Genomic DNA, 63,854 nt, shown 5'->3' with positions numbered 1-63,854 from the left:
GAAATCAAAAGCTGGTGATGCACAAACAGCCACCTTCTGAAGAATCACATGAGCCACCATTTGTCCCAATCCACCTGTGCTAAGGACGGCTGGAGGATGCGGGGAAGGGTCCCTGGCTGTGACTCAGCGCGGGGCCAGCCTGGAGCACTGAGTCACTGTGTGCCAGGGCACAGCACAGGCCAGCAGGCACGTCACCAGCAGCAGTCACCTGTTCCGTGCTGGCCTGGCCCTGCCAGGATCCATCTCCACAGCTCACAGCTGCCCCCGGGCATCAGGGACCCACTGGGGCTGGGTACAGAGCCCATGGCTGCTCTGGAAATAGCTGCAATGTGTCATGGCAATCAGAACAAGGTAATAAGGTGTATATAATTAACAAGAGCACCAAGTGATCCTTATATAAAAAATTTCCTAGCAAACTGAAAAGCATGTTTACCAGTTGGAGGGAAGGAGGCTTTCTTTTTTTTTTTTGTTCTTTTATTTTGCTTGCTTTTGTGGGAGGGATTGTTTCAGGTGGACTTTTGATTTTTTTCAGGATTTTTTTCAAGCGCTGCTATATTCCTTTTCTTTTGTATTCTCTGCATTGATGATCCCAGAAGGGCAGAGTGGTTGAAGTTGGAAGGGGTTTCAAGACTGCCTTGTTGTGTTCCCTGCTTAGGCAGAGCAGCTGCCTGGGACTGGGCTCAGCTGGGCCCAGCAGTGCCCCTGGGGCCTTTGTGCAAAGCTGCTTTCCAGCCAGTTGGCTCCCAGGACGTGCTGGTGCCTGGGACTGTTCCCCTGCAGGGGCAGGACTGTGCACTGTCACTTGCTGGGGCTGACCAATTCTTCAGCCTGCAAAGGTCCTTTGGAAGGGCACCATAGCCATCTGGCCATCCGGTGTGTCACATGTCACCTGGGATAGCCTCACTTCAATTCTAGTTTTTAAGCCCTTCCCAAGAATGAGGAGTCCTCCAAGTCCTGTTTGGGTCTGTAGAGGTGACCCAAAAGAGACCAGTGGGAGCTACCCACAATGTGTTTTCCCTCTTGGAGCAAGGATTTCTCTGACAGAGAAGTTCTAAACACCTTGTCACCTGACAAGCCCCAAACATGCTCTGAGAGCTGCTTGCACAGAAGGCCTTTCAGATAGACCTGGACCAGATGGAGAGGTTAATTTGTGGAAACAAGAAGCTAGGAAGGATAATCTAAGGATAACTGGTACTCAGGCCCCATTATCTCTCTGTGCCTAAGCTCCACTTCTTTGGCTGTGGTTTGGTGGCTGCCTGCTGCTCTCTAGGTGGAGAGGAGGAAAGGAGGTCTTGTGCACAGCCAGCGCACAGCTGCATCACACTGCTGGGTCCCCAGGCTGTGCTGGAAGAGAAGAGCACTCCTTCCCTGGAATTTTATTCTCAAGGAGTTAACCAGGGAGCAGCATTTTATTTCAGCCATGACCTCCTTTGCCTGGCAGCTGCCATTTGCCATGGAGACCCCCATGAGTGGAAACAAGTGCTTAAGCTGGGGGGACCATGAGAAGAGACCATGTGTTCTGCCCATCCGAGGTGTGGCATGGCCCATACTGCCCCTGCCCTGGATGATGTCCCTGAGTCCATGAGAGGAAGATGTGGTGCTTGGGAGGGGGTGACAAAGGTGGGATGGTGACCCAAAGCAGACAGGAGAGCCACACCAGCTCTGCACCATGTGCTCCTTTCAGATGCCCCAAGCTGTCATCCTCCTGCAGCAGGGAGGCATTCCAAACAGTGCTGGTCCTGATCAAACATGGGCTTAACAGAGGCCTTCTCCAGGCCTGAAAAGCAGCCCTATGTCACAGAACATGGGGAAGACAGGCCGTTGTCCCTGCTCCTGGCCCGCGCTGCTTATCGGCGGCGCGGTGGGAGCAGCTCCATTAGGGATGTTTGCTCTGCCCGACTGCAGCAGTGTGATAGGGAATGCGTGAGGCATCTGACACTCCCCACAGACACTGCCAGGGCTAGGGACAGCCTGTGCAAAGGCAGATCCTGGCTCCCATCCTCAGCCTCACTGCATCCAGCCCATGGCCCACCATGTGCCCACCTCTCCCATGCTTTCAAGTACATCTGCTCTGCTTAAATTTCCCCAGTGCACCCCACCCTAGCCTCCACAATGGAGTTTGGGAAAGCCCCCTGCCCACCTTGTAAACCCTTAATCTCTTTGAAAAGCAAAAAGGACAGCTTGTCTTTTGCTCAGTTATTTGCAATCCCCAGTAAAAGGGAAGGAAGCTGGTCCTGCATGTGGTGCTGGGATTGCATCCCAGTCTAGACCCACTCTGAGCCCCCCTTGGCTCCTCCTTACCTCATCCTCACCAGTTTCTCAGCCAATTTCAGGAATAAACCTCTGGCTAATGGCAGGGGACTCTGACTCAGTGCATGCCTTAATAACAGGTTATCAGCCATATTGATCCTGCTCCCACTTCTGAGTGCTGGAGAGGAGGCTGCAGCTCTCCTGAAACTCCAAGAGAATGATCCCCATGACAGCCTTCTGGAGCCTGTGTACCCCAGAGCATCCTTTAGGACGCAGAGAGTTTTTTTGGGATGACGGGAACTCTTGGAAGAGCTGGGGCTGGGTGTCTCTTTTGTGCTGTCATGAACCACATTTCTGCATTTTGGACACCATATTTAAGCATGGAAATGGGGGGCTGGATGGGATATTACTTACTTGCTGTGCTGGCCCTTTCCTGCCAGGTAATCCTGAACTGATGGTGAGTTCTTATTAGTGCACGTTCCCTCCCAGTGATGCTGCACTTGTGTCTCTTGGGGGTCAAAAAGTGCCCTGAACTTTCTTCAAGGTTTTTTCATGGAGAGGCTTCTCAGCATCCCTGTGAAATGGAATCTATTCTAGTGAACAGAAAACTGCCGTAAGATTGAATGCCTGGGGACCTGCAGGGATGGTAGGTGCAGTTGTGCTGAAGCCAATGGGATAAGTCCTTTTACACACAAAGCTGTAAATTTTCAGGTATGCTAAAGCTCACTCTGGAGAAAAATTTGAAAAAGATGACAATCTGAGGAAAAAATCGCTGTTTTTTATGACAGGAGCCTTTGATCTTCCTAGTTATGCCACATGAGTGACTTGGGAAGCAGAGGTTTGGTTACAGTCCTGAAGAGTATGGGATCAGTAACAGCCAAACCAACCATAGGAAAGTGTTAAACTAACCTTCTGCCATCCCATTATCAAAAAAGAAAAGAATAAAAAAGGAGATAATCCTTGTTTAAATATCACAAGCAGCAGCTGAGTCAGTGGGAGCTTTAGACTGGAAATGTCAGGGAGGAATTTAGATTTTCTGAGCAGTCTCTGCTCTGCAATTATCATAAGGCACTTACAAGGACCCCTTGTCTCTTGTTGCCCTCAACACGCATCTGCAGGGAGGGGGAGCAGAGAAAAAACACATGGCCCTACTGGGGACAGATAAGGAAATCCAAACTCCATCCCACTAAAGGCACAAGGCAAATCCCTTCAGGCTATGGTCAGGCTTCTGCTGCTGCTCAGGTCAAACGTAGGTGGGGAGGAAGGGAACATAGGGGGAGGTGGGGGAAGGCAAACCCACAGGAGAGGCAGGGAAGCAATATATATGAGAAAGAGGAGAAAATCACATCCTGCCTCCTCCTATGAAGGTATTTATTTGCTTTTGGTGGTCTTTTGGAAGTAGGAACAAGAAAGGAGACAGAACAATGAAGATCTGGGGAGTTTTTAGCCTCTATGTAGTGCTTTTCCTCCTGGACCATCCCACCTCGTTGCCATCCAGCACGTCCCTGATGTAAATTAAATAAGGGAAAGTACTATTAAACCTCCTGATGCAGGCACTGCCAGCACTGAAGGGAAAGGGGAAAGGATGCGCACTCAAACCACGTAATTTCTACCACATTAAGTGATGCAGAGAGATGAATTTTCCTAGCTGGTACACAGGGAAAGGTGAAGGACTTCTTCTGTTGGGGTGACGTATTCTTACCTGTCTTTTCTCAGGAAAAATGCCAGGTTCCTGAAACCAGTCTTGGCCAGGTGCAAGGTGGAAGGAGCTCAGCCATGGGCAGGGCTCTGCCTTCCCTTGCTGGCCTCCCTGGCTGGGGGCAGCAGTGCCCTGTCCCAGCTTTGTGCCCAGTGGGTGACCAGAGCCAGGTCTCCTCCTGCACAGCACGCAGGCTGTCCATCCCTGTTAGTCTTACCCTGTCCTGTCCTGGGCAAACCCTTTGAGGGAGGCACCTGTTCTGGTGGGGACAGCTAAGGCAAAGGGGAACACAGTATTCCCAATGCCCATTTGGCTGGCTTGCCATCACTATTAGAAACATATGTCCTACTGCTGACTTGAACTTTTCTTCTTTGCCTAACTTTCAGCTATTGATCTTTTTGTTCTCTACTCTGCTAAGACCTGTACGGATCTAAAGATCCCTAGGGATCCATGTGTGTAACCGACAGTCCCACCATTTGGGAGGATAGGAAAAATAATCTCATAAATGCTTTTCCATGACATCATCCCAGCAGCTTAAAGGCAGAAGTACTGAAGTCAGGCATATTGTTCCAGTAGAGATCCCAGACTCTTTTCTTTCTTTACTTTCCATGACTGTGAATCAATAAAACATTGTTGATACACCTTGAAGATCCAGAAGAGAAGCACAGGGCTTTGGTGAGTCATCCCCTTAAGCCTGCTGGGTGGAATGAACCTTGCCATGGGTGATGCATTTGTATCCATCCTCTGAAAAGGAGAGGAAAATATTTTATTGGGCTCTTTTTTCATGTATTTATTTACTTGATGGCTACCTGTTAGGAATAACAGATGAGATCCCAAGCAGATGTGAATCAGTAGGAAAGCACTGGCTTCACTGTGAAAGGATGGTGATAATTTCCAGTAGAGATCTGGTTGTGTCTTTGTAATAAATCTCACTGTTCTATGCTGAATGCAAAACATCTTCCTGTGTACAAACAGAGCAAGAATAAACGTTTGTATGAAGTCAATATGGTGACATTTTCATAGGTCTGAGACCCTTTGTGTGACGCGTAATGCTAAAATCACATCAGACCTTTTGTTTGACAGGTGGATGGTTTTTATCTTCCAGTGCCTGAGGAGAGAGGGAACTGACTGAAGTAAGAAGTGGACGATTTGCTGTTCACATGGAAGTAGCACTGAGCTGCATTTTGCTGGGCCACCTTGGTGACCTGAGCTGTTGATACAGAAGATGAGAAAAGGGGTTAGAGGAGGGGGAGGAAGATGTATCTATGTCAGAGAAGTTACAAGTTCATGAAAATGGAGTGTGTTGGGCAAGCACTGACAAAGCTCTGATGGAAAACCCTTGTCCTCTTCTAGCATCATTTCTTCCACAGCTGGAACAGCAGGGACGGGTGGCCAGGAAACTGAGGGGAAAACACCACTCAGAAGAAGGGAGCAGGAGCTGATATGGGGCCGAGACCCATCCCAGCCACACTGTGCAGCCTTGCAGTCAGGTCCTAAATCACAGGTGACCGTGGGTTGAAGTCCATTCAGGTCCCATGTCATCAGCTTTGGCCATGCTCAGACAGTCCAACACACAGGGAAGGTTTCCTTCTGGAAGGCCAGTGGGAACTTGCTTTGGTACCTCACCAAGGCTTGTCTTTCTCCTTTCTGATGCTGCTTTGAGTTACATAAATTCTGCTGTAGTCTGTGGCATGGGTGAATGAGCAAGAAGGTTGAACATGCCAGACACCATGGTCACCAGCAATGAAGAGACTGAATTCCCCAAAACCATCTTTCAGGGATGAATATAGCAGGACTAGGACTTAATGAACTTGGCAATAATGTGGAGACGTGTCCTTAACTTTGTTTTTTCATCTACAGGAAGAATTGAAAAATTAAGGTCACTGCAAATCTCCTAGTGCTGAGATTTCCAAGGGTCTGGAGAAAAATAAGCAGTAGCAGGAGTCCCTTTTCCACATGCATTCAGCAACGCAAAGACCTGATGGATTACCAGGTATCAGGTGAGAGGAATGAAAGGAGGTGAGGGCCAAATATTTCTATTGATTTCTGCATCTCTTGCCCACCATTAGCAGGTTCTTCACAGCTGAAGGTCACAGCAATTACCAGCCTGGTGGCAGAAGGCAGGAAACGAAGCAGTGAGTCAAATGACTTGCCCACGGCCATGAACTGAGCTGTCAGAGAGGCAGTCCCTGTTTTCTGTGTTCATGGCTGGCAATAGAATTAGCTGTGGACATTTGATTCCTCTTGTCATAATGTTTTGGATCTTTTCTGGCTGCTCTTTAGCTGCACTTTTTTTTTTTTTTTCCAAATAAAGGAAATTCACTGTCAAAGTCATTGTTCAAAAATCCTGTGCCAGATCTCCATACGATAATTACTGTTTCTTGAAGGTTTTTCCACCTTTCTAGGTGCTCAGAGAATCCTCTTCAGTCTTTCCTCACCTCTCAAAAAATTTACATTCAATTTTTTTTTTGTTAAATAAAGTAAACTCCAGGAACTGGGAGTAAAATATTTGGTGTCACAGACTTACATAAAATCAGGAGCACTGGTGGTGCAGAAAATCTGTTGCAATACACATAAATTGCCTTTCTGCACAAAGATGACATTCTCTGATGATCTTATTAAAGAAATTGCCCACAAGTTGAAATACAGTGGGCCAGAGGTGTCATCAATTAATTTCACAACACCACTAAATGGCATGTTCCAAGAGGTGTGCATTACATTCCACCACCTGCTCCTGACTCTCTGCTTGCTGGCCACATTTCCGAAGAGAAAATTGCTCCTAAGTGCTTCCCCATTGATCTGAGACAAGATGGTTGTTTTGGATTCTGCAGTGGCAGGTGAATCATCAATACAATATTTCTGAATTTTCACTTGCCTGTTCCAGGTCCATTTGCTGAAATAGAGAGCTGGGTTTGCTTCTGAAAACTCAGGGCTAAATTCTCAGTTCCTGAGAAGAGTTTGTTTTCCCTCTCCATCCAGGTAGACTCCAGTCCCTTTGAAAATCCTTTCCCCAAACAATTCACTGTTTTCCTGGAAATCAGGTTATTTTCCTCAAAAAAGTTGATTGCTGCAAAAACTTCCCAGAATTCTATTTTCACTGTTTTCTGATGAGTGGAGATTCAAAGGGTTTTGAGGCAAGGTTCGAGCAGCATGGGCACAGAATTTTGTGTCTGAATGTGAAGATGAAAAGAGAATTATGAGACCAGCCCCATGCTTCAAAACAGGGGGCAGAGGGACGTTTTTTGTGGGTTACAGGAATATTCTCAGGTTTAGCTAAAGGCTAATCTGGCCCTCTGAAGTGTGAAATCTCTGACATGGATGTTTCATTCAGCTGCTGAGAGTATTGGCCTTGGTCCTTAAGCCATTGGTTGGCATCTGTGGAGCAGATCTGTCCTGTACACTGCTTTGTGAAAATGCACTGGCACACACTGAGGCAAAATGTCATTGGAGGAGGTTGCACAGCCCTACTCCATCATCTCTAGAAAAGTGGAAAAGTGCATGTTTTCCTTTTTTTTTTTTTTTTTGTAACATATTTGGCTGTTTTGATTTTGCCTTGGAAAAGCCACCCCTGCACAGAGACCCACCACATCCCAGAGGTTGCCTCTGCAGTGGAGGGGATGGCAGAGCTTTTCTCCCAGGTGGCACAAAGCATCTCTCTGCCATGCCCTGGATGTTAGCACATCTCTGCTGCTTGCAGCCCCCCTTCCCCAGGGCTCATCTGTGGTGAGACAGCCTGAGCACAAAATCCACGTTTTCTAGATAATAGGAGGCTGCGAAGTTAAGAGGGAGGTGAGCATTTTAATTATCTCTTTTATTTTTTTTCCCTCCTGATGCTGGCCCAGTCTTAGGGAGGATGCACTGATGTGAAGGCCTGACGTGTCATTATGGGTTATTAAACTCCTTTGTGGCACTTGGGGATGTTGAATGGAGCCGTGAAGGGAGAAGAGGGAAAAACATCTCTTGATGGAGCTGGCTCACCCCCCTGTAATTGCTTCAAAATTACAGCAGACTGTAATTATTCATGCTGTGGAGGGGAAGAGGGAGAGGGAGCAGGTGGGTGGAAGAAAGAGCAGCGAGGGTGCCTGGGCACCCCTCATGGCTACCAGGGTTGCCTTGGCTGTGATGGGAGAGGGCAGCTCGCCTTCACTCAGAGTACACTGTCCCTTTCTGGGCCTTGCTGGGGACTGGCACAGCACAAACCCTGTCCCTGCAGCTCCCTGGCCCACCAGAGAGACCCCCCACTCCTGCCCAGTGCCTTTGCCACTGGTTCACCCTGGGGCTTGCATCAAGATGACAGGTTGGGTCATGGAGATCTCCCCAGCTCCCCACAATTAGGGGTGGATGTTTGGCAGGTGGGGTTCCCCCTTCGTCCCCGTACCCGAGGTGCCCAGAAATGGTGATTATTGTAAAAAATGCTTGAGGATGAGACATGGTTGGATGATGTACTCGATAAATTGAGCCTTGCACCGTGGTGGAAAGAGATTTTAAAGATAGGCTTGTATATATTGATTGTCATCATAGTTATGCTTATAGCAGTGCCTTGCCTGCTCCAATGCAGCCACAAACATTAATATCTTGTCTCTATCTCTGCACTAGCAATCCCACATCCAGTGGCAGGGGAAACCAGTGTCCACAGGACCAGCAGTACTTTGCACCTTAATGCCTTTCCTGGATTGTTTCTGGGTCTGCTTCACCCTTGAGAGAAGCACAGCCAGAGCATCCCAGTTTATGGACTTCTCTGTCTGGGGGCTAGTGCAGGGAAACAGTGACTGGCCGTGTTTGCCGTGGCTGCTTTATGTCAGATTAATCCCTAAAAACACACAGCTGGATACACATGGCACCCACACACATTCAAGGATGGTCATGTGGCTGGAGTATGAGAAACAAAGCAGTGATGGAGACCCATCCATCTGTAGTATTTCCTTTGTAAAGCTTCCTAAAGGCTCCTCTTCCCTATTAGCAAATCTGGTAGTTAGTCAAACATGACAAAAGCTGAGACAAACCTGTCTTGTTTTAACCAAATAGGCTTACACCCCCCCAAAATTAATGTCTGTTATCAGCAGAACTTAAATATGGACCCAGGCAGGTGGTTTAGCGAGATGTATACACACTAGGAGACAAAAAATTTTAAGATGGGGCTGGTTTCCAAAAAGATGGGAATTTGCCTGCAAAAGACGTGGGTGGGAAATGTGTCGAACAGCTCTGCACTGGAATGTCTGGGAAAAGTAATGCCTGTCCTTTTGCAGCCATGCTGATAATTGCTCTGAAGGACATCCACCCACCTTGCTGTCCAAAAGGAGGACCTGCTGCCACGTGCTTTCTCCCAGCTTCCCTCTTCTGCCAGCTCCTCCAGGACAGAAAAACCACCCTGATTTTACACTCTTATCAGAGTATGAAATTCCTACCATGGCAATCCCCTCACAGCAATCTGGACGTTTTCCCCTTGGTTGCATGGAAAGCAGAACTTTGGCTCCATGCAGTGCAGGACTCATCACCAGACAGGGATGGGGCAAGCAGATTAGCAGGGCTTAGAGAAGAAAAGAACTGTATGCCTAATTTGCCAACAGTAGGAAGACAAGGGAATAAAAATCAAGGGCTTTGGGATGAGATAACTCAGTAGAAGGACTGATAGTCTTGAATAAAGTACTGGATTTCACAAGGGAAGTAACAACACGCAATGAGACAAAAGGAAAAGAGAAAATATATTCAGAGAAATTCCACCTAGTCATACAATAATCTTGAGAACTTGTTTGATGTTATCAGCACATTTTAAAGCCTCTGCTTGTCAGAAGAGCTTTCATATGTAATCTCTGAATAGGTTACAGCCTGCAGGAAGGCTGAGTGGCTTGTTCTATTCCCATATTTACTATTTTTCCAATTGTCTCAATTCTTTACATGAACTGGCATTTTAAGGCTATCCTCTTAGCAAATTTATTACAGATTTGGATAACTGGAGCTTGCTGTGATGGCTGATTTAAGTTTATCATCACTGGCAAATATTTCTCTAAAGAGACCTTTAAACTAAGTCAGTTTCCAAAAAGAATGTCTAGCAAAATGATTTCTTTTTCTGATTTTAAGGTAAGAAAACAGCATGAAGGAAAAGGGATTAATTTAATCAATTAATTAAAATTTTGTCTTTGTTCTTAAATTGAACTGAAAACCTCAAATGAAAAATGTTGTAATTCCATATTCTACATGCTGTTTTAAAGGTGCAAGCCAAAATAATTCATCCACAGTTAAAAAGTGATTTGGTAAATACATTCAAATGCAATTATTGTAACTCTCCTCCTACCCAAGTCCTTATTTCCTCTCCAAATGAAATCCCAGTGAAGCTGGCCCAGTCTTGGCAAGACCGTTCGTTGACAATGCTTATTTTTAACAGGTATTACACTAGCAAAGTATCTGAATAGTTTTAACTAAATATTTCTTGACTACCTAGTGTAACTATGGCTTTTCATCCTAAATACCTTTGCAGCTTCATCCTATATTGTGAGGAAGAGCCGTGCCCTTTGCCCTCTTTCTATGCCCCCTTTCCTGGCATTAATGGTGTTACAGCATCCCCACTGAGGTCTCTTCACTGGTGCCTCCATGAAAGATACCTGAGCGTTATTTTTGTGGCCTCTTTGGGAGTGGGTTCTTTTCTTCCTTACAATCTTCAGAGCTGTGTTCCCAGCATCCCAGCCTGTCCAACAGCCATGGTTCACCACAGCCAGGGACACAAAAATAAATCAACCATAGCATTCTGCTGATTTGTGTCCCCCCAACAGGAGGGTCCTCAAAGACCCCCAGCAGACAGGAGGTGTCTGAGCCTGCAGTGCTGCTCCTTGACTGCCTTCTGGGCAGTGGAGTGCCTTGGAACCTGCTCCCAAAATATTTTCTGAGAAAACCTTGCAACACCAGGCAGTATTACCCTCCACCGGTTTGGTGGGTTTTATCTTGTGTTTTGAGCATCCAGGGTTTAGCAGAGAGCAAATATACAGTTTAGGAGCCTCAGAGGGGATTAGGGATGAAATTAAAGCAAAAGCAAGGCTGTTCTCAGTGTGTGAGGTGATACCACACCTGAGAACACAGAGACTGGGGATAGATGAGCCACGATGGCTGCTTAACTCCTTCCTCTGGTTTTCACTCTACTGACCAGCCAAGTGCCCTCAGCACCTGCAGTAAGAGAAGATACTCCACATGACTTAAAATCAATTTTGTCTCACTACTGCACCAATCTTCAGCTGCTGCCAGCTGCTTACTCCAGCTTCAACTCCCACCAATGAGCTTCCCAATCTGCCTTGGTGGGGCAGGCAGTGTTGGTCTCACTGTCTGCTCCCTGGTGTTTGGTAAACACCAACAGCTTTGCATCCTCAAGGATGTCAATGGGTTGTTGTTCCTCCAGAGCTTCTGGCACTGCAGAAGTCATCAGCAGGCTGGCACAAACTCAGCTGTCCTGCTGAGTGCAGGATGAGCCACCAACCCTGCCAGATGTCAGTGCTGTGGTCAGCAAGGCTGCAGGTGAGCTCTCGGGCAGTCAGCTGGTGAAAGGCCACCAGCTTCCCCGCCACAGGGATTTGTGCCAGTCAGTGGCCTGTCACCAGGATGGAGGTGGCTCACACAAAGCACAGCCATGCGTTCCTGCAGCACTTGTTTGGGTGGGACAGCTGCTGCAAATCGAATCAGAGAAAAATGCCAGTTTTACTCACAACGAAGCAGAGGCTCTGGCATGGGTCTGACCTGTCACACTGTCAGCCCCAGCTGCACTCAGGCATTTGGTCCCTTAGGAATTACTGCAATAGGAGCAAAGCACTTAGGGAGGCAGGGCTGCCAGGGTTTTTCCAGGTTATTTCCTCTACAGCCTTTTTCATTTCTGAGGAGTCAGATCCTGCCCTCGTGCTGTCAGAGTGACACGGCCAAACGAAGCTCTGAGGTGGTGGGGGAGCCCTGGAAGGCACAGCTGTGTTCTCTGTTCTGACACACAGTTGTCAGTAGCCGGGTGCCGGGAGGTGCTCACATGAGAACAGCATCCAGTCCCGCAGCAGCCTTGCGGGAATCAGTGTTATTTTCCTACTACTTTACTGCCTCCATGACAAGGCAAACAAGGGGGAAAAAAGGCTGGAGAGGGCTAAATCTCTGCCTTTGTTTTATTTCATCCTTTCACAGATCAAAATCCTTTCATGCAACTCCCAAGCTGGGGAAGCAAATGTGCCGGACTGAAACATGTAATGAGAATGAGCTCCATCCAGAAGTGGGGGGGGGGGGAAGGGGAAAGGAGAGAAGGGGTAAATTAGAGAAGAAATCTTTTGGATGCAGGCAAACAGGTGGGGGATTGTCTGGTCTGTGAAGGCAGGGTGTCTGCAATCTTTGTAGCGATTAGATTTAATGGGACAGACACGTTTCTCTCCTTCACATCCCCTCCTCCTCGCAGCCCGAGGGGGAGAAAGGAGGGAGGTGGTGATGGGGAGGTGGCAGGGGAAGAGAAGATTTGAAAGAGTCTTTGACGTCAGCCCTGCCCTATAAAAAGCTGGCAAGGAGCTGGGAAGCAGACAGCAGAGCTCGTGGAAGAGCAAAGATGCCAACCCCGAACATCTCCACCTCTGCAGCCAAAGGCTTCCGCAGGGCGGTGTCGGAGCTGGACTCCAAGCAAGCCGAGGCCATCATGGTAAGACAACCCTACCCCACTTCTTTCCCTCCCCCTCCAAAATCCACAGCCTCTTCCATAGCTATAGGCAGAGGCAGGCAAGGATAGATGGACCAACACTTGGTTTGTGGGACTTCCCCAACATAGGCACGTCTGGGCTCCAGGCTGGCAAAGGGAAATTATTCCAACAGGTCTGTCTACATACTGATACATGTGAAATTAAAACATTTAAGGGGGTGAAAACTTGAAATAATGAAACCACCTCAACAAAAAGTAAGGTGAATAACGCACAGATCTATGGCAAGAATAGCAAGGAATCCCCATGTGAAAGGCAATTTGAAGATCTTAATGATTTCCAAGTTTCAAGGCATTAAACTGCAGAGATTTCACATGTTTTAGCATAATAAATAAAGTGGGGCTGTTATTTCAGACAGCACACAAGGCACAGGCAGTTTAACTTGTTTGTTCATGGCCGCTGTATCCAGTTTATCTCCCAGAACATCCTTCTCCCATTTCTGTTCCCGGTCCTCCTTGATGAGTTCTCAGCCCTGTGTTTAGCCCAGGGAAAGCTCCTGCACACACCAGGTCTGAAAGTGTCAGGGAGAGAAGTGTCAAGTATCTTTAGAAAGCCGAGCCTGGCCAACCCATCAGACTTGCTGTAGGGACAGGGACATTTCAGCTCTTACCTTCGAGGACTTGCCATGCAGGATGAGCTTGAAGACTCCCAATATTGGACATTCCTGTGGGGCAAAGGTGTGGATAGGCAGCAGGTGACAATGCAGGAGCCAGTGCAGCCAGTGGCAATGGGTGCACCAGGAGGGGACCTTAGGAATAGAGATGGGTGAGGTAGCAGATATGTTTGGCAGATGTCTGCAGTGTGACTCCAGCAGGTCACTCTTAGAGCTCCCCATTTCTCTCCCTTGTACCCGCTGCCTTTTTCACCCATGCTCCTCTTAGCCCTGTGCAATGCTCTTCCTCACTAAAAATCAACCACTACATTGGGAGAAAGGTGTTTTGGAGAGTGGAGTTTGCTGGAAAAGGGAAACATTTAGGAAACAAGGAGGTAAGCTTGCTTTCTCTAATAAATGGAAATCAGGGAAGGCTTCTCTCTCATGCATTCCTTTCCATTTCGCAAAATAATGAACACTCGAGTGGCCCTTGAAAACCTGGTATTTTCCAGGCAACTTGCAAAATCCATATTTGAGATGCTCAGTGTCTGGAGAAGTGAAGAGTGTTTGCTTATTGCACCCTCTGAGGTGCTGCTCTGTGTTTTATGAAAAAACAGACCAGAGAACATAGGGGCCAGGGGAGTTCATGTTCAACAAGAGGGCTGACAAGAGTGAGGCAACCTGCTTGGGGTGAGTGGCTCCTCCAGCCTGGATGGTACATAAAACCTTAGCCTGTGATTGGTTTTGAATGAAAATTTTCAGAAAAGGGAAAACAAATAAAATTAAAACTTTGCCCTGTGAGGATCGCTATGAGAGTTGGCTGCATGAAAAGCTTTTCTCTTCGCTCTCACCTAGCACAGGAGATCTCCACAACCCTGCCCTCTACCAGGCAAGAGGCATGACTCTGCATTTGTACCTGACATGGCATGTCCCTGGCCCTTGTGTTGTCACTGTGACCGTGGGTGATCTGCCCCACAGCCATCACCCACCATCACATCACCTCCAGCAGCTCTCAGGTGTTGCCTTGCCAGGGGAGCTGCAAGCTGAGGGGGAAATCCAGACCTTTGCAACCCCAGAACTCCCCTACACCAGCAGGTATTTTACATGTCAGCTGGGGCAGCCAAGCATCAAGCTCCATGGAAAAATCTTTGGTTATGTGTGAAGTTTTTCTGCTGCTAACAGTTTTTGCAAGAGACCCTGGGACTGTAGCTGGGGCAGAGTTTGGTTACAGAGCCAGGCAGGAGACAGCCAGTGGAGCCAAAAAAGCTACAAAAAGCACCCAGGAAAGCAGGGTTGTGACATTAATGTCCCCAGCCTTTACAATCCTTCCTGACTGCTGCAAATAATGAACCGGGGGGAAAAAAAGCAACAAAATCGCTCAGAACACAGAATTCTTAATGACAATATGCAGGCTGGGCATTCTGACTTGCAGCAAATTCGAGGAAGAAAAAATGAACAAACCCTTCATAAGAGGTGCAAACTAACCTTCAGAAGAGGTGAATGAGTCAGGCGCTGGTTAGGCAAATAAATGCTTGGCAAAATCAAATTACAGTTCTCGCTGTAGCCAGATATGCACTCAGGGAGGGAGTCTGCAAGGCAATTCAAAAATATCATATAATGGTGACTTTGGAAGAAAGGAAGGCATTTATCAAGAGATCAGTTTGGTTATTATATATGCCACATTCCTAATTTCCAGCAAAAGGAGAAAATAGCCCAATGAGCATAAATGTGAGGGGCAGATTTGAGGACAGTGAGGTGGGGAACACACAGCCAGGCAGCCTCCAGCTGGCAGAGGAGGCAACAGGCAGGCAGACTCTTCCCAGTCCTCTTCTTCTAAGCAAAATTCAGCCTTTTTCTGTTTTGTTTTGATTTTTTTTTCCAAATTACCCACTTAAACTATGCTATCATGCAGCTATGAATAGGAACCAAAGCCCCCACCCTGCCTGCCAGGGGCCACCCAGCCCCAGCACATGTGTGGGACTGGCTGAGTCTGCTTCCCCTGGTGCAACTTTCCAGTCACCCAACTCTGGTATTTTAAACCCACCAGCTGGATTTTAATCTGGTTTACATCCTCAATATGGGGGTCTAATTTCCCTCCTCTACCCTCCTCCTACCCAGAAGTAAAATCCTGCTGTGCCAAAGCACCCTTGGGTAAAGCACTGCCTGGCTTGGGATGGCTGTGGAGCTCATTTCTGTGGCTACCACAGGGCACAGTTTGCTCTGCTTATTGCAGGACATTAAAGTAAACACCAGCTTAGCTTAAAACGCTGCACCGATGGAAAACACACACTTAAAGCTGAGCACATGCTCACAAGACTTTTAAAGTTATGACTGAGATCACCTGTTAGATGTCTGCCCTCTTTGGGCATGAATACCACAAGCAGCAGCATGCACTTATTTGTTATAAGGTGTTTTTCTATGCCCTGAGGAATAAAGGGGGGATCAGAAAATATAATTTTGGAGGGTTATCTTTACTGAAACAGGAGCAGATAGAGGTGTGTGTGGGCTGGTGCCTCGATGTGCTGCTGAGTTTTTGAGGCTGTATTTAAAGTGTCAGCTTTACACTGCTAAAGCATCCAAGAGGATTCTCACAGGAAACATGAGTTACTGATAGTGGGCTTTGAAAATCAGAGAGAAAATAAACTTAGTAGTCAGTCAGGCTGTCTTGTTAAAAGGAAAACACTCTTAATTTTCACAAGGTAGGGAAAGCACTGCTTAGTTAACATGTTCTAAATATTTTCAATGTAATCACAGGGAAAACTGCAGCCAGTCCCACTCCGTGTCCTTCTTCAGTGCTGTGCCAGGTTTCTTTTAGCAAGCTCTGGAGGTTTGTCATCTGGTTTGGGTCTTGAACACAGAAAACTGGAACCAGATGCATTGCCTCTGAATAGAAAACTGGTTGTAAAAAGACCAAGAACAAATAAGTTGGTATATGAGCTATTTGTATAACAAAAGAAACAGCAGTGATTGAAATAATTCGTAGTTCACTATAAGTATAAACAGGTGTCCTGACATGACCTCAGGCACAGAGTTACATTTTAGATTCAATTCCAAGTAACAGGAATCTGCAGGAGTTTGTTCAGACAAAACAAATCTACAGATAAGTGGGAGGAATTTATTTTCTGGGGTATATGGTTGTGGTTTCAATTACACTTCAATGGATAAGCATCCAACTAATGTCAAAAGTAAATGTCACATTGGATCCTGGGAGCAGTTTTGCTAAGCTGCCCTGCTAATACACCTGCAAACAGTTCCTGTTTCCTGGCCATGCCACAGCTGTGGGCTTCACCTGTCCCTCACAAAATATCTTTTCTCAGATGACCTCAGGTTTATCTGATGTCTCTTCACTTGAGTCCATCTCACCTGTAAACCACATAAGGTTGTTTCTGGGTTTTCATTTTTTCAGAAGATATTGAAAACTGTTGCTAGGGGAGGTGAGAGGAGAAGCCCACTCTCCAGCTATGCTAAGAAGATATTTTACACAGGGTTTTTTATTTTTCCCAAAGATTCACATTTCTGAAAGTTCAGTTCTAAAACCTCAATCCTCATGAGCAGATCTTCCTCTACAAAGCCAGGCAAGTCAGTCCAGGCTTTCCCTGCTTCCTCTGCTGACACATACCAGTCACATCTCATCCAGCTACTGGGAATGCCTCTGATCTCCTCAATCTCTGTGAGCAGTGTCATTGATTTCTGTTCTGCCTTCAGTCTCCACGTTTCGTTGGAAGACGCCAAAGCCTCATTGAGGATGCCAGGAAGGAGAGAGAGGCCGCGGCTGCAGCCACTGATGCTGCAGAGTCCACAGAGACCATTGTATTCGAGGAGAAGGATGGGAGAGCCATGCTGAACCTCTTCTTCATGCTCAAGGGAGCCAAGACTTCGCCACTGTCCCGTGTCCTTAAGGTATTTGAGGTGAGTACCTTGGTACTCAAGGAACACACTCCAGGTTTCATGACTGGGCTGTGAGAAGCGTCACTTGAGTGTAATAAAGAAGCCTCAGACTAGGTCTGCCTACTTCAAATTATCACATTAATTGTCTGGTATCTCTGAAGTCATGCTTTGTTCATGGCCCAGCGTGTCCTCACTTGCCATCATAAGAAGGAGGTGTACCTCTGAGATGCAGTGCTATTAAGCTCTGGCCTTAATTTCACTTAATTATTTTCAGTTTCACACTCAAGTCCACACCCTCATGGTTTGCAGTGTACTCTGACAGCCCTCCCTGCTCAGCACTTCAGCTTCAGGCACAGGGCTCTGATCCCACATTCAAAGCAAGGTGTGTGCCCTGCCTGTCCACAGACCAAACCCATCTCACTTTTGGGTCATTACCATACTGGTCCTCAGTCAAATAGTTACAGGAACAACTTTGCCCTGGGTGTAAAACAGGCATATTGATTTCAAAATTACCTTTTCTATTCTGATTCACATGTTAAAGGTTCTGTTGGTTCCCCTCAAGACATGCATCCTGTCTATGCCTTTAATACCAAGAAAAACTGGTAACTGAGCTTTTTCCCTCTAGCCAGCAATGTAATGTTGCATTATATAGGATCTCACTGCCATGAATGGAAAGACTGAGATAAGTGCTGCCTATTTAAACAGTAATCCAAGCATGACAGCTTGCATTCATGTAGTGTGTTTCCATCAAGAATTATTCAAAAGTGTTTTGCAAACTGAGGTTCTGAGATGTGTTTTATCTATGGTAGTTTAATTTCATTGACTTCAGCAGTGAGAGGAGAGGACAATTTGTTCCTATTAATCAGTCACATGGCTGTTAGGGGCCTTTGGAGGTCTCTGATCGTCTCTGATCCAACCTCCTGCTCAGAGCATGCCCAGTCCCAGCAGGTTGTTTGGGGCTTTGTACACTATACAGAAAACCTGCTACTTAAAAACTGTAAACATACAAAAAGTGTGTTTGGGGGATAAGTATTTCCCTGAAAATGTAGGGCATTCTAGCTGTTCATTACCCATTTAGTATTACCTCTGATAATCTTATGAAAAACATTTAGATCTTCAGCAATTACAATTCCTCTACGAGGACTGTTGAAAGAGAAGCTGTTTTCTGGGCAATGTATGGTTCTTGTCTCCAGACTGGAAGAACCTTTATGACAAATTTTCAGACAAAACCCGTGTGTTGAGATGACTGGGGTCTCCTTCTCAGAACACACAGATCCCAGATAAAGCATGACAAGTCCATCAGTATAACATTCAACAGGCTGCTCAGTGGGTATGAAACAGATGTGTAAGCTCTTGTACTTGGAAGAGTTTATGTTATACTGCATTCAAACTCTGTAATTTAAACAATTTTTAAAACATCAAGCGAGAAGCTGTGGCAGCTTATGTTCAAATATTGTTTGTTTCTTCCTGGAGCAAAAAAGCTCTTTGAGCTTGTCACAGAGACAGCTTTAAATATAATAAAAAGACAAGCATGTCAAGTCTCAGCAGAGGAAGATTCATTTCCCAGATCCCTCTGGCAATGCAGGTACAAGATATGAAAGCAGACGGGCATAATGACATTTACCTCATCATGAACCAGGCTGCAGGGAAGCTGGTTTCACTCTTCTGTATGTGTTACATGCAGCTAAAGCATAGGTAATGCAATCACAGCTGTCAGATTAGTGCAAAGGTATCGATTGTTCAGGGGACAATGTAATAGTGAAGTTGGTAGGTACATTAAAAACACACAGGTAAATTTAATTTACCTGTGGCATCGCATCTGTTCCTTCTCATCTTTTTGCCTCTGATTAACAAAAGAAATCATGTCCCTTCCTCTATCAAAGGTCCTGCAGGAACTTTGGGAAGGTTGGGTCATTGCCTAGTGCCTTGGGCTTGTACAGCCAGTTTTCACTGAGCTAAAAAAAATACCCACAAATCTACCAGGGCCCTTTGGGAGACTGCACACATCATTTTGCCTCCTTATTCCATGGGGGAGGCCAGTTCCTACAGCGAGCCCAAATGACATCAGGGCTGGTGTGATCCCAGACCAATGCTGGTGCGGGCGAGCCCCGGCGTTCAGCACCACGGCCAGCGCCGCGTCGCCCGCCCGCCCGGACCGCGCCCGCCCCCGGGACCCCACGGGACCCTGCCGGAGCCGTGGGGACCCTGCGGGACCTGTGGGATCCTGCCGGACCCGCAGGGCCCTGCCGGACCTGTGGGACCCCGCCAGGCCAGCACTCCACTCACCACAGCCCCCACCAGCACACACCCAGGGAGCGGCTGGGGTGGGAAAATGTAACGCGGCGCTCTGCCACATCAATTGGTCTTCTTTGCCATGTGGAAGTCTTCTGTTGGTAGTTATTGAACGGCCTCGGTGTTTGTGCAGAAGGAGAAAATGTGGAATTAACGGGTAAGGATGTTTATATGGGAGGGAGGTGAGGCTTGAAGAAAACAAGTAGGAATCTGTCCCAGACTGGGATTGTTCATCCTGGAAAAGAGAAGGCTTCTTGATGACCTAATTGCAGGCTTTTAATAACTGAAGGGGGTCTAGGGGAAAGATGGAGAGGGATTTTTTATAAGAGCACGTAGTGTCAGGACAGGGGGGATGGATTCAAACTGAAAGAGAGTAAGTTTAGGTCAGATAATAAGAAAAAAATTGTTTACTGTGAGGGTGATGAGGCACTGAAACAGGTTGCCCAGAATTGTGGATGCCTGGGAGTGTTAAAAGACTGGTTGGAGAGAGCTCTGAGCAACCTGGTCTGTGAAAGTTGTCCCTGTCCACAGCAGGGAGATTAGAATGAGACGACGTTTAAGGTCCCTTCCAACCCAAACCATTCTATAACTCTGTGTCCATATGGACATCTTTGGGTAGTAGAAGAAGGTGTTTCAAATGTTTCTTAATGTTTTGGTTTTTTCTTCCTTTCCATGTCTCAAAAGACATTTGAAGCTAAAATTCACCACCTGGAGACCAGGCTTAGCCGAAAGGCCCGTGAAGGGATCGCTGAGCTGGAATACTTTGTGCGCTGTGAAGTCCACAGCTCTGACCTCAATACTTTCATCAGCTCCATTAAGAGGGTAGCAGAAGATGTGAGGACCACTAAAGAAGACAAATGTAAGAAACTTACAAACACTTTCACTTGTGCTGAGAGACTGTTCTCTCCCTGTAGAAACAGTGTGGAGGCTTTGTTATTCCCAGTAAAGGGAAAGGGCTGCTGTGTGCTGAATTTGAGCAAACCAGAAGGGAGGGCCTCTGGGATACCTGAATCCTGAAAATAATTTCCCTCCTTGTCCTTTTCCCAACAGACTCCATTGTTCAGAGCCCATTCTTCTGGTAAAAGATTGAAAAAAACAGAAATAGGAGGTTGAATTTCATGCTTTGCTCACACCCCTTCTCATGAGAGCTCTCATTCCAGCCTTTTATATTATAAATGCAAAGAAGTTTCCTACCTGCGTGTTAGGACATCTGTACAGATTCAGCACTAATCTACAAGAAACTTAATGTGCCATCTTGTCCTATCTGAATATAGGATCATTATTGTAGAATAATATTGTAGGAGAACATCCCTAGAGAACTATGACCAGCAGGATCTCTGGGTGTTTTTTAATGTGAATCACTCAGTAAAATCTCATTTTCATCTTCTTTAATTTTGTCACAAAATACTCTGCTGAGAAATGGGCAAGGAAGCAATGAAATGTAGATCATGGCATTAGACGTGACTCTAGGAAAGGAGCACTGAGGTTGTGAAACTACAGCCTGGAAGTAGCTGTGTCATGTTGTATGTGTGCATTTGGTATGCCACATTATGTGTATCTTATTCAGCCTCAGAGCCCCTTCTCTTTAGGGGATCTTCCCTTCCACAGACAGACTGTCACTTTCTCTCTCCCCATAGTTCACTGGTTTCCCAGGAAAATCTGCGAACTGGACAAGTGCCACCATTTGGTCACCAAGTTTGACCCTGACTTGGATCTGGATCACCCGGTGAGTGTGTCTGCGTGCACCCTGTCACACTGCACTCCTGAGCTGTCCCAAGGAGGCAGGGAGATGAGAACACCCATGAGTGCCGCTGATCAGGGGACTGGAGTGTGACTGCCATCTTGAGAGAGGTCTCAACAGCCAGTGGTGAATTTTCCTGGGTGAAAAACTTTAGCAACTGATTAAAAGTCCTGTCTCTGTTCCTGTTTGTCACCACAGGGCTACTCTGACCCAGTATATCGGCAGAGAAGGAAATCAATAGCAGAGATTGCTTTTCAATATAAGCAGTAAGTCTCCTTCCTAACATTCATGTGGGGATAATGACATATCAGTGAACCTATTGGGAAGCCATTGTATGTCACCTGTATGACACTTCTCTTCCTTTATGTTTTGTCTCCCCATTCAGCCTTTGCAGTACCTTTTGTGTCTCTCTTCTCTCTTTCCATTCCAGTTTCTCTTTAATTAAAAATATCTGTTGTCATTAATTCATACATTGGTAAGGGTATAGTAAGAACAAACCACCTGCATAACAAAAGCCAGATATATATCCATCAGACCTCAAACTTCATTTGGAAATGTGGCATCTCTTTAGAATGGCATCTAGTTTTTCTTCAGTGTTTCAAGTACTGAAAAAGATACCCATGCCCAGAAAATTTGTTCCAAAGGTTCATTATCCTGGTCATGAAAAAATGTGGGATTTACTTCTAAGCTGGACTTTGATAGCTTTAGCTTTTACCCAATGGATCACACATGCTTTTCATCTACTAGATAAAATACTGCTGTCAGATTTTTTCTTTTTTGCTATGAGGGTATTTACAGGCTAAATGATTTGCCTCCTAAGTCTGCTAAATTAAATAGATTTCAGTAATGTTCTCATCATTGTCTTATATAGATTTAAGACTGTGCCTTGTACTCTTACTTAATACTTCGATTGTGATACATGCAGTGATAGCACTCAGTGTGTTCACTACAACATCAGACAGAGTCTGATATTCAGTTAGGTTTGTAAAACCTTCCCTAGATCCTATTCAGTGATGCTGCCTTTCACCTTAGCATTCTCTCTCTGAGCAGGGCTTTAACTGCTGAAAGCAGACTACAGAAATTATATGGGTCACCTGTTTGAGCTACCCCTGCAACTGGTGTGATCCCAGCAAGGGCTTCTGCTCTGGTTCTCATGTACTTTGCCAATTTGAAGCCCAGAATATGGACACTGATGGTTTCATCCTATTCAAATACTAAACACACAGAAAGTCATGGTGCCAGAGGAAGAGTCCCAAGTGACACAGGGTTAAATACTGTCCTAAGATGAGGCACCAGTTCAAGAGGTCTTCTCTAATATCTCATCTACAGGTTAACATTTATGAGCCACTGTGTAACATCCCTTCAGGCATCCCTTCAGGATCTGTGCTTTACAATGTATGAATATCTCATTTGTCCAAACACAGAAAATAAAGATTTAGGAAATACAATTGTTAACTATGATGACAAAAACCAAATTGTCATTTCATCAATGCCCATTTACATCAATGTTGAAATTTTCTTTTCCTGCCATCCTTAATCTTATTGACAATATATTTTTCTGCAGGTCAAAATGCATTTAGTTTTCCTTATTAGCTGCTTTTATTTCCCAGCCACTGGTTCATTCTTGGAGCCATCAGCTCCCTGAAGTTCAGATATATGGAATGAATTTATTTTCACACATGAAGTCTTTCAATTTTTTCCAGAGAAATCCATTTTCTTCCCCCTGGTAAATATTACACCTGCTAAACTCTTGCTCATCCCTTGTTCTTTCACAATCTCTGACTAGAATCATGCTTTTCTTTGCACCTGTGTATTTGTTGCACCTGTACAAATGACCCAGTACTAAGGCTTTGTTTTTCCTGTCACCCCCTCATTTGGTTTTTAAAGATTTAAGAACATCATGCAGAGTTTCTCCAGAGTGCTTCCTTCTCCTGGGGAAGAGGGGCCTGGCTGGGGCTCTGCTCAGTAATGGTGCCTTTGCCTTGCAGCGGGGACCCCATCCCTCACGTGGAGTACACGGCGGAGGAGACAGCTACCTGGTGAGTGCTGATTTCATGATTAGGGCTGATTTCACCACTACTGCTTCACCACTAGAAGGTGGGAATCACAACCCAAACATTCAGGGCATGACCTCTTGAAAAATGTGTCAGGAGTGCGAACATCCTACTTAATGGCTTGTTATGAAAAACAATTCCATGGTGCAGACTCCAGGAGTTTCCTCCAAAGGAGCCTCCCCACACCCCACAAAGCAAGGTGGATAATTTGGAGCCCCACTTCTCTAAGGGTCCTGACTCAGTAGCAGCCTCCAAACAAAGAGCAGTTGTCACAGCTGCAGGAAGAAGTGTGAAGCCCATGGTGAATGTCTGTGTGGTGCCTCACAGGCCTCACTTAGGAAAGCACTCCCTTTGAACATGATTTTTTCCAAGAGTGTTGTGCAGGAGTGTTTCTGAAAAGAAGGCCAGCTCCTATGAGCTGAGTACACAGGCTTCTCAACAAGGTCATCTGGTTCTATTGACTGTCTTCACAGTGCAGCTTCAGGAGTTAACCTACTGGGAATATTTTAATTCCAGCTAATACCTTTCATACAGTCTTCTGACCTCCCAGTCAGAAATAGGTCTGACACAGAGGAGACATAGGTGGAGACACAGACCTGTGCTGCCTTTGCAGGTTCATTTGAATGTGTGTCTGTGTGTTTACATACTTCTATCAATGTACAGGGACATAGACTTAGGTGGAGAAAGGCAAAAGAGCACGGAGCCTAAAGACAGGAGTCCCTGATAGAGCATAGCCAGAGCGCAGGAGGGGACTGGACACATTAACCACTGAATGTCTGCCACCTCTCCTCCTGAAGGAAGGAGGTGTACAGCACCCTGAAGAGCTTGTACCCCACCCATGCCTGCAAGGAGTACCTTGAGGCTTTCAGTCTACTGGAAAAATTCTGTGGATACAATGAAAACAACATCCCTCAGCTGGAGGAGGTGTCCCGCTTCCTAAAAGGTGAGTACGAGCCGGGGGCACCCAGGTTCAGGGTCTGAACCCAAAGGAGTAGTGAGTGAGCTGAGATTTAGGAGGAGAGCTGGTGCCTTGGGCATTACTCAGAGGACAGAGGTAGAGCTCAAGTGATGGGGCCTGCAGCTAAACACAGAGGGCTGTGGCTGAAGGGCAAGCCTGTGGTCAGATGATCCCACTGAGCACCTGAAGAGCAGGTGCTGTTCCTAGGAGGAGCAGGATGTTATGAGTATGAACGAGGCCAAACTTTCTCTGGAGAAAGAGGTTCTTGTTTATTAAAACAACTGCAGAGAACGGAGTATCCAGGATAAGCCCAGACACCCACACAGCGAGCCAAAACCAGAACAGTGCACTGCGCTCTCCCCACAAAACAATGATCCAAAAAGCAGAACCCTGACCCAACGGCACTCCCCCCATTTATAGCCCCCTTCAAGTCCCGGATTGGTCCATTTTGGATCCACATGGTGATTGGTCCATTTCCAGGCTTCTCATTGGTCTTTAACACCGTTCATTCTGGACCAATCGTTTCTGCAGGGCTTTGAATGATTGGTCAGATCTTCCATCCAATCCCTCTTTGACCTCGCCTTGCCCCGCCAGACTGCCCTTCCACCAAATCCTGGACCCTTCTAGAACATTCTAATAACCTCCCTCCACTCTTAACGTAATACAATTAATATAACATAGTTAATACAATATAATTGAACTATACCCTAATTTAACATAACTTTTACCTATAACAAGATGGATTGGGCTGGGGCTACAGCGCTGGGAGCAGCGGTGCAGCCCATGGGCCGTGCTCCCCGCTCAGTCAGTGTGTGCTGTTTCAGAGAGGACTGGCTTCCAGCTGCGGCCAGTGGCTGGCCTGCTCTCAGCACGGGACTTCCTGGCCAGCCTGGCCTTCCGCGTCTTCCAGTGCACGCAGTACATCCGCCACGCCTCCTCGCCCATGCACTCCCCCGAGCCGTGAGTATCGCCCATGGCCTCCCTGCCGCAGAGCCCCAGCTGCCCAGCCATCACCCTTTTCCCCAGCAAACACTCTCTGTCTGCTGTTGACCATGTTTGCCTCCTTTCCTGCTCCCCTTGGCAGGGATTGCTGTCACGAGCTGCTGGGGCACGTCCCGATGCTGGCTGACAAGACATTTGCCCAGTTCTCTCAGGTAAGGTGCTATCTGCTTTCTCCCCCTGAGAGGTGGGAATCCAAACCCCGATGTTGCCACCTAAACCTTTCTAGTTCTTATTAACCATGAGTTCTATGGTGGACCAAGACCCTAAATACTGACTCTGCAACAAAGTGGTTTTAGTCTGATCACGATGAAGTCCCAGCAGATGCCTGGCACTGCAGGGCAGCAATATGTATGGTCTTGAGCCAATAAAACAGAGTAATCAATGTCTTAGGCCCTCAGTCCTGATGTTTGCCCCTTCTCTTCCTAGGACATTGGGCTGGCATCTCTGGGAGCAACTGATGAAGAAATTGAGAAACTAGCAACGGTAAGTTTTCCCCTTTGCTGGATGGGGGGCACAACACCTCCAGCAGTACTTCTGTAGTATCAAGAGGACTGGTCCAGCCTGGTATTCCAAGATTTGCAGGCTCAGAGCTCCCACCCAAGCTGCCCCATGCTCTTTTCATGATGACTGTGCAGAGCAGAGATCAGTTAAACAGCAGAGCTCACTTGCACATTAACCCAATTTTCTCGGGCACCAGTAGTATCACCAAGCATCGGATTTCCAGCAGCAGCACTGCTGGGACTCTTTGGGATGGAATTAAATGACATCTGCTTCCTTTGGCTCTCCCTCAGCAAGGTGACCTGTCCTGCTCCAAGGACACCAAACAGCAGCATCTCATAGCAGATGGAACAAGCCCAGGGACACAGACTCTGTCCTGGTGTAGCAGCAACTTACTTTAGCACTTTTCTCTGAAAGCAAAGTGTAGAGAGGGAACAAAGAAGCAGGTGCCTGTTCCTTTAACCAACCCCAGACCCTGGCCAATGGTGTAAGGGCTCAGAAGTGACAGGGAGATGAGGATGAGGAGCTGTGTCCCTCAGGAATTTTTCTTTTTCTTTTCACAGCTTTACTGGTTTACAGTGGAGTTTGGGCTCTGCAGACAGAATGGAATAGTCAAAGCTTACGGAGCTGGTCTCCTCTCTTCCTACGGGGAGCTTATAGTAAGTCCCACCATAACCTGCCTCTGCTCTACACCCTGTAGAGAAAAACACCTCCTGCTTCTGCACAATGACTTCCCTCAGTCTGTTCTCCACCTTTGCCTACCCCATATGTGCCCTCCACTCCCCTTAGTCTCATGCTGGATTCTTTCTGCTGTGTTCACAGCACTCCTTGTCGGATGAACCAGAGGTGAGGGACTTCGACCCTGATGCTGCAGCTGTTCAGCCCTACCAGGACCAGAACTACCAGCCTGTTTATTTTGTGTCTGAGAGCTTCAGTGATGCCAAAAATAAGTTGAGGTAGGACTGGGCAATGAGAGAGACCCAAACAATAGGAGATTAAGATGCTATCTATTGAAATAGGGTTTGACAGTTTGGCTGCTTTCAGTCTCAGAAGTGCTCTGAAAACTTTGATCGGGTCTTCCAAAGTAAAGCAGTTCTCCAGATCCTACAAGCAACATGCTTGACATGAATAGATCTATCTAGGGGAAAAAAAATGGCTTCTGCCACCTAGGCTTGTTAATATGTATTCCTGGGCCCCAGATACCATCCCACCATGGTAATTGGGTTTCCCAATCCCATGGGACTGCAAACAGAATGGTAAGGGTCAGCTCTACCCACAGACATCTGTTCAGAAGAGCATTTTCGTGGTCATACCCAGAATTGCCCACAGGAGGAAAGCTCAGTGCTTGGACTGCTTTGATTGACAGAGGAAAACTTAGCCTATACCACTTTTATCCTCACTTAGGAAAGAGACAGGATGAGGCAAACATGACGTACAAGACTTTACAGTTCCTGCAAGAGGGGTATTTAATATAAATAACGTGGTGAGGACTGCTATATTTCAACTTCTGCTTTTATTACCCTCACTTGCACTGTTCATACAACCTGGAGTCCAGCTGCTCAAAAGCAAGCACAGGGGAGTCCATAGTCACACACACATACACACTAGACTGCTTTAAAAAAACCCCAACTGCTGCCTAATGAGTCATTTCCTTGCATTTAAAAGGGAAAATACACCACATACACAGCCAAGATTAGGCTAGAGGGTCTTGACTGTGACAAGCACTGTAAATTATCCTCTTTAAGGAGCTCAGAGACCACACAGATGCTGCTCTGTGAGGTGAAAACATTAAAGCATCATCCCTTTTGCATTAGTGGCAGCTGCCACCATGGGCCTGACTATCAGTGTTACTCCTGGGGAAAAGCCTCTTTTCTCAGGAAGGACACGCTCCCCCAGTGCCCTTCCAAGCAGCCATGCTGTATCTAGTTGCTTCAAAAGGTGTCAAGTGAGCGCACCCATTTTGGAGGGCAGGTTTCTAGCTATTAGCTGCTGTGCTACGAGCTGTCACTGTGGTTGCTGACATTAACAAGAGAGTGAGCAGGACTTTGCCTGGCAGAACTGAGAGGAACCACATCTTTTAGGAGGAGGACACCATGAGTATGCAGGAACCTCCCTTGTTAATGCTTTTTCTCGTTGTTTTCCTGCCATGGAGTGGCAGCTCACTGCCAGCGCCAGCCTGAGCCTTGCACCGCGTTTCCCCGTTTCCCCTTGGCCCTCTGTGCTGTGTTTTCCTCCAGATCCCTCCCGTTCCGGGCTAGCCATGAAGTCCCAGCTGGAGGAACATCTGTCTCCATCTGGGGAAGGGCTGCGCTTGCCCGAGCTGTGCCGGAGCAGCCACAAGAGGGTAGCCTAAGCTAAGCAATCCAGGAGCGAAAGGGTGAAGCCTCGGCAGAGGACAGGAGCACGCCTGTTAGCGCTGTTTGTCCCCTCATGTTCTTTCACCGTGAGACTGCAGCCACAAGCACCTAACTACAGATTTTCAGCTCCATAGTCACATAACCCTCAAATGAGAAAACCCTGCCTTGTCAAGTCGACAAATCTCAGTGCTGGAAGTGAATGTAGGCAACTTTAGGGAACTGCTACCCTTGATTTGCTTTCACTTGGCCACATGCTTCTCCATTAGAAAAACAGCAACAAGGGCTTGCTCTTGAGAGATATCAGGTAGAGTCAAGCTCATCGCTGGGATTCAGACTGCATTTGGCTTTGGGTACAGCAGTGCAGCTTTGTTGAGAACACAAGGCTCTGGTGACACTATTCTCAACCTCCAGGTCTGAGCCACTGCCTGTCAAGTCTATCCGTAATAAGCACACAGCTATTTTCCCCCTCCCCAAACAGAGATTAGTCAATAAATGCATATCAGGAAGGATTTAGTAATATACTGCGATAATACCACAGGCTTTCCCTGCAATTAACTTCTAAATCTCCTTGGCCTTTTTTGAAAAGGGAATTGCAGCAGAGAATGCCTGGCAGTCGCCATGGAGGTGACCACTTTGATGTTCCCTCCTGTTTGGTGCAGCCCACAGAGAGCCACAGTCAAACTCATGGTGTTCCTTGACAAAGAGAAGGGATCTCAACTACTGCTGCAGTGGAGCTGGAAAGGGGGAAACTCTGCGTAAAGGAGTCATTAACCTGTGCTGATCTTCCTGGGAAAATGGTGATGAGTAGGAGGGAGACTGAGGACCCCTGCCCTGTACCTATCCTTGTGCCCCTTCCCTTGCAGGAGCTACGCGGCGCACATCAAGCGGCCCTTCTCGGTGAAGTACGAGCCCTACACCCACAGCATCGAGCTCCTGGACAGCCCCCAGATGATCTGCCACTCCCTGGAGAGCGTGAGGGATGAGCTCCACTCACTGATTAACGCGCTCAATGTTATCAGTTAATACAAGAACTGAGCCCTTTCCGTCCCCTCCCAGCCCCAGAGTCCTGCCCTGCCCTCTCCTCATTCCCAGCTGATCATTCCTACCTGTCTGCCCCAAACATTGGCACTGCTGCCTGTCACCACGCGACCCCAACAGCTTCCCACGTTTGTATGTAGGGCCAGCTCGGAGGAGGGCAGCAGGACACACCCCAGGCCTGCTGGCTTTTTGGGTAGCTTTTCTATTGACTGCTGGAAGAGGCTTAGCAGATACAAAAAGCATGGCCAGGCTAAAAAATTGGGAGTCAAGAGCTGTGTGCTAGGCTCCTGGGTGCAAGGAAGAGGAGAAAATCTACTGTATTCAAAAAGATAAAAAAGAGAAGCAATAATTTTTTTTAATTGCAATTTGAGAGAAAAATTTAATCTGCCTTTTTTTTTTATCCCCAAAGCAACTCTATGAGTCCTGTTCTTAGTTATTCTAATATTACTATCACCTGATGTAGCTCAGGTGTGTGACTAATGCTATTGCTGGCCATTTCCAAGGAAGGTAAACATCTGGTTTGGATGCTCAAACCCAGTTTCATGCAGTTTTCAGTGTAGATATTAATGGTTTGATCTGACCCAAAGCTCTTGGTTTTCCTCCCCCTGCTTTTGCCCTTCTTATCTTCTTGCAGGCTGTCTCATAACTTAGCGGTTTGCTCAGAAGTTTGGCCCAAGGTTATGCAGCTGTGCAGTATCAGAGCTGGGCTTGGGATGTGTGGAGGCTGCTAAACAGCTGTGGGGGACAGTGAAGGGGAGAATTACACAGAGTTGTTTGCATGATCATTAATAACGTTTCTGTGTCGACTTTTGCTGTCCTTATCCACGATATATGATTTTTATAATTTCCTCTTTAAAGAACTGCAGGACTTGGCAGTGAAGTTTTGGCTATTAAAACGGCTAACATTGTTCTCCAGTGTTACTTCTACTGTGGCTCAGTCATAATAGTTTACAATCCATTACTCTTTATCCCATTTCAGACCTCCACATATATGTGCTTTAACCCCAGTTCTCTCAAATTTTAACTCCTTAGCTACTGATGGCACTTAGACTCCTGCCCACTTCAATCTCTCCTTTCTGTTTCTTTTCTTATTTGACCCTTCCTCCTAAATTCCTCCTAAATTGCTTAAAAGGCCATTACTGAAATCAGCAGTTTGACACCAGGGCTAGCTGCTTTTCCTCAAGCTGTTTGTCCTCTTTGGATTTTTCTGTAAACCGATAAAACTACTGAGTTAATTCAGTTATTGTCATTTCAGAGCCCTTTTTCCAAAGCTGCAGCTATGATTTCCCAATCTGGGTGGATCCAGATCATGAGCTGTAACTCTCAAGGCTCCCTTAAGAGCTGTAACAATTTTTCATTTGGGTTCTTCAGATATTACTATTAGATTAAGTAGCTGGAGCAGGCTATGCAAGACTAAGGCAGGCTAGGCATAGTTTAGCCATGAAAATCTTACTGGTGACTTGAGTAAAACTGACTAAAAAGAAACAAACAAAAAAAAAAACCCAAGAAAAAAGGTGAGAAAACAATCAGGCAAGCTATTATAATTTTGTCTGTGTAGTTAATGCATGGGTTATGATCTTTTTAACAAGAGAAGTGCCACTTTGCTGGTGTTCAGGTTGCTGTTTCTCCTCTCCTTTGGTAGTGTCCAGCTCCTGGCTTGCTGCCCATGAAAGCAGCAAGGATGCTCCAAACCGTGCAGCAATGCCAGGCTCCTGATCAGGACTGGGCAGGGAATCTCTCTGTGGAGGCATTTGCTCTCCAGAACCATAAAGGTCTGAAGGTGATCATCTCTAGGTCTCCAGAGCACTTCACAGTCTTAAATATCTAAAATTAATGCAATTTGTAAAAAGACTAAACTCATTAATATGGAGTGATAAGCCAATTTAGAAATCCTTGCAACTGCAGGAGACCTCAACTCCTCTGCCTTGCCTTGGAGTTTGCATTGCTGCTCCTTGACTCTGTCAGCTGCTGCTTTTTTGAGGAGCTGTAGTAAAATCTGCTGTCCTGCAAAAATAGCAAATAAGCAAGACTTGCAGCGTGCTCCAGCCCCATGAGTATGCAAGCACACAAACAGATGTGCTGCAGCTGGGGGAAGGTGAGCACCAGGAGGGTTGCACTCCCTTGCTTTTGGGACACGAGGCTGAGCTGGAGCAGGCTCTGAGTGTAGGGGCCAGGGCTACACAGGTGCCAGAGGTGCCTCTTTGGGCCATTTTCAGTGTCTCTGTTCTTCACAAATCCATGACAAATTCCAGAATTTTTTGGCCCCTTATGGAGACATCTAAAAATATGAACCTGTTTGTATTTACTATTGCCCTCACCTACTTAATATCTTAGAGGATTTATCTTATTAGTAACTTAATAGGTCCCCTTTCACTTTGTCTCTAAGCCTTGTTGCTTTTTATCTATTTTCAAATACATTACTTGGCTCCTTATTTCATAAGACATATAGGAATTGGATCCTTCCTTTCTCATTTTACACATTTTTCTCATGTTGCTTCTTCTACCAGGGCATTGCTTTCTTCTTTGTCTTGCCAAATATTTTAGGCTCTTGGACACAGGGCCACTAAGAGACGGGCTATTCAAACAAAATATGGTAGAATTGTAAACCAATCCCTAAACTATCACTGCTTTTAAAGCTACTGATAGCAAAGTTAACTTTTTAACCCATAATTTTGGATATTGTTCTACGATTGTCTTTAGATTATTTTTAATAGTCTGACTAATTTCTTTCTGCCATTCTGGGTGATTACAGGTGGTAGGATTTTTGCTTAATCCCCAGGCTATTTATTTAGTTTTGAATTCTTCACTTAAAACCTCGCCCTTCCCAACCCTTCCCTCTGTCCACTTTATCCTGTCTCAGGTGCTGTCCACACATATGAACAATTTGCTGTAACAGCATTGTTGCAGTTCCAGTAGTTGTATTCGTTTTAGGAAGAAGAACCTCAGCCTGCCCAGGAAAGGTATTTATTGTGGCAAACAGGTACTGATTTGTGTCAGTTTATTGGGGTGATGCCTTGACAGTACTTGTCACAGTCTTTAGTTTAGCCAATGCAGCAGAGTTGGCAGCTTTCTTTTACTAACCCACTTTTGCACACGTTATGCAGTTTTTATTTTTTCCTATGTTTCTTACTTCATTTGAGGCCAAATCTAAACTCTTTATACTCTTTTCAGAGTACCCTACACTTTTTTATGTAGCTCATTATGACAATTACTTTAGACAATTAGCTCATAATGAGCTACATAAAGAAGTGTAGGATGCTCTTATTCAACTGCATCCCATCTTTTTTTAGCTGTCACCTGATTGGGACTGCAGTAAATAAAGTCTGAGTTAATTTATCTAGTTGCTTACTAAATTACTCGCTTGCTCACTTCTCAGTATTGCTTGTAGTCTTCACATTACTTCAACATCCTTTAAATATATTTTATTCCCACTCTTCCTCTAAGCTTGTAAAGTAGAACTCCTGTTTTCTTCATAGGTGTCCCACCATGTGCTTGCCATTGCTCATCTCCCCATTATGCAACCAGTATTTTGTTCTACTGCCAGAGAGTAGCTGTCTGTAGAGAGGTGTTGGTAGAAGGGTTTTTTGTCTACTCACAGCCTGTAAGTTCCTTGGCATGATCCTTTCTCTAGTTTGCCCACTGTTTGTTCCCTCATTCCACTGATAGGAGTGTCTTGGGTTATTTTTCCTCTTTGATCAAATGTAGCACTCTCATGAGTGTGCAATACCTTTGGTTCATTCCTGGTTTCCATTGAAAGGATATCCACATTAATATCCATTTCTTCCCTTTGTGTGTAAGAGCAGAGTAAGAGCAGATGGGATACAACTGCATTATCAAGGGGAAAGCCTCAAACTCCATCACAGCCCAGACTGCCTCTAACCAGGATTTCTCATGGCCAAGGAAATTTTGGTCCAGCCACCGGAGAGGACTCATATGCTACTGGTATCCATTTTCCTCCTCTATTTCTCTGTAACAGCACGGCTCCCACAGTATCAGCTCGTGTTGAAATTCTTGTTATGAATAACTTTCCCTTAACTGAGAATTTCAGTGCAGAAGCTTTTCAAGCAGCTTCTTTCATGCCAGATAAAGCACTGTCTTGGTCTTTGCTCCAGTTCCCTCCCTGACTCCTTTCCTGTCATTTCCACAATGCTCTGCTGCTATTAGCAAAGATGGATACACTGTCATAAGATACTAGCACAGCTAAGATATGCTGCCATAAGAAATTAAATTCTCCCAGCACTCTTCACAGTTGGGATTGATTAGTGGGAGTATTTATTTCACAGAAAGCTTAACCTTTCTATCATTTATCCATCTTCTTGTTTCACCAGTTTCAGAGTCCGGGCATTTAACTTGAGGTTGTTTTAATTGTGCCATATTCAAGTTGACATTAAACACTGGTCTATTAATTTTAAAACTCAGCTGCATCTCTCTTGTACCTGTTCTTCTGTAGCTGCAGTTCCCCAAATATCATCACATAAGGCAATCTCTTTTCTTTGTCCCCCACAAACATCATTCAAACCCTCTGCTCACACGAGCATGTGCAGCAGGGCAGGTGCTCGGCCCTGTGGGATGCAAGTAAAGGTATCTTGTTTGTCTCTTAATGTGAAAGCAACTCTGTTAATTGCTTCTTCCCCTGCATTTTGCCATATGGAAGCTTAGTGTGAATCGTGGGGGTGCATTTGTGCCACTACCTCTCCTAATTCATTTGCTGTCCAAGGAACCTGACTCAGTCAGGGACCCTGGAGCTACCTGTGCTCTGCTGGGAGGGGTTGGTTGGTACACGGTATCACGTCCTGCTGCTCAAGTCCAGGACATTCAAGCAGGCCCCTATCAGTTTACTGAAGACTATCTGTCTTCCTTGAGCTTATGGACTGGTAGTGATTGTGCCAATTGGATCCTTGGCTTACCATCCTGCTGGGCAACTTGATTAAATGCCCATGGTGGCAAGATTAAAAGTTTATCAAGGAGGTGTCTGATGTACAATGGATAAAAGCTGGTGGAGCACACACTCTAATCAATTTACCACCTAAGCCCCATTTAATTCTAAATATAAGCAGTTTCTCTACTGTTGTGCTTCCTTTCAGTGCCTTCAGATCTGCAGCTACCTGCCTTGGGGTAATTTTTTTTTTTTTAATTTTAACAGCTACAACAGTTTGATCTGCCATAGCCATCTACCCTGGGACAGCATTTGGAGTCTTGGGGGGATAGGCTGCTATTCTCAACTTCTCTTTCTTTTCCCATTTGCCCATATCATCCTTGAAATCATCTTCCTGTGATGGCTCCCGATTCAGTTCTCTACACTGCTTTCTGGAACTCCAGCAGTTATTTTTAATTTTTGCATCCCAATCTGCTTTTGCAAGTGTCTAATTTTAGCTTTGCATTTACTATGATCAGGTCCCTTTTGAGCTCTCCCTTGCTCCAGGGCGAACCACTGCACTATATATGTTAATCACCCTCCTTAATTCTGTAGTTTTTCCTTCTCTTTTTCTAAATTCATTTTATTCTCTAATTGCCATTGCACATCCTTATTGCCTTTTTGGGCCACTAGATGGTATTCCTTTTCTAAAGACAAGCTTATTTCAAGTCACTGGATAGACCCTTTCAAACCACAATTTTCCCATTGAAGCAGCTGATGTTGTGGTGTTGCCTTGGTATAGATTATTGCTGTTTCCCATAACAGTCCCATTAATAGAAGCAGTGAATCCTTGAGTCTCTTTTCAGCCACTCTCTCATATCAGGAAACATTTGGTCTCTATCACCCATCGGCTTCCTGTGGGCTAGAGAGGCACCCACAGCCCCTGCTGTAATCTCTGATATTGTTGGGATTTCCTGCAGCCCTTCAGTATTCCTGGTTTTAGGCTTTTTCCTGAGTTGTCTTGGATTTTTCCCATGCTTTCACTTTTGTCTTAAGGTATCCCTCAAGTATTGTGCACAAGGCTGGTTAGGTTTGTAGAGTTGCCTTGAATGAGGTCACAGAATCACAGAATGGTTTGGGTTCCAGCCCCCTGCCATGGCAGGGAGCCTTCCACTGGACCAGGTTACTCAGAGCTCCATACAGCTTGGCCTTGAGATCACTCAGAGAAAAAGACTCTGAGGATCTACCCAGTCAAACCCTTCACCAAAAGATGTTATGAATTCCCTTTTCCTGATCGTGGAGCAGATTTGTAGGGTTGTGTGGCTGCTTAGAGCTAAGTGCGAGCTCATGTCCTTTGGGTGGGTCATGGGATCCTTCACACCATTCCCCCAGACCTCACCAAACGTGACTGCAAGCTCTATAGAAAGTGACTGGGGAAAACCAAAGTGATGGGTCAGCCCAGGTTAAACTCTCCTCTAGAAGGAGCATGGGCTGGCAAGGGAGGAAGAAGGGGGAAAAGCCTTCCTCAGAGCCAGGCCCCAGCACCCCTGTGGTGTGTGCCTGTCTCAGTGCCTCGCTGAGAGGTCTCACTGTTGTTGCTGCTGCTGCTGCTGTGGGTGGATCTGTCTGTCTGTCTCTCTGTGTAAAGAAATATGAAACAGAATTATTTTTCATTTTGGAATTGTGCTGCTGCTCACATGATATTAAGAATAAAAAAATATATTTCTGGTCTAGCATCCTGAGTTTGACTCTTCTGAATCTTCTGCTGTCCAGATTCAGGTTGGCTGCCTTGCCTGCAGGCAGTATCCAAAATCCAGCCTGGGGCACGTTATGGTGGAAGACCTGTGACTTGCACTCGTGCAAAATGTTTATTTGGAGGTGGAAAATGCTTTGCAGACGAGATGATCTAAGCGTTTCTTTGGCAGGATATTACCAATTGCACAATTATGCATGAAACAGTAGTTGGGAGGTCTCTTTTAAACAGTGAAACACCAGGGGACTTGCCTTCACCAAATACATTTTGTCCCAGCATTTCTCACTGTTTCTGTGTCTGCTGCATCCAAGTGGATGGGGTACAGGATGCCCAGGATCGGGATGCAAGTCCAGAGACCAGAAGGTATGCCCAATCACATAAGTGTTTCCTACTCTGGAGTTATCCTCATGTTAGAGGAAACTAATTCCAGTCACCACTGCAAGCTTGGCTTCTACATGAAAGCCAGACCCTTTCTGTTGTTAAAATGCCTTCCAGAATCATGCACAGAGGTGGATTAATATATTGCCAGTGCAGATCTGGGCCATGCATCCAGGCACCCCAGTGCACTCTGAGAGGGAGTTTCCTAATTTAGGACTTGTAAGGATACCCTGTATCTTCACAGTGCTCGTTAAAGTGTTACAGCTGTAATGAATCGTCTTCATTACATGCTTGGGAGGTAGAGGAGTACTCTTGTCCCTGTAAAAAGCTGACAGATAAAAGGAGGCAGAGAATCAGAGACTCAGACCAGGCACAGAGCCGGAAAAGTAATTACATGCCTAAACAGCTTTGGGAAGAAGTGTCTAAGTGGCAGATCTGGGGCTTGAACCTCTGTCAGCCCCCTCAGGACCAAATCTTTCTTCTTGTGCCGTGGTGGCAGGGATCAGAAGAACTCAATTATTTACAAATGCCGTGGCCGCAGGTATGCGCGCACACACACACCGCCTCCCCGGAGAGGGGAACCGATTCGGTGAGGCTGCGCCTGACCTGAGCTGTCATTCCTGCTGCTAAACCACCTCAAATCAGACTCGGCTTTTTCCCCAGGGACCACAATGGGTACTGCACTTTCCACTGCAAGGAATTTGTTTTCAGCTTTCCGACACTTGTTCATTACAGTGTTTGGAAGAAAGATAGGTTTTCTAGGTGGAGGGATGATCTTTTGACATTTTTCTGGCACAGCTGAAAACAGAAAGTATCTGAAAAGCCTTGAAAACTGATCACGAGGGGGTTTTGGGTGGTGATTTTTTTTGTTTGTTTTGTTTTGTTCTGGTTTTGTTGTTGTTTTTAACTGGATAAAGAGGTTTGCAAAGATTAGGTAAGGGATTGGAAAACCCCACGTGTCTGCACCCCAGATGTGCTACTGTAGCCTTGCAGTACTCTCCTTGTGCAGCTGGTGGGGTTGGCGGTGACAGGTCAATAAAACAAGCTTTTGGGAGATCAGATGTTTTTCAGTCTAGCAAGTGCTGTGCTCCAAATGGACGAGGATTTCTTCCTATGTCTCTTAACCAATTCACTTTGAACATCTTGTGTGAGGTGTGAATCACTCAGGGGCAGCTGTAGTGCATGCACGTGTTTACTTCTGTACACAGCAAACCTCCCAAAACCCATGCACATCCCGACAGGGCTGGATGGGACCCACACAAACTCCTTGTGCACCCCCTGAGTGCTCTACTCCAGAGCTGTAGAGGGTTTGCATCTCAATCTAAATGTTCCCAAATCCAAAATATTCTCTCCAGCTCCAATCAGCTACTTTGTATTTGTCACTGTATATTATGTTCAGAGGTTTATCTTTAGTTACTTGTGATGAAGCAACTGCTTTTCAAACTCATGATACAAAGATTTGAATTAAACCTGAACTACAGCAATGCAAGACTGGACAGGCTAAATGGTGATCTCCATTCTCTGATGGATTCAAGGCCTATCCTCATTGATTTTTCTGGAGAAATAATGACACAAAATCCTTTTTTTTTTACTCCTGACATTAGTTCTACTTGGTATCTTTTGATTGTTTTCTCTGGGCACAGCAGGGTGAATTGATCTACAAAATATTTTCGGGGATGGTGGAGGATTAAGTGTCTTGCACAGATATTTCAATGCAACAGTTGTTACCAAGGACTGTGAGAGAAAAACAGGGTGGGGTAAGGGAGTTTTCATTTTCCTTCCACTAAGGTCAGCCTTAAATAACTCTCCCACCTCCCTCGGAGGCTGAGACAAGATAATAAGACAAAAATGTCAGAGCAAAGCACGGGGCCCCTCTATTTACAGCAAAGGCCAAATCGCTAACCAACAGATCGGAGCTTGCTTTCCAAACACCGATAAGCGGCAACTTTGAATTAACAGCCCCGGTTCCTCTGCCGCTGTAAATCAGCCTGACCCCGACTGCCCGCAGCCCTCCAGAGCCTCCCCCCGGCCAGGGGCTCTCCAGCAGCAGGAGGGGGCTGCAGCAGCGGGCTTAACCCTCCCGGCCCTGGAGATCCCTGTGCCTGGTTCCAAACAGCCCCCCTTCTCCCCCTGCCCAGCCCCCTATCACTAACAAGCCTTATCAGCAGGATTTACACCTCCTTGTCTAGGAACCCATAGGAAAGCCTATGGGCTAGTTACCCATGTGCATCCAAATCCCTAAAGTAGCTTTAAGTGCTCCAAACAATCCACTTACCCAGTGATAATTAATGGTATCAGAGCCGGGAGTTCCCGTTCCCTGGCAGGGGAGATCAGAGCACTCCTCAGTGGGGTCTGGCCCACCACAAGCAGGAAAAGGGGCAGCCCTTCTGCAAGTCCTCCTGGCCCCAGGGGAGCACCCTGGGAGAGGGGAATGACAGTGCCAGGAAGATGGATGTCTGGGAGCAACCACAGCTCGTAAGAGCAATGGTGAGCTGGGTTTTTTCAGTGCCAGTGTTGAGAAAGGTGCTTTGGCACAGAGCTGTGCCAGCTGGCAAAACACCAAATGCCACATGGATGATGCTGTAGGAGTGAGGGGGAAGGAGGAAAAACTCACAGCACCTGTCTCAGGTCCCAACCCAGCTGGAGGAACCTGAAGTGCTGAAGCTCAAGGTATACCCTGTGAAGGTGAAGGAGCAAGCAGCACCTCCAGAAGTCATGGAGAAAATGGGGTTTTAGATCAATATGAAGTGGTCAAAAACACAGATGTATGTGACACAATGATTTATTTTTAATCCATGAGACCACTTTACAGCTGGGACAGATCCAGTCTGAGCCAGTAAAAACCATTCCTTTATTTTTTGGCATTTCCCTCCTTACCCTCTTGCTGCTTTGACTGCTTACAGCACCCAGTTTTAGCACCCAGCACCTTCTGCTCTGTCTGCCCATCCTTTCCAGCACCATGACCAAGGACCAGGTCATCCTCTGCTCTGTTTCACCAAAGGCTTCTCCAGGCCCAAAGCGTACCTGTGATGCCACCTGCTTGGAAGCCATGGTGGTGGCACTATGGGACTTTAGTGCCTAAATTTTGGAGGTGAGAAAACTCCGTGACAGACTCAATGGCCCCTCTCATGGCTGTTTCCTGAGGACTGGGTCAAGATCCACTGTTTGTTCTCGTGGACTCAACGGCACAAGGACAGATGTGGTATCAGTGCTGAAAATGGGTATTTTTAGATTGGTGCTGATCAGGCTGCTTTTCCAGTGCACCTCCACTCAGTGGAAGTTATTTGTTACTTTTGTTTCTCAGTACTTGTCCTCTGGCAGGGTGTCATCACCTCTTCTAATGTTTCTCCATCTCCACCAAGGATTACTTTTGGGCCATTAATAGCCACAGAGTTAATCTTCTCCCCATTGATAAACAAACTAATTTGTTCTGCTGTGTTTGCTAATAGCTGTTTCTAGGAACTAATAACAGCTCTTAGGTGCTATTTTCTTCTTTACCTTCCCAAAAAACATGTGGCTGCTAATATTTTCATAGGGTTAAAAGAAGCATAGCTGGTTTTTTCCATCTCTATTTATAACCTTGCATATGCTCTTCCCAAAGTGGATGTGAAAGATTTTGGGAGCTTTACTCTGGAGATCATTAATTTTGGTTGAGCTTACTTGGGTAGCTGCACTTGTGGAGAGGTTTGAGCCTGCAGAGGCCAGCAGGACTTGAACAAGGTGCAACCAAACTGATTTGCAAATTCAGTGGTCCCTGGTGAGCTGGGCTTGCCAAAGGTCACCATGTCCCTGTGAGAGGCATTATGCACTCAGGAGGGGTGGCCAGAGGGTTTGAGCCTCAGGAGGCTGTTCTCAGAGCTGTAGCACACCTGGGAATCTCCTCTCTTCTTTAGGAAATCTACTGGCTCTTTGGAATTGCCAATTGCATCTTCTGCCAGTGAGCTGCATCTCCAGGGGGTGCCTGTGCTCACAGCCAGCCCAGAGCCGATGGGAACTGATGGCTCAGACCTGCTGGGCTACACTGAGCTTTGGGACACCCCCTGCTCTTTTATTAACCTGTCCTTTGTGCTCCAAGCAGCAGGATAATGCACCTGGCCTGTGAGAGCCTGGAAAATTGTGAAGGCCACAGTGCAGCAGGAGCACCTTGCTTGAGGCTGGTGGCTGGAGGGGCAGTGGGGAGCCAGGCCAGCCTGCATTAGCTTATGGAAGCAGCCGAGATTACTTGTACCAAAACGAGCACCCTCCTGCTCTGCTTGCACAATGCCCCCTCTGAGGCAAGGGCATCTCTCATTGTGTGACTCCAGATAAGCCAAGGCCTCATCCTTTGCTACAGCAGCCCCTTCTCTCCCCAAGGCAATGCACCTTTGCAGGCATCTTTGCAAGTATTCCCAGAATTAATGCCCCTCCTCAGTGCCAGGGTCACCTCCCTGCCCTTCATCTCACACCATGCCACTGTGCATGTGCTTGGACACGTCCCTGGGAGCAAAGCAGCTGGAAACCACGTAGAAATCAAGGATGCTGGTCACCCCCAAAACCTGCTCTTGGGAGCGCAGACCCCTCGGGGTGATTGGGGCTGTGTTCCAGCAGGCTGCTGGCGCAGGGCAGATGAGCACTGGGGCTATTTGCTTCAAAAGCCACTGAATTCACCCCACAGGGAAGAGGAGTCTGCGGTCACTGCTGTGTAGATCCCTGCTGCTCTGGGGCAATGCACACACAGGCATGGGAAGGACAGTGGCAGTGACCACAGGGCATCAGGGCAGCGAGGGGGATCTGGGTGGCATTTGGGGGTCCCTGGGTGCTGAGAACTCACTTGGCTCCAGCCCTGACCTTTGCTGCCACTAAGACTTGCACAAACTTGTAATTGTTAACTAGTTCCCCTGTAGTGGGCTTGGTATTCTTTCAGGAGAAGGTTTGAAAATGCAAGACATCTACAGTAGTAAAGATTTTATTGTGCTGGCAGCGGACTGTAAAACTTGATTACATGACACTGGGGATTGCCTAAACCTTGTTCCACTGATGCAACTGCTCAGGCTTGGGGGGGGATGTGAGGAAGGGAGGTGGTTTTGAGTCACGTCTGGAGGTGCTTTAGCAGGAAGGGCAGGAGCAGCCCACTCCCACCCAGCCGCTCCCACCCTTCAGCCAAGTGAGCCCAATGTGGACCTGAGGATCTGGGGGGATCACAGGAGCCTTGCATAGCTGAAACAATGCATGAGTGCTTGGCTCATCGCTGTCTAATGACATAAAAATCATGGGGAAGCCCAGCCTGGAAGGAATAAGCGGAGATTTATTTTGTAGAAAAAGATTTTCCATCGAGAAATGGGCTCCCCTGTTGGCCCCCTTTCTCAGTTCACTGCTGACATGGGAGTTTTCCCTCTAAGACAAAACTTTCCGCGGTTTGTATCCATTTTATATCCATTTATATGACTGCTAGCATTTTTCATATTCCAGAGCACCATTTATGGTAAGAAAATACGTTTTCCAATAAATAATCAAAGTGATCATATTTTGGAAGGGGAAAAAAATCGTAGTAGGAAACTTTTGGAAAAAAAAAAATTGGCCTGTGCTGAACATTGAGCCAGCATGATATCTTTTTTCCTTCCAATAAATCTTCTGGCTTATTTCTGTACCCAAACTAGAGTGAGCCAAGAGGAATTCCTGAACGCTCGGGTACAGTCAGCCCTTCCCTGGCTGCAGCATGCTGCAGGAATGCCACCAGCTTTTTGAAGCTACATCCAGGATTTGGTTAGCCAAGAGTAGGAGAAGCATTGGGCTAAGAACATGGCACTTTCAAAGCAAAAGAAAAGAGTTTCTTTTGTGACATCAGTGGTGTAAGGCTCAGGGAAGGGGAGAGTCCGGCAGGGAAGCTGCCTGGAAGGGACACAGTAGTGGATGGAGGAGTCTCCTTACAAAGCCCCTGTGTCAATAAAACTTGAGTTCAGGTGAGCTCAGTAGCATTCAAAAGTGCAAGCAGGAAAGCCCTGAATGGCAATTCTCAGCGTGTGATTAACCTGGGGAACACCCTGCTCAGGAGCCTGTCCAAGGCAATCACTTGACTGAGGTCCGTGGAACCCGGAGCTGTTGAAACTGCAGCCAGCAGTGCCTAATGACTGAGGCAAATGATTGCCAAGGGGATATGGAGGGCAATTCTGAGGGGTGTCCTCTCTGTGTGAGATTCCAGGTACAAGGTCCCTGCTCTGGAGGAAGCATGAGTCAGACAAAATTTCTGCTCTAGGCTCTGGCAATCTACTTCAGTTGGGGTAAAATGCCAGGTTTTATCCCATGCAGCTGCTAATTCCCCACTAATTTACCCAGTAGTAAGAAGGTCTCAGTAAGTGAATTCCCTGAACTCCTGTCTTGCTGAAACCTGAGCCCCTCTCCATGGGTATACCACTAGGTCATTCAAGTACATCTAATATCTTTTTTGAGGGGAAGAGAGGCACAGATAGTGTTACACATTGTGCAGAAATGCTATTAGCTGTAGTTGAGCATCACAACTTGGATTTATTAGCAGCGGGCTGAGAGACCTACATGGCAGGGGATGTAACTGATAACCTTGTCTTGCATCCGTTTGAGCAAATGGGTCCTGTGCCTGTGTGCTCATCAGAGATTTAGCGCTTCTCACGAGCTTTTTTGCAATCACAGTCATTTAGCAAACATATGATACTTCACACTCACAGCCCTGACAGGGGCATATGGCACTTCCTACCTCCTAAATGTTGATGGATGGAATTGCTTTGACTATTCAAGGAACCTCAAGGCCTTGCATTGATTTCGGTGAGCTTCCTTCTGATTTGTCCTGTGTATGGAGAATCAGGCTGATTAACACAAGTTAAACAAGCAAGAGAGTTCAAACAGAAGAAAATGTCTCCTACTCAGTAGTCCTGAACACTTGAAATCTCAAAAGTTGGAGCAATGGGAAGTTTGAAGATGATCTCATACCCGGCATATTAAATGCCTTTTCAGGTAGAAAAAAAAATGAAAGGAGAAAAGAAAAAGAAAGCATACTTTAAGTAGAATAAAGTACAATATCACCATTGGTGGCAGAAAAGTTGAGCACAAAGGTACTCAAAAACTGTATAATGTTGTGAAAAAGAGCAGGAGCTAGATCTGTTGCCAAAATCAGACCCATAAAAGTCAGTGGGCCACTGATGACCCACCATCTATCTCCTTTTAAAAGCAAACTTACCAGCCAGAATGGAGGTAATCAGGTATCTCCTGGTTTTCACTGGGATTTACCAGAAATGTTTCTTGGTGGTGAAGACATCATTTTGGACAGAGCCCCAGCAAGAAGAGCTGAGATGCTCAGAGCTCCCAGGTGCACATGGCAGAGACTGAGCCTTTACTCTGCTTAATTCCAAACAGGAATCTGAAGGGGCAGGTGAAAGAGGGAACCTTTCAGTGGGAGAAGGGAAAAACGCTTATTTTTTTTTCACAACACAATTTCAAATGTTCAAACTCTGGCCTTGTGCTGAGCCAAAAGGACCACCCAAGGTCTCTTGCAAAATGCAGATGTTATTCCTCCCCTGCCCAAGCTGTGGACGCGTGTCTATGGCTGAGCACTGCGTGGCCAGGGAGCCTGAGCACAATAATGTGTTTTCCTTCCCCTAACACCTGACAGTAGCATGATTTCACCAACCACTTGGTCCCATTGCTGCATACTTTCCAAGGTGATAAAAATCAAACAGATTAACGTGTTTGCTTTTAATTTTATATTTTAGAAGCAGCTGTTGAACCACCTCAATGCCAACAGTGTCTATTGCCAGCATTAGTGTCATTAGTAGTCATTGCAGCTGTAATAGCACCATTATCTCCTGCTAAAAGGTTCACTGATGGCTCAGGACAGAGCTTGGGGAAGTGAAAAGAGCAGACTAAATGAGATGGAAACAGCAAACAGTTGCTTCTACCTTAACCTGCATAAAGACCTGAGGATGCTACGCAGAGGGAAATTAATTTGCACAAGTAGCAAAAATTTTGGCTGGAGTGTCATCAAGGAGGAGGGGCTCTTGGTAGCTCTTGTGTCACTTGGGCGAACGTAAAGCATATAAATATGGGAAAGAGAGAATGGGGACATTACTACCAACCATCTTCATCCCTCAGAGTGAACTTCTCTCCACTTCTTGCTGCCTCGTCTTGGGTAAGTTGGATTGCCTCACTTTTACTTTCTACCTATTGTGCAGACCTGTCTTCTTAAGCTGATGAAGCAGGCAGTGACCATTGTGGCTGGATGGCTCAAGAAAATGAGACCTCCTCAGGTCTTTGAGGAGATTGGGCTGGTTTTGGGCCATCATCACACATTACAGCCCCTTCTGAATGGGCAGAGAGGGTTTTTCCTCTGGAGTGGGCTGCTGATCTTGGCTCTCCAGGCCATGTACACTAGAGGGCTTGGTGGGATGGCTCTTCCTGCCTTTTCAGGCAAGACAGCAGGGAGCCTGAGCCTGAGATGGAGCATAGAGATGGAGATGGACTCATGGTTATAGTCAGTAGTCATTTACTGTCACTTGTAAATCCTGGTGCACAAAGCTCTCCTTCCTTCTCAAACTAGAAGGTCCATCTCCTACTTTAGTCTCATTTCCATGCCAGAGGAGCTGAAAGACACACAATGCTTGATTACAACCTATTTTTACCTCCTAGACTTTCCTGTGTCTGCTCTGCCTCTTTACCCCAGGCCTCAGGCAGCCCAGCATGGCTCTGTGGATCCGATCTCTGCCCCTGCTGGCCCTGCTGGCCCTCTCGGGCCCCGGGAGCAGCCACGCCGCTGTCAACCAGCACCTCTGCGGCTCCCACCTGGTGGAAGCCCTGTACCTGGTCTGTGGCGAGAGGGGCTTCTTCTACCAGCCCAAAGCCCGGCGGGATGCTGAGCAGCCTCTAGGTAAGTGGGGCTGGCCGATAGGACAGCCGCCTGTCTGACAGTGACACCAGGAATGCCCTCCGTGGGGAATGCCAGGAATACCTTCAGCATACCAACAGCCAGGCGTGCCAGTGAAAAGCTCTTCGGGTTAAAAAGGCAGATGAGAGGGCGGGCAGGGAGAGAGGATTTATGAGGCAAAAGGAATTGTGCCTGGAAGCTCAAACTCGTCTGTTTCTTCGTGTGATCGTTACACCAGCCTGGGAATATTTGTAGAAAATAAGGGTGGGAGGAACTCGATAAGCCTCTTTCTGCCCCAAGATAGGATCCCCATTGTTGTTCCCATTCTATTTCTCAGCCATGTTTGTCTGCTGCATTCATAAAAACCTCCAGAGAGAAAGCTTCCTCTGCCTTCTGGAGCTGCCCATTCCCAAGCTTAACTGACCTTCTTCTTGAGTGTTTCTTCCCACTATCTAACCTGAACATCCCTTGCTGTAAACTATTTCTTGTCTTCTCATTATTGGACAGGGGGAAGAGCCTAGTCTTTTCATTTTTATGATTGCTTTTCAAAATATTTGAATACTGTTCCCATGTCTATTTGACCTCTCCTCAGCTACACAACCCTACTGCCTTCCTAGGTCATATTTTCTAGATCTCTAAACATGCAATTCTGCATTTGTCCACATCCTTGCTGGCTGGTGAGGCCTGGAGAAGCACACTGAACTGGCTTCCAAGCTTCTAAGTAAGACTGTGAATAGATGAAGAAGAGACCCCTGTGCAAATTGCACCCATTTAATCCTCTAGTTTCAAGATCAACCTTCACTTAACATCCCCTGACTGCAATACATCTCTCCCACCATTTCTCTTCCCATCACATACTGTTTTCATTTATATCCAATTCTCTCTCCTGTGTATGTAACCACCCTGTGAAATAGTCATAGGGGTCTTTGTAAGGTGAAAGAAGATAATGCCCTAGCAGAGGGTTTGCCCATGATTTGTTCGGGATGTCATTTGCCCATTCTCTGATTATTCATTTCTGGACACCACCACAAATGGATTGGAGGTTTCATTAGCCAAACTACCTAAATACTGTACAGAGAATTTTAATTATGCCTAAAAGAATGCAAGTATTTGAGGATTTTCTACCTTTTTTTCAGGACTTTTGCCTGAGCTGCCACCTCTTTGTCACACAATCTGTTTATGTTTACAGTCTGCTCACAGCTGGCTTGAAGGATGAAGACAAGTAAATCACAAAACTTTGACTGGCTATTTCCTCTTCTGCTTCACATTGGACCAAGTTTTTCCCAAATTTCCCATCTAGCACACTAGCATAATGATTTTTTGTTACTCTTGTGCCTTGTTCATTGCCTCACGCTTTGGGGGCTTGGGGATTTCGCATCTTGTACTGTACTTGTATTGCCCTAGAAACCACATCTCATTCTCACTTTCCAGGCATTTTCTCTTTGCTGTTAAAGGCTCTTTTCTTCCTGCAGGAAAAACTCACTGATTTATTTGCCATTTTCCATATTTTCATTGGGCAACTAAAACCTGAACAGATCTGTGCACAAGTTTTCAAGTTCTCACCAGCAAATAATAATTCTGAGTGTTATCTGTGTCCAAATACCCTAATTTATCATTGCTTCTAAAAACTTGCCCCCAGCTGTGAACACAGACACACACAAATGCTTTTTCTGTCAGCTTGGGGCTTTATCCAGGCAGCCAACTGAATCAGGCTGTTCAGGAACAGCTGGGAAATGCACCCAGCCTCATAACTGGACTGCCCCTGCCATCCCATGAACATCCCAGCTGTCTGCCCAGGCTCCCAGAAGAGTGGCTAACTGCCTAAAGGGCTCTGTGGTCCCAAACTCTTCTCTGTAGAGCAGACAATCCCATTTTTACATCTCACTTACTAGTTGCTCACCCCAGGGAGGGCTCAGGATTTCTCTTCCTCTCTACACAGCTTCCCCAGTAAAGCCCCTGTATCCCTTTATCCCTCACACTGCCGATAGTCACTCAGCTTGGCATCTTCTGGACACCACAGGATTATTTTGGGAGAGCAAACAGGGTGCTACAGCAGCACCAACCTGGAGAAACCTGTGCAACTTCCTTCCCATTTTCCAGCCAACTCTGGATTAAAACTCTGGTGCCTGCTAAGGGGGTGTGGAGGGCTCAGGAGCCAGGGCTGGTGCTGAGTGATGTCCCACACCTTCTGTTCTTTTCCCCTGCAGTGAGTGGTCCCTTGCACGGCGAGCTGGGAGAGCTGCCCTTCCAGCAGGAGGAGTTTGAGAAAGTGAAGAGAGGGATTGTTGAGCAATGCTGCCACAACACCTGCTCCCTCTACCAGCTGGAAAACTACTGCAACTAGCAGCAGGGCTGGCACTGGGGTGCTCCTGGGCCAGAAACATGCACTTATGCTACCGCACCTTCAAGCAATTGAATAAATGTTGTGGATCTCTTGGAAGGACTGTACTGGTTCATGTGTCCACATATTTTACTCTGCTTTAGGGCGTCAGGGTCCATGCTTGGGTAAAGCACTTTTCAGCCATCACTTCAGATTATCCCTCTGCCACAGGAATGACCTCCATGGGAATGAGGGAGGGAAGGGTATTACACAGCTTTGGAGCAGGTATATGGAGCATCCGGCACACCCAGTGCTTGGAGAACCAGAAGGAGAAGGCAGAGAGGTTTAAACAAGACTTCTCTTGCTAGGGAAACATTACATCTGTAACAATGTCATGCTGATCAACTTCCTGCAGTTCACAGCCCAAATATAGCCAGGCAGCTGGAGACTGAACTTCCTCAGCTACATAATGGAAACAGTAAAGATTAGGCAAAGAATTATGTCACCTATTCATTGTACTCAGAAAAACCATGGATGACCACCATGGCCAATTCAGAAAGTGTGTCTAGCTCCTACTTGTGCTCGTGGGAAGCCCAGGGAGAGTCCCTGCTGTGAGATGTGCTTGTTGTTCACAAGGATATCACAAGCCATGTACTGAAAGTAGATTTAATCCAAGAAGGAGTTTTGAATCTGTTCTCCATGTGCTGGGCAGTATCTTTGCTCCTGATGCTGCAAACCTCATTCAAGTATCTGGTCCCAGAATTGCCCCTTTCTGTGAGGGAAATCTGCCCAGCAGTGCCAGAGTGGCCAGAGTGTCCCAGAGTGTAGGGAAGGGCTGTGTTCCCTCTGCCGAGGGACTCCCGGGGCACTCTGCTGAAAGCCATGCAGAGGGGCTCTGTGCCATGGGCTCAGCCTGGCAGAGGTGACAGCAGCAGCCAGGGCTGCATTCTGCTGGTGACAGATTTTGAAAGTTGGTCTGAGAGGAGCCTGTGGTTTTAGCAGCCTCATTTCCCAAACCAGTTCCGACTGCCTCCAGTGGAGCTGCACAGATGGAAGCTGCCATCTCAGCCCTGCCAGGATGCATTACCCCCAATCCTATCACAAGCATGAAACTGGCCAAACCACTACAAACTGAAAGGCTGGAAGAGCAGCTGGATGTGCTGCTGAAAAGAAGATGCAGACATAAAAAATGAAATCAGAAAGCACTCATGATTCCCTGTGGTGACCTTCCATACAAATTCCCTTGATGCAGACAAAAGCTGTCTCAAGGCGGCCTCTTCCTGCAGGTGCCACACCAGTGCTGCAGTGCTACTCAGCCAGTCCTGCTCTCCCTGACCACCTTTTCATCCCTCTCCATCACCCCTTCTGCTGGGCCCCACTGAATACTCCCAGCAGCAGAGCTTTCAACTGTGACAAGCAGCTTCAGGCCAAAATCATGTGGTTATGAAAGCACAGCAAGATAAATTGTGTTCCTCAGCTACTTGGCTCCACCAAACCTCACAGTGTATAGCTCTAGTGGTTTCTAGAGGGGACTCCCTAGAAGGAATTCTCCTACCTATCCCGGTGAACCATGAGGTCAGGACAAGTGTTACTGAAAATAAAAAAAAAAGAAGAAGAAAAAAAACCCAGAGCTATTGCTCATTTTAAGGCCACTAACATATTCAGGCATGCAGCCAAGCACCAGCAATCCCAGCCATCCAGGAGATACCACCCTGATCCAAAAGGCAGATGTTCAGGTTTGCTTGGATGTTCTTGAGGGGAAGGACATCCAGCCATGGTGGTTCCTCCATCTGGCACAGCCCTGTTTATCTGCTGGCACTCCTGCCCTGGCAGCGATGCTCTGCTCGGGTGAGGACAGCTCCTCAGAGATGCCCAGCTCATTTCCTGCCCTCTGCCATTGTTTGGTCTGATCCTTTGTTTGTTTGCTTTTTCTGAGTGCTCTCAATTAGGACTTGTTGGGAAATTGCAAATGCCACTTTTTCTGCTGGAAAATGTTGATTCATCAGGATCAGCACACCCCGCAGGACCGGACTGGTTTTAGCAAGGCAGGATTTGAAAGAATGAAGGGACATAGAAGGTTTAGGTGCCTGCCCTTCACCCTCTGCATCCAGTTGCCCAAGACCACAAGCCGTCCCCAGGCTCTGGGCTACCCAAGGGTGGATGCCTTTGCTTCTGCTGAATGATTCCAGAAGGTGAGCACCCAGGTCAGGGAGGGACAGATGGCACCATGTCCAAGGTGTCTGACTCTCTGCAGGGCACATGAAGGTGCTGTTGCTTCCTTCCTCCCCAAACAAGAGCTGTGCTGGAGATCAGTGGCCTACGGTGAGCTACACTGCTCTCCAGGAGGTGCAGGAGAAAATGATGGATCAATTTTAAAACTGTAGAAAGCCTAAAAAAAAATAAGTTACACACTTTTGCTTTCCAGAACTGAAAATAACATAAAGGGCCAGCTCTTCACTTTTTAAAAGCTGCAGTAAGGTGAAGGCCAAAGGAGAACAAAGGTACTTTTCCCCCTTTTTCTGGAACTCCAGGGAAGAAAACCTGAAGGCAATCCTATGCATTTTCCACAATGGATCACATGGCTCCCTGGCTTGCAAACGTGCTGCTGCTGGCTTGCTGACCCTGTATTGTGGCAGGACAGGCAGCTTTAGCCCCCTACTGCACCCGAACCCAACAGTGGGTGTCCCAAATGTCCTTCCCAACATCTTTAATGGTGGTCCAGGATGCAATTTCTTTGTAAGGCTTCCCTCAAATCCTTGTGCCCTTGCCCAGGCCATTCCCTGTTCTCAGATGTGCTTGGGAGAGTTGGATCTCCTGAATTCCTGCAAGAGAAATGATTCAAGGACAGGGAATGCTGCATCCACTGACCTCCCTCCCTGCTTCTCCTCTTGCCAGGCTTTGCATTGTGATCTTTGGGAAGCAAATGCATCCAGTCCCCTTTATTCTGACTCAGCAGTTGCTCTGGGGTGATTTTTGCGGTAGCGGTGGGGCATCATGCCTGACTAAAATATCTTGGCTCTGCTACTCTTGCAACAAACTTCCAAAGGTCTCATGCTCGTGGTGGAGGGCAATTTGAAGAGAATGCAAATAAAGGCTTTGGTTCATTCATGCTTCTTGAATAGAGAATAGAAAGCTGAGCCGCAGAGGGGATTGCAAGGCAAATTCCTTGGGCTGCTGAGCTGTTAACAGTGCCTAGAAAAGGAAGGACCGAAGTGTCCCCTGTCTGCCACGCGCACCAACCCTCATCCAAAAGGGCAGAGCTGTGGTTTCCAGGAAAAGGGAGTGACGTGCACAGAAATGGGAATGGGGGCAGCCTCTGCAGGGTGCTGGCCATTGGATCCCTGGTGGCTGGGGATCAGATCATGCCCTCCAGGTTGCTGGATGGGCTCTGCTGCTCCAGCTTATCTGGAGAGGAAGGGAAGGCTGCCACTTTCCCGGAGCTAATCTGACTCTATTATTTCCTTTCCGGGAAACCAGAGATAGAGAGCTCTCTCTTACTCTGGGAATTTAAGAGATCCACTTTAAGAAATAGTCAGACTATATTCTGGTATTTATGTCTTTTTAACCATCTTATCAGCATTTTAGGAAATTTTAAACCTGCTTACAGCATCTCTCCTTATCTACAGAGTGAGTCCTAATAACAGACTTGCAGCAATGACTTGAGTTAGAAAGCATGCACTGAGCAGATTCTGTGTTAAGACCTCAAATTCACTCTGGTTTAGACCAACTTCACCAAAGACACCTATCTTTAACAAAAAATAGTCTTTCTTCCTTCTCCTTTCACTCTGGGCAGGAAGAAAACTTTAGGTCAGGCTATAAATTGATCTGGAAAGTCATTGCCAGTGCATTGTCACTGGCTGAATTATTCCTGCATGCTGTGGCGGGGAAGGAGGGTGGTTTTTTCCAAGCCCAATGCCAGGCTGGCTCTCACATGCCCCCCAGTCCTGCTGGGCAGAGCAGGCAGGAGCAGATCCAGGACAATAACGGGAAGCAAAGCAAGCCCGTAGGAGCACACAAGGAAATGATCTGAGCCTCAATCATTTCCCTCCATCCCTCAATCCTTTCCCTCCATTCCCAGTGGCCTTCAGGACTGTCAAGAAAAGGTGAGCAAACCTCCTGAACTCCTCCAACCTCCTTTCTGTTGCTGAAAAGAGACAGCCAAAATACCACTTTATTTATTTATGTTTTTCATGCCTGGTACATGCCAGGAGTGCCAGGATCTGCAGAATGCGTGTGGTTGCTCACACTAAAATTTCTCACAAATGTTTTCAGATTTTGGAAGAAAATGGATAACAGAAATAAATTTAGCTTTTGATTTCCAGGTTGTTGTCATTTGTTGTCGTTTGGGCTTTGTAACGCTGGATTTTGGCAGTGGGGATGTTTTACATAACTGCCAACTTCTGAAATGTAACTTTTTGTCAGAAAATAATGCAGCTTCCTCTTTTCTAATCAGAAAACGGAAAATCAAGTATAAATGACACCACCCACCCTACACTGACGAGAAACCATTCTGTGGAAGTTTCAATGGAAAAAATTCTACCCTTTTTTCCCCTTATCAGAAACCTCCTCCACTTTGGAGTCTGAGACCCAGCAGGGTCCTGGCTCTGCAGACTTCCCTGCCAGTGGGTCTTGCACACCCAAGTTTCAAGCTTTCCCTGTGTGTTTTGGGAGATTTTAAAAATTTATCCTGAAGAAATGCTGTCTTAGCCCCTGGGTTTCTACTAATTTCAGTGGCAAGAAAAAGAAATCATCAAGTGAAAAAGTCAAAGCACATCCAGCTTGTACACCATAGCCTGCTCCTCTCCTGCTTCTGAAGTTGTTTTTTTTCAGTATATCTGCAACCTAAACCTGGCCACATTTTTTTTCCAAAAACTGGTACCTTGTCTCAAAGTAATGAATTTCAACCCCAAATAAGGAAAAAAAAAAAGCTGCCCCCATGAAATTCTGATGAAAAGGGGAGAGGTTATTTTTCAGTCCTGGTCCTGGTGCAGATGTTCTGAGGCAGGTGCTCAGTGTGCAAACCTGTGCTCCTGTGGCATTTTGGTTCCCCAAACCAGAGTGCTTCTCTCAGGTGTGGGAGCAGCGGCAGGCAGGAGGTGAGGTCACCCTCCAGCCCCTGCATCCAGGGTGAGAGGGGTCACCTGGCCCAGCCTGGCTCATGCCTTAAGCCCATGGGAGGACCCCCAAAGGCTGAAGTCCCTCTTGTCAAGCACTCCTCCAGCAGCAGCTCCTCTGCCCTGCAAGATCCCTGACCTCACCTCGGGAGCAGTGAGCAGCACTGAGCACTGACATCATGCCCGTTTCTCCTTTACGGTTTGACTACAGAGCCTGCATATCATTCCCAGGATGCTTGCCCTTCCTCACCCTGTGGAGCTGTTGCTTTGACTGCCCCGTTTCTCTGTGCATCCCATTTAAGAACACAGGACTGGGAGCAACTTCCAAGCCAGTTGTCTTGTTCCTTGCTAACCTCACATCACTGCCTCCTTCATCTCCAAAAAGACTTTAACATCCCAAGTTCTCTCTTTAGCCTGTGTGCAGTTTTGGTTTCTGGAACCTTTCCTGAGGAATTCATCCTCTCCTGTTGGGTTTCACAGTGCTCACAACCTGGAAAAGATCCCGGGGTTTCACATATCTGCTCAGAGCAAAGCAATTACCCGTGGCTCTGTCACTGATATAGGGCAACACAAAAATGTTGGGAATCTGTTAAAGCCGGATTCCTGCCACGGCTTTCCCTTCTCCTGCAGTCCCGGCTGCTGCCAGGGGATGGAGCGCAGGTCAGCCCGCAGCTGGATCCGCACCCCTGCCTGCAGCTGCCTGGGCAGGGCACGGGGGTACGGGCACCGGGGACCCGAAAAATGGGGGAGAAAAACTGATAAATACAGACCGTGCTGGAGAAAAACTGATAAATACAGACCGTGCTGGAGAAAAGCTCCCTGGAGACGTGGTGCTGGAGTAAGGCTTTGCACCGAGGCCATGGGAGCTGGGGCAGCCAGGAGATGGCTGGAGCAATGAAACAACTGCCTGTGAACCCACAAGGCTGCTCCTGGGGTGCCCAGAGACCTGCAGAGAGGATGGGCTGGGTCACCGATGCTGCTCTTGCTCTTCTCTTTGTTTAAAGGTAGTTTTCCTTCAGTGAAGGTTTTGGGTGCCTTTCTGAACCTCCTTGGAGCTGGGACCTCCAGCCTGGCGCTCACAGTGCAGGGCACCCTCAGCACCAGCTCACTGTCAACCTGCAGCCCACATCCTTCCCGTGCTCTCTGCCCAGTATCTCCTCTGATGTAGAGAGACCCATGACCCATCTTGGGTTGCATGGGCCTGTGTTTTCAAGTCACAAATCACCTTTGTGCGCAGACCAAGGTTTAGGTCTGCAATAACCTCCAGCTGCAAAGAACCTGTGCTGTGCAATCCTGGGCTGTTGTGGCGCTGGCACTGCAGAGCTGCCAGAGCAGAGACACATGTCCGGAATGGAAACATTGCAGTTCCAAACTGGGACATCTCCCACCCAGCTTTACCACGGGGCTGGTGCTCAAATCCTCACTCCCACACATCCCATTTTATGGGATTCTGGTCCCCATCCTGGGCCATGACACAGCTTTGAGCAGCTATCCTGCTGCTGGGCACAGCCACCAGCCCAGCCAGCACCTCCTCTCGGGGATGAGGCCCTAATGAGGGTTATGAAATGATGCTACAGCCAGCAGAGGGAGTGCTCAGAGCTTCAGGATGCACAGGGACAGCTTGGGAAGCGCCGAGAAAATGAGAAAATGTACTAAACCCAAGGCGGGAGCGATGGGGTGCTGGAACAAAGCTGCTCCCTGGCCCAGCTGCCAGCCTGGTGAGGCTCAGCCCTGAGAGGATGGGGAAATGGATCTGTCTGGAAATGAACCCTCCTGGAAACCTCGGTACTGGATGAGCCAGAGATGAGGATCCACAATGAGAGATCACAATTCTCGAGCCTCAGACTTGAGGAATTTCGCAGAGCCTGTTCCAAACTGCCAAGAGAAATCCCCCCATTCATTCACTTCTGGATTTGGGCTCTTAACTTTGGGCTCTGGGCTTTCCAAATGAAGTCATTGCTGCATCTCAATTAGTAAGAAGCCATCCTTATAGCATTTTATTTCCAATTTATTTCCTTATGCTTCACATAAGTGCTGGAATCAGGAGGCAGTCTGTGGGCTGGGAGTTGTTGTTGGGAGTGGGAAGCTTAGGCTTGACTCTGCCCACCAAATGAATATTTTAAGCAGATCTTCATTTGATTTTAGGCCAAACAAAGCAGTTTGTATTAGTTTAGTGAATTGAAGACTTAACATCTGGCAATATCTGTAACAGTCTCTTAAATTATTCTCCAGGAAATGCCTCAGTGGTGGCGGGGCTCTCCACTCACACACAATATCAGAAATATAATTAGTTTCCCAAATGCACACCATCAAAGACTCATGCCTGGTCCTTTCCTAACAGTGTGGATTCCTCAGATTTTTAAATGAAGGCCTTTCAAGAACCAATGGGCAATTTTGCAACTCATCTCTAAGCAGATCAATAACTAAAAGCAACATAATGAAGTCAGGTGTCTCTGGATTGTGTTAGGACAAGCCCATGAGAGGATTCTGATGTGGATGAGATAAATGCCATTAAATCACTTGCAGGGTGAGGTTTAAGTGGGGAAAGCCCAGCACTGAGTGTTGGGAAGGTGCTGTGCAGGGTGAGCACACCGCGGGCTGATTAACACTGCATGCAAACCCCATTCAAACCCCATTGCAAGCCTGATAAGAGACAATGGGACACATTTTCACCACTAAATACATCAGGGATGAAAGGGAGCTGGGGGAAGAAGCAGAAAAGAGCACCAGGAACGACCTGACCTGCCTGAAACCTGCTTTTCTACTGGACAGCCAGGAAGCTTGCCCTACATATTTGGAAAAAAAATAAAAAACGCTGAGAGAGACTTGGTGGCAACCAAAATGGTCTGAGAAGGGTCCTGATGGTGCAGAGTGGCCAAATGCCTTCTGAGATTTAATGACTAGAAGGGGAAGTTAAGCCCGTCTGGACTGGAGTGGTGTTTGGTGGGCAAGAGGCAGCTACTCAGAACACATTCTGTTCCACTGAATGTGTGTCACCCCCATTGATTCAAACCCTACAAACCTTCCCAGCTGTCAGCAGGAAAGGTTTGTAGGGTTTGAATCAATGGGGGTGACACACTTTCAGGAAAACAGAGCCAAGGCCAGAGAACATCTCTGCCTGAAACCCTTCCCTTTTGCAGCCATACCCCATTCCAGCTGAGATGTGGCAGTGAACCCTGCCACCAGCCCAGATTGAAGGAGCAGAATAAATCCATAGGAAGGAAATGTTCCCTCCTTCCTGCAGTTGCTTTCCAATTAAATCTTCCTCCCTGGTCAGGAGAAATCTTGAGCAGCTCTGCAGCAGAAGACACTGTCCCACAGATTCTGCCATGTGCTGTGAGCTGGCCCCAGCTTTTAGGTGGAGAGGCCTTGACCCAAGACAGCCTGGTATTTCCAGCTTATAGTTACTCAAAATAAGTCTGAGAGGAAAGACAGCACTTGCTTATGGTGTGGATGACTCCTTCAAAAGCTGAGCCTGTCTCACTCACAGCAAACTGGGACTGGGAAGCCTTCATGAAGATGGAAGGGCCAGTCCTGTGAACGGTTCAGTGAACGAATAGGGGGAGAAAATGTAATGCAAAATGGCTCAAGCAGTGATTCATTTGGACTTTTATTATGATTAACTTGAAATCAGCAAGATTTTGTCAGCAAATCCATTTTGTATATTAACAGCCCTCTAAAATCAGTCTTTGATGATAATATCCTCCACATGTGCTACTGCAAATCCCTTTTTGACAACACCTGATGGCTGGTGCAGAAGCAGGAGAAAATTCCATCCTCCAGAGCAGTGGGAGCCTTGGTGTGGGGCCTTTGCCCTTGACTGCCACACCCTGCCCCTGCAACCTGTGCTGCAAACCACTTTAATCAGATTTTATATCTGAATGCCACAGAGAGTATCCTCTGGGCACCCCAGCAGAGATTTGGGCACTCAGTGGGGCACAGTGAGGTTCAACACACCAGGGCTTTCCTGACAGAACCTTCTCATCAGGGCTGCAGGTTTCCCTGCTCCATAGCAGAGCTGTTCCTCCCCACTCCATCTGGGAGCAGGGGCTTGCACATTTTGCTTCACCTTCCTGACAAAGTCACAGACAGCAGCAGGGTGGCAGAGCTCAGGGGACAAGGGTTGTCTGTCAGAGAGCCCTGGAGCAGCTTGCATCATGAAATAAAGGCTGTCTGGGAGGCTGGCTCCCCACAGCCTCTGCTGCGGCCGTGCCAGAGGAGAGGCAGGTGTGAAAGCAGATGCTGTTTGGGTAAATGTGTGTCAGCAGCGTCTCCTCAGGCAGGTGTTGAACACTGGAGCCAGGTAGAGCACAGCCAGGCTGAACCAAGTGAAGTGCCCACACTCCTCTGTGTTTGGTCTGAGTGGCTCTTGCAGCCTCCTGCACCTCCTGCTCCCACCCCACACCTAACTCTGTGCCTGGAGCAGCAGGATTTGGGATGCAGAGATGCTGCAGCCTGCAAGGGAGCTCCATCCACCATCTGGGCTTAAGACCTCAGGAGATTCTTGCCCCCATCAGATGGTCTTGCAAAAGCAGCACAGGATCAACCCTGGTGCTGGAAACCAGTGGGCAGAGAGAGGTAGGACGCAGAGGCTGGCACGTTGGTGACCGGGGTGCCAGCCTCTGATGTGGTGGTGGCAGGGATAAGAGCAGTCCAGAAGATGGGAACCACCACCAAAACCCTGCAGGCATGGTGGAAGTGGCTCCCTCAGCCCCAGCTTTTTCAGTGGCCTTGTGCAGATCACGTAGCCCAAATGCAAACCGTCACCCTTCCCTGGATCTCACCCCCACGGGTTACCCATCAGCCAGGGCAAACCTTCAAAGCAGTCACTGAAGCTCAAGGGCTGTTTTCCATTTTATTGCAGGGATCTGGGGCTGCTTCCACTCTGATGACCAGAACCTGACTCCAGCCATGGCTATCCTGGCAGAATCATGCCCAGAAAAGCATGCCTAATTTAAAAGCCAAGTGCCAACATCCCAAGATGGTTGTTTAGACTAAATGAAAGGTTTTCAGGAAAAAAATCAGCCTGACTTAAATTCCACCCCCCTTCCCCAGGAGATTAGTCCCTATCTGGCTGCCTCCCGAAGGTGGGAGCAAAGGCTCAGCAGTGAGTCATCTTTAGCTTTGTGTGCCCCAGCAGTGCTGTTACTGCTCTCATGTGGGTCTCTGGAACGCCCGTGGGTGCCAGAAAGTGGCCACAAAGCTTCAGCCCACAGTGGGTTTGCACCCCAACTGCACTGCTGCATGTGGGGGGGTCAGTGAGGCTCCCCCAGAGATATCACCCTCCCAAGACAGCTCTGGCTTAGAGCAGGCAGGACCTGTGTGAGTGGGGTCTCATGGATTGGCATGGGAGCTGTTGAAACACCCCAGTGACTCAGACAAGTGATGCTCATGTAAGTGAATTAGTGAGTGAGCCAGGGTAGTGCTCAGCCTGCCCAAGTGAGCCCAAAGCCCCTGGGCTGACTCACTGGAAACAGGGAGGTTCCCCAGAAAGGGATCCCAAAGCAGCTCACAGGAATCAGCACTTGCAGGCACTCATCCTCTCCAATGACAGGAGCCCGAGTGGGACCCAGCAGCTCTGCCCTGAAATAATTCCCCACCTCAGTCACTGGGATTCCTTGGAGGGAGAGCAACTTTCCTCTAAAAGGAAAGGGGATGCCTGCTACCCATTGCAGGATTTTTCTCTCTCCTTGTATCACATGTAGAGACAAAGGAATTCATTCTATCTCTGGAAAACATATTTTTAATTTTTTTTCTGCTTTGGATTAGGTTCATGGAGAAGAGATTGTTCCAGTCTGGCACCTCTTGTGGTTACTGTGCTTGTTTAGACTAAAAAACACCCGTGTGATCTCTACATAGTTGAAATGGTTGCCTTTAATGCAAAAAAAAAAAAAATCTAAACAAAAATCTCTGCAATTTACTTTCAGGCGAAACAAAAATTTCTTTGGCATGAAGATCTACCTGGTGGACTGAGATGGCTCAGCAAGAGACCCACCTGGAGAAATGAAGGGAGGAGAGGTGGGCAGATTTGGATTTGGAATAGGGACATGATTTCCATCATTGTCATTACACTTGCTGATCATTAGATATGTCCAGGTATTTGCACAGGGACAAGGGCCCACTACAGCCACCTCTCATAATTAGGGATGCCCCAAACTGGAACCAGCTGAAGTCAAAATCATTATTTCCAGTGTCACAGGCAGGCAGGGGCCACCTCCAGCTAATACAGGTCAGGCACTGAGGGTGTGCATCCCTTGAGCTCCTCAGGGAACCCAGGCAGAGGTTAGGATCCCAGCACCACGGGAGGTGGCTGACAGAGCCTGGATCACACATGGATCATGCAGGGAAAAGGAGCCTGTGTCACACATGGATCATGCAGGGAAAAGGAGCTGTATCACACATAGGTTATGCAGGGAAAAGGAGCTGTATCACACATGGATCATGCAGGGAAAAGGAGCCTGTGTCACACATGGATCATGCAGGGAAAAGGAGCTGTATCACACATAGGTTATGCAGGGAAAAGGAGCTGTATCACACATGGATCATGCAGGGAAAAGGAGCCTGTATCACACATGGATCATGCAGGGAAGCGTTCGTTCGTGGGGGGTCTCCCTTGGCTGTGGTGATATCTTTCCCTGCAGTTTTCTTTAAACTGTGGGGAAGTTGGATTAGGTGAGGAATTCCACAATTTCTTAGCTTTTCAAATAACATGTCTGCGATATCACCCAGTCTGACTCGAGCTCCCACCTGCCTTGGGAATTCAGTTAACCCTTTGCATGCTGGCTTCACAGGGGGCCTCTCTGGAGCCCATTATCTCTGGCTGATGAAGAGACTCAAGGGGACTCAAGTGACACCACGGGAGTGGTGCTGGAAAGAGGGGGTAGCATCTGAATCACCTGCCATTTGGCTCTACCTACTCAGAGAAGCAGTCTCTTCCCCCTCAGCCCCAAAATACATTTGGACAGACAGACACATACACACACACACACTCACTCACACACACACGCCTGCACGTGCTACGCAAGCATACCACCTGCTGTTTTGAAAAGCTGACGTGCATGGGTTTTTGGGGAGAGTTACCTTCCAAGCAATGAGTAATTAGCTTAGCAATATCAAGGGTCCTACCCTGTGTGAGGTCTCCTGCTCCAGAAGTGCTGGGATCTTGGGAAAATCCTTGCTTGTCTCACCAGAGCCTTTCTGAAACACAGCTGGCACCATAAAAAGCCCTCCTCCCCAGCACACAGGACTGTGTTATACCTCCTTGCCCCGTGACACTAATGAGAGATGCCAGCCCCAGCTATACACCTGTCCTTGAAGGTGAGATGAGCTGGTGGCACCCCCAGGCCCACCCTGGCTGGGGCCTGGCTCAGGGCACAATAGCCAGCCTGGCTCTGCCAGCACCACGCCACACTATTGCCACGCTCAGTGAATTTTTCAGCAGCAGAATATAAACATTTCCAGTGAAGTGCACTTAGTGTGAGCTGCTTTGCCAAGAGCTGTTGCCTCCCCTTCTTCACTGTGATTATGAGAGAGAGTTCTGTTTAAGCAAGAAAACAAATTGTCCACACGTCCTCCCTCCCCATTGGGCATCCATCACCCAGGGCAAGGGCACTGTGCTCTGGAGGGGATGCTGGCAGCATGGGTGGGCACAGGCTGTCCCTGTGTCACCTGCACTGGGAATGGGAATGAGGTGAGGCTGGAAGTTATTGCAAACTCCCCTACAGCCCCTGCCAGCTGTGGGTGCTGGAGTCCCAGCCTCAAAGGCAACGAAGCAACAGGGGACAGACTTATCCCTGTCATCAACTGGTGCATGGGGATGAAAACCAGAGGGAAATTAAGGGGCTTGCCCAGGGTGATGTGTGGATGCAGTGCAGAGGAAGGCTCTCTATGAGCCCCATGCTGCCCCTTGCCCCATGCCCACAGCCACCTGCCCATGGGACCCCAGCCCCACATCCTCCTTTGGGGTCTGCACTGCTCAGCTCAGGCATGAAGGCACCAGTTGCTAGGCCTGGCAGCACATTTATCCTGCCCAAAAAGCCCTGGCCTGAAGAAGTGATCCCTGACAAGGTGTGAACCCTGGCCTGGAGGAGATGCTGCCACCCAACCCTCAGGATGAAGACAATGAGAGCTGCAAACAAAGACCAGCACTGAAGCACAGCAGCAATGCAAAAAGAGAGGAGAAAAAAAAAAAAAGAAAAAAAGACACACAAAAAAAGGAAGAAACGCCTGAAAGATACATAGCTGGGATTCCAGAACCCCTCAGAGGTATTTGGGCTTAGCCAACAGGCTCGGGGTTTTTTTTCGAAAGCCATTAATTACACAACAGAGACATATCTGCACCACTCCACCTCTCTGCAGCAAATAAGGGCCCCACATAGATTGTCTAAAATGCATCACCCTCCGTGCTCCATGCCACCAGCTCCCCTGGGCACTTGGAAAAGAAACCCATTCCATGGTGGGATTTGCAGCTGGCTCTTGAGTCTGATTTTCTGCAGATTATTGAAAGGGTGCTCAAACCATGCACCTCCCAAGGGTGCATCTGAGATGCACGAGCTGCATCCATGGGGCAGAGGGTTGGAAATCCCACCCTGATCACCTGGGCAGCTTTTCTGAGCTGGTTGCACAATGAGGCCAAGGGGAAGGTCTTCAAGAAGCTGCATCAAGGCAATACTGGTGCACATCAGGGCTGCAATCACCTCTGGCATGGCCCATCACTGGCATTGCCACCAGCCACCCAGGGATGGCTGTTCAGCTGGAGAGGATCTCAGAAACAGCTGCTGTGTCTCAGTTTTTGGGAAAGACCTTACTAAAAGCTCACTTGCTTTCTCTCATGGATCCAGCAATATGCAGCCAGGCTGACCAGTTCATACTGACACTCCTGTGAGCAGGATAAAGCATTTTTAAGGGTGATGCCTGAGTTTTCCAAGTGCGAACGGAGCAAAGTGGTGTGAATGAGGGTGCCTTGCTGGAAGGTGAGACACAGACACCCTGAGAGGACACGGTGTGCTCCTGCTCAGAGGCAGGTGGCATCTCTGCACAGCACCTTCTCACTGCTCAGCTCCTCCCTGGGGATCACAGGGATGCCTCCCAGCAGAGCTGCCTGCCCAGAGCATTCTCACCAGGCCCTCCCTGCAGGGACACAGCGATGGGTCACCATCTTCACTCACCCCCAAAGAGCTCCTGGCCCCAAGGGTTTCCTGCTGCCTCCTGTAACATGTTTCACTTGCAGGATGTTTTGACTCTGAGCCTGCTCAGTAGACAGACCCATATTTGTACAATGCTGAAAAGAGCCAGCTTCATCCCCTGGTGCTTGGAAGAACTAATTGTACCTGCTGGAGCTTTTATTGGTCATTAAACAATCTTGGACCACTTCTTCCCCACGGCATTCCAATGGGTATTTTGATGGAAATGCTTAAAAAAAATGGAAAACAGGAAATGGTGATGTGCTTAGTTGTTAATATAGGCGCAGACACATCTTAGTTCTCTGCTACTGTGTTTGTTGCACATTTTTGACACAAATAATCAGACAAAACTTGGAGCCTTCTGGGTTTCCTCTGCAATGCAAAGAAGCTGGGGTGAGGGCAGGCATTTCTCCTTTTTCACTCTATTCTATCCTTCTTGGAAATTCCTTTTGGGAAGCTGTTAGCTGAGCTGGAGTCCTCCTTGGCAACCAAGAGATGTTTGCTGTTCCACAGATGATGGGGAGAGAGAAGGGAGACACTTTTCTCCCTTTCTGGGATCATCTGACCCTGGCACCCCTGGTCCTCCTCCTTTTGGGCCAGGCTGCAGACAGCATCTCAACAAACACCTACTGAGCCTCACTCCCTGAACATCCTTGGTGCTTTTTCAATTCCTCCCTCACACTTGGCCACAGGGACACCTCTCCACACCACATGCTCCTTCCCACAGCCTCTTGAGCTGTGTGAGGCTGCTCACACTGCAGCTTTTCTCTGGGGACATTGAATTTTAAAAGACATTACAGGAATATCAAGTCTGTCCAGCCCATAAAAAAAAAAATTGCATAGTTTGTCCTCCATATAAACAGGGGTGAAAACACTACCCTGTTTTCACTGACAGTGCCTTTTACCACTGTCACAAATTCCTCTGGCACGGTGCAATAACTTACGGTGGAATAACTTCATTTTTGCCTTGCTCAGCAACCTCCAGGTCCTCAGGAAGCAAATGCCAACACCTCTCCTGAGCACCTTGGTCCAGTAAGTGCTCCAAGGCATCGGGAGATCTGGGCAGGAGTTGATATAAGAGTCCCTCTTTCTCTCTGAACATGCCAAAAAAGGTGCCCTGCTGATGCCTAAGGGCAACTGGCTTTTTTACTGCCCATAAAACCATCCTGCAGCAGAAACCTTCTGGGCTGGGAGCGTGGCCTCAAAATATTCTTGCTACCCAGGGGTGCCAGGAGTCCTAAAACAGACCTGCCCAGCTTTTGCTTTTGTTTGTTCCTTGTTGACCAGAGCCCTAGGTGAATTATTTCTCTCACTCTTAGTTCTTTGACTTCAATTTTTTTGCAGGGACCTTCCATATATCACATCCCCCTTTGCCAGTGAATCTTTCCTGTTCCAACAGTTTAGTGTGGCCCAGGATCAATATATCTCAGCATGCAAGGACACGGTGTTATTGTCAGGTTCCTGGCTTGTACAAAGCAAAGGTATCACTTTCTTAAAGCCACTGAGAGATGCCCTGGGCCAAGTACAGCTGCTCCTCAGCCATTAAACAGCTGCATATAGGACTCTGGCTAATCCCCCTCCACTCTCACTATGGATGAGACTTGTTCTAGTCCTCAGTGACCCACAGCCCACCCTCACCTTCCTTTTGGCTCATCTTGGACATCTCAGCCCAGACCTGTGGGGCATGTCAGCAAAGCAGTCTGGCTTCTCCTGGCTGTCCTCACTCTTGACACAGGAGGATTGAGAGGGACACATGAGAACACAAACAGGGGTATCCCTGTAGTGCTGCAGGCACTGAACAGTGCCTGAACCATGTACTGCAAATCCCAGCTCTGCCCACCTGGTCATTTGGGCTCTAGTTGTGAAATAAACCAAATGAGAGTCATGGGGTGTCTTGGTTGGGCTGGGATTAGGTGACCTCTCTTTGGATTCTAGGTGGGAGAGGAAGGGAAAAGTCATGCAAATGCTCCCTTCCCTGAAGGTGTCTGCTTGGCTCACCTCCCTAGCAGCATCCCTGACATCCACCCTGGCCCTGGACCACTGCGTTTCTGCAGTTATTTACATTCCTCTGCCTTTGCTGAAGCACACGTCCCTGTCTGCGAGGTCCAGGCTGGCCCAAGCTTTCCGGTTTTTCCCCCTTTCCCTGGAAGCTTTCCGGCCCATTGCCACGTGTTGGTGGCCACCCAGGAGAGGCTTTGATCAGCTCAGATGGGCAGTGCCGCCAGGAGGCTTTGCAGTCTGCCCCAGCGCTTCCTTCCTAGCTGCTGCTGCAGCAGGGCTGTCCCCTCTGAGTCCATGGCATCCCCTCTGAGTCCCCA

At 47.4% G+C, this 63,854-nt stretch overlaps 2 protein-coding genes across 3 annotated transcripts; both read left to right on the top strand.

Moving 5' to 3' along the window:
• The first annotated feature begins 12,497 nt into the window (after window positions 1-12,497).
• TH (tyrosine hydroxylase) lies at window positions 12,498-35,665 on the top strand. Its single transcript, XM_064714787.1, has 13 exons — window positions 12,498-12,593; window positions 16,946-17,149; window positions 20,105-20,279; window positions 21,058-21,146; window positions 21,360-21,427; window positions 23,150-23,200; window positions 24,013-24,158; window positions 24,998-25,133; window positions 25,258-25,327; window positions 25,602-25,658; window positions 26,237-26,332; window positions 26,496-26,629; window positions 28,894-35,665. Exons 1-13 carry the CDS (start codon window positions 12,504-12,506, stop codon window positions 29,051-29,053), a joined length of 1,476 nt encoding a protein of 491 aa, XP_064570857.1. The 5' UTR covers window positions 12,498-12,503; the 3' UTR covers window positions 29,054-35,665.
• Window positions 35,666-36,372: 707 nt separating this feature from the next.
• INS (insulin) lies at window positions 36,373-47,264 on the top strand. Of its 2 annotated transcripts, XM_064715139.1 has the most exons (4): window positions 36,373-36,595; window positions 43,773-44,188; window positions 44,686-44,923; window positions 47,128-47,264. In XM_064715139.1, exons 2-4 carry the CDS (start codon window positions 44,102-44,104, stop codon window positions 47,262-47,264), a joined length of 462 nt encoding a protein of 153 aa, XP_064571209.1. In that variant the 5' UTR covers window positions 36,373-36,595; window positions 43,773-44,101. The 2 variants fall into 2 exon arrangements, with proteins under 2 accessions (XP_064571209.1, XP_064571210.1); XM_064715140.1 differs by lacking the exon at window positions 36,373-36,595 and having other exon boundaries at window positions 44,126-44,188; window positions 44,720-44,923.
• Window positions 47,265-63,854: the final 16,590 nt, after the last annotated feature.

This window comes from Zonotrichia leucophrys, chromosome 5, assembly GCF_028769735.1.
Source record: "Zonotrichia leucophrys gambelii isolate GWCS_2022_RI chromosome 5, RI_Zleu_2.0, whole genome shotgun sequence".
NCBI classification, from domain to species: Eukaryota; Metazoa; Chordata; class Aves; order Passeriformes; family Passerellidae; genus Zonotrichia; species Zonotrichia leucophrys.
This window is presented reverse-complemented; position numbering and strand designations above follow the sequence as displayed.

Coding starts and splice junctions, on each gene's coding strand:
- INS (XM_064715139.1), top strand. CDS start 44,102: ATGGGAAAGAGAGAATGGGGACATTACTACCAACCATCTTCATCCCTC. Junction 44,189..44,685: donor TTCTTGCTGCCTCGTCTTGG/GTAAGTTGGATT, acceptor TTTACCTCCTAG/ACTTTCCTGTGTCTGCTCTG. Junction 44,924..47,127: donor GGATGCTGAGCAGCCTCTAG/GTAAGTGGGGCT, acceptor TTTCCCCTGCAG/TGAGTGGTCCCTTGCACGGC.
- TH (XM_064714787.1), top strand. CDS start 12,504: ATGCCAACCCCGAACATCTCCACCTCTGCAGCCAAAGGCTTCCGCAGG. Junction 12,594..16,945: donor AGCAAGCCGAGGCCATCATG/GTAAGACAACCC, acceptor TTCTGCCTTCAG/TCTCCACGTTTCGTTGGAAG. Junction 23,201..24,012: donor GCGGAGGAGACAGCTACCTG/GTGAGTGCTGAT, acceptor CTCCTCCTGAAG/GAAGGAGGTGTACAGCACCC.